At 38.4% G+C, this 72089-nt stretch overlaps 2 protein-coding genes across 2 annotated transcripts; both read right to left on the bottom strand.

Annotated features, from left to right (window-relative positions):
• Positions 1-39003: 39003 nt before the first annotated feature.
• Positions 39004-40712, bottom strand: LOC109096194 (zinc finger BED domain-containing protein 4-like). Its single transcript, XM_042753848.1, has 3 exons — positions 40416-40712; positions 40168-40324; positions 39004-39292 (listed from the first exon to the last, which is right to left on the bottom strand). The coding sequence occupies exons 1-3, from the start codon at positions 40710-40712 to the stop codon at positions 39063-39065; spliced, it is 684 nt and encodes a 227-aa protein (XP_042609782.1). The 3' UTR covers positions 39004-39062.
• A 4979-nt stretch (positions 40713-45691) lies between these two features.
• On the bottom strand, positions 45692-53732 carry LOC109106513 (gastrula zinc finger protein XlCGF57.1-like). The gene is made up of 2 exons (XM_042753851.1): positions 53560-53732; positions 45692-47672 (listed from the first exon to the last, which is right to left on the bottom strand). The coding sequence occupies exons 1-2, from the start codon at positions 53729-53731 to the stop codon at positions 46177-46179; spliced, it is 1668 nt and encodes a 555-aa protein (XP_042609785.1). The 5' UTR covers position 53732; the 3' UTR covers positions 45692-46176.
• Between the last annotated feature and the right edge of the window lie 18357 nt (positions 53733-72089).

Genomic DNA, 72089 nt, shown 5'->3' with positions numbered 1-72089 from the left:
ACTGATGCTCTTGTATTAACAAATGTTAGCTTGTTTTAATTCTTTGAACATACATTTAAATCTATCTTTTCGGCTCTGGTATTAGGGGATGTGTTGGGGGGGGAAAGGGCTTAGTGGGTTTGTTTTTTTGTTTTTTTATTCTATGATTGTTAACATTACACAGAAGGAAATACACTTTACTGGGAGATTTTTACAAAATACTGACTGAGATTCACTCAACTTTCGGTTCACCACTCTGTACCATCATAAAAACCCAAACATAAATTTAAAATACAAATAAATAACAAAACCGCAAGAAAAAATTAAATATAAAGATAACGAAAAAAGTTAAAAAAAGTATGGAGTAACAGATTTTTCACATTAAGAAACCAAAGTCCTTCTAATGACGTATACAAAAATCTGGCTTTGGGACTTTTCACAGTCCTTTTAACATCTCCCAAATACATTACAAATTCCTCTTGTGAACACAACACTAAACGGGGGGGATTTTGAAAAACTTACATTTATGAATGTGAAATTTCATTCCATAAGTTACTATTAGACAAAATAGAAAGACATATTAACGGATTTAGGCTACTAAAGTAAGTGTGAGTGGCTTGTTAAATAAAATAAAACAACACTTTTTTCCAACACGGCCTTTTGTTGAGACAAAAAAAATAAAATCGTATAGGCTAACCTAGTTTTAAAAGTAACTCACATATTACAGATGGATCGAAATATCCTGAAACAGGCACACAGCATCAGCAATATATATTCCAATTGGTTCAGTTATAGAATAGCAAAACAAAAAACATACTATACTACAGAAATGCCATATTTTTGGCTCTTCATTGGGTTGAAGACATTAATATACCTGAAGTAGTCCATATGTTCAGACTCATTTTTCAGCACTAATCAAGTTTAAAGAGTGGCCAAAATCTTCAGCTAGACAAGACATTTTTGTCAGTCATTTTACAGAGTTTGTCCAGAATACAAACAAACACATATTTATTTTGTATTAGTAGCTTGCACATATAGGAATAGAAGGTAATGAAGTGGTGGATCAGATTAAAAACATTAAAACGCCCCGACATAGAATTTAATACTCCAATGAGTAAATTAGAAATAAAGGGATAATTAAAAAGCCTTAAAAGATATGTGCCAATTAAATGGGATGGTGAAGAATAAGGACGGCAATTTATATAATTCTTCAAAGAACAGTTGGAACTGAGAGGAGGATTTTTGGGCGATAGAAAGGAAGAAGCATAATATCTCGCCATAGAATCGGACACACTGCCACTATCAATCATTATTTATAATAAGGAAATATGAGTCTGGACCTTTGTGTTAAATGTGATCTTCCTGAAACAAGTTGAACATATTTTAATAAAATGTAAAGGATATTGACAACGAACGATTACACCTTAAAGAACCACTTATTATAGAAATAAATCAGATCCTCACGTCGTCAGAAATTGTTAAAATAAATGATGTGACTATAGAAATGTTTCACGGTATTAATTTTCTCAAAGATACAGAGTTAATAAACAGTGCATTTAAAGAATTACTACTAAGTTTTTTATTATTATTACCTATTATTATTATTTTTATGTTTTTATTTTTAGTTATTTTATTTTTGAGTTAGTTTTCATTAACGTCAGTTGCTCCACACTCCATCCCAGTAGGTGGCGGTAAATGCACCTAAAGCTGGTTTGCGTCAAAGAAAGACGAATGGTTTGAGTGGGACCAGACCAGAGCGCATTCTGAGCGTGTCAGCTGCGCGTGAGGTTGGATCAGACGGAGACACTGTAAGCTTGCTTTGTTGGGCATCTTTTTTTTCTTTTGTTCTAACTTTAAACTGGATCAGTAACAAAGTCTAGATTTTTAAAAAATTGTAGTTAATGGTAGAGTACAACATCTTGCACAGTATCTTGTGCTGGTGTTTTAACGACTGCGTCTGATGCATTTTCTTTCAGATTAGCATAAAATACATGCCTCTTTTTCTTTTTACTACGCATCGTGACAAAAACGCTCATTTTTCCTGATTTGTAACATTGAAAAACTGCCGTGTGCTTTAGGTTTGCTTCTTTTTTGTAGTTTTTGGGTAAGATACAAATTCTATAAAACTCTGTAACCTAGTTTTCTTTTCTTTTCTAACTGCTAACAAAACTCTAACACCTTTTTAAATTTGTAATGTTACAAGCTTTGACTCTTACGTGTTGTTTATTTAGATAGAATAGAGATAAACAGTAACCTAGTTTTCTTTTCTAACTGGTAACAATCTCTAACACTTTTTAAATTGTTTTAAACATTCTTTAAATAGCATACCTTGCAACCAACAAACAAGCACCGTTTTTAATCTTTTTCCTGGGAAAAAGTCATTACACTGTTTCTATTTCCTCTATGTTTTGAACCTTTTCTTGAATTGTATTGTGTATGTAAAAACCTTAAAAAAAAAAATTTTCCCTTATCCCGTTTAATAATAATCATACCAACGTTTTAACATTTTTAAAGTTTAAACAGCACATAGTTTTGAACAGTTTTCAATGCCCCCACAACACACACAAAAAACACTTGTCCCCGGCGATCATAAATTCCTTTTAGGTCCATAAAAAGATGGGCTCGGGCAGGAAGGGGGGACTGTACTGGGAGGGGGGGGGGGTCCAAACAGGTGTACGCAAAACAGATGGCTTTTTATGACCCCTCATCAATCAAACCTTTTGACCATAAGCCACCCCTATATTTGTCTCTCATGAAGTTTTTTCTGTTAAAGAGGTGGTTTTTGAGTTTAGGAGCCTGATGGGGGGAATGGGGGAAGAAGGAAACTCCTCCTAAGTCTCTCAGTTTTAGCCATCAGGCTGCGGAAGTGCTTACCAGATGGCAGCAAAGTGAAAAGATGATTACTGGGGTGGATGGGAGTCCTTGAGGATTTTAACAGCTCTGCTTTTGCCGCGTTTGAGGTAGATGTCCTGCAGAGAGGGGAGAGCAGACCCTGCGATGCGCTCAGCTAAGCGCACAACTCTCTGCTGTGGAGCTGTACCCATACCACACTGAGATACACTGAGTCAATACACTTTCTATGGCCCCTGAAATAGAAAAGTTTTTCAGGATTGCTTGTGAGACCCTGAATTTCCTCAGCTGTCGCGCAGATGGTACAGTCTTTGCCTGGCTTTATTAACCTGAGTTTGAATGTGTGAAGTCCAAGTCAGGTCCTCGGAGATGTTTACACCGCAGGTAACCTTGAAGCTGCTCACCCTCTCCACAGGGGTCCTCATTGATCATAAGAGGAGTATAGGGCTGCTGCTGTCTCTTCCTGAGTCAACAATCAGCTCTTCAGTTTTGCTCACATTCAGAGAGAGACAGTTGTCCTGGCACCATGATGTTAATTTTCTCTACCTCATCCCAGTATGCGGTCTCATTATTGTTGGAAATGAGGCCCAGAACCACAGTATCCATCAGCAAATCTGATAATAGATGTGGAGCTGTGGGAAGACACGCAGTCATGTGTGTAGAGAGAGTAGAGCAGGGACTCAGGACACAGCCCTGTGGAGCTCTCCCACGTTCAGGGTGATGGAGTTAGAGGTGAACTGGCCTACTTTCAACACCTTGAGGTCATGCCGGTGAGGAAATCAGAATCCAGTCGCAGAGTGAAGAATTCAGGCCGAAAAGTCTATGAGTTTAGAAGCCTAGCGTGATGGGGACTATAGATTGAAAGCTGAGGCTATAGTCGATAAATAGCAGCCTTACATAGTTCCTGTTATGCTGTCAATGTGTGTGAGAGAGGGAGTGCAGGATGTGAGAGATGGCATCATCAGTGGATCTGTTTGGGGCGATAAGCAAACTGAAGAGGGTCTACTAAAAGTATCCGGGATGGAGGAGCAGATGAAGTTTTTAACCAGTCCCTCAAAGACCTTCATGACTATTGATGTGAGGACAACTGGCTGATAGTCATTCAGACCAAGAGGGTTTATTGTTCTTAGGCACAGGGATGATGACAGATTTTTTGAAGGAGGTGGAAACCACGCGATGGTAAGCAAGATACTCATTAAGAGATGGATGTAAACAAACAATGCATACGAGTTGATCAGCGCAGGACCTCAGAACACGGCCAGAAAATCCAATCATGTCCGGCTGATTTCCTGATGTTCACTCGCTTTAGAGCCTCCGAACCTCGTCCTCTGACACGGTGATTACATGATTATTGCTGCTCTGATGACTGGCTTCCTGATGCACTTGATTGGCAGACTCGCACTGCTTAAGATTGTTTTGTCAAAGCGGTCCGTATTATGAAATAGTTTAGCTCGTCAGCCAGCAAGGGATCTGCTCTCACCTCTGCAGAGGATTTATTTCCAAAGACACAGATGGTTCTTAGTCCTTGCCACATGCATCGGGAGTCATTGAGCTGAAAATTAGACTCTATTCGTTCCCTGTATCGGTGTTTGGCAGCTCTTACTGCTGAGCATAGCACGATGCTTGTACGCGGTCATGTTTCCGGACAAAAGACCAGCGTTGTAAGCAGCAGTGCGTTTGTTTACTGCTGCACGGATTGTTCTGTCCACACCACGGTTTCTGATTAGAGAAGGTCCTTATAGTTATTGTTTCAGTTGCTTGTTTCGGCTAGCGTGTTTACAAAGCTTAATGCTGCTTTGTTAAAGTCAACAACCATTATAATATAATCCCGAAACATGTCCCAGTCTATGTCATCAAGAGCCGCCTGTAGCATGGCTTCTGAGTGGGCGGACCAGCGCGTCACCACCCTCTGCACTGGGGGTTCTTGAATGAGCCTTTGTTTATATTCCGGTGTGAGGAAAATGGCAGCATGGTCTGATTTGCCAAAAGCCGTATGTGAGCGAGCCTTTTGTAGGCATTCGTTAAACTGAGAGTAGCAATTGTTCCCAGTGTATTCGGTCCTCTGGTCGGACAGGAACACATGTTTGATAAAAAATTAGGCATAACCTGCCCGAGGTTGGCTTTGTTAAAGTCCCCAGCGATGATTAGAAGCAGCATCAGGATGTTTGTTTAATGTAACCTCTGAGAACACATCGTGAAGCTTAGACAAAGCCAAGCCGGTGTCAGCTTGTGGTGGGATGTAGACAGCAGTAACGATTATCAATGAAAAACCTCCCGGGGTAGATAGAATTTTGGGCTGGTAAATAATGGATAATGTTCCAGATGAGGCGAGCAGGAGCGCGACAGAGTGGAGATAATCCTGGGGTCACACCATTTCTTGATCAGAAACAACACTCCTCCACCTTTGGATTTACTGGCCTCAAGCTGTCCTGTCCATCCGTAAAACAGAGAAGTTATGCCAGACGGCGTTACAGCAGCGTCGGGGACCGAGGTCGCCGTGAGGCCATGTTTCAGACAATAACAAAGGATGTTACGGTCCCTAATGTCCCATGGAAAATTGTCCTGTGCTAGCTAAGATCGTCCATCTTATTCTCCAGAGACTGGACACGGTGGCGAGCAGAATGCTCGCGTAGAGGAGAGGACTGTGAGCTCTTTTTCTCAGTCTGTGCGCGAATCCCAGCGCGTTTCCCCCGCGGTTGTTCTTGATCCATCGCCCTGGGTGGTTATTCAGGTGGCCATTGTTTCATCTCGGCGTTCCGGAGAATCTCAGATGGCCACGATGGGTTGGGAGGATAAAGTGTCCTGAAAACAGGTTAGTGAAGCGGTTGTCCAATTCCAAAAGTGTTTCTTTGTCGTAAATGATCAGTGGCAGACGTTAGTGTGTTAAAAGAGGGCTAAGCAAAAGTAAGTAAAAAAGTAAATAAAAAACACAATCTAAGCGGAGCGACCTGTACGGGTCCCGCAACTCGGCGCCGCCATCTTGATTCTGATTCTTGATCTTGAATTATGCTTTGTGCCTAAATCAACTTTTAGTAACTAGAATAAGAAGAAAATAAATAAATTAACTAATGGTAAGTAATAATTATGCGTATAATCTATATATATATTATATGATACACAGTGGGTACGGAAAGTATTCAGACCCCCCTTAATTTTTCCACTCTTGTTTATATTGCAAGCCATTTGCTAAAATCATTCAAGTTATTTTTTCCTCATAAAAACAATGTACACCCAGCACCCCATATTTGAACAGAAAACACCACAGAATTGTTGACATTTTTGCAGATTATAAAAAACGAAAAAAATTAAATATCACATGGTCCTAAGTATTCAGACCCTTTGCTGTGACACTCATTATATTTATACTCAGGTGCTGTCCATTTCTTCTGATCATCAGGTTGAGATGTTTTTTACACCTTCACCTTATGAGTCCAGCTGTGTTGATTATATACTGATTGGACTTGATTAGGAAAAGCCCACACCTGTCATATATTAAGACCTTACAGCTCACAGTGCGATCTCAGAGCAAATGAGGAATCATGAGGTCAAGGGAACTTCTGCCTGAAGAGTCAGAGACAGAATTGTGGCAAGGCACAGATCTGGCCAAGGGATTACAAAAAAACTTCTGCTGCACTTAAGCGGTTCCTAAGGCCACATGGCCTCAAAATCCTTAAATGGAAGACGTTTGGGACGACCCGCACGAACCTTCCTAGAGGCTGGCCGTCGCGTCCAAACTGAGCTATCAGGGAGAAGAGCCTTGGTGAGAGAGGTAAAGAAGAGCCCAAAGATCACTGTGGCTGAGTCAGAGATGCATGTCGGGAGAGGGAGAAAGTATGTAGAAAGTCAGACCATCACTGCAGCCATCCACCAGTCCGGGGCTTTATGGCAGAGTGGCCCGACGGAAGCCTTTCCTCAGGGCAAGAAACACATGAAAAAACACCTGAAGGACATCAAGATGGTGAGAAATAAGACTTTCTGGTCTGATGAGACCCAAGATAGAACTTTTTATAGGCCTTAATTCTAAGCGGTATGCGGTGGAGGAAAAACCAGGCACCTGCTCATCACCTGTCCAATACAGTGCCCAACAGTGAAGCACGGTGGTGGCAGCATCATGCTGTGGGGGTGTTCTTCAGCTGCAGGGCACAGGCCGACTGGTTTGCAATCAAGGGAAAGATGAATGCGGCCAAGTACAGGGATTTGTTTCTGCGAGCCTGGACTTCATCTTCTCCAGAGGACTCAGGACCTCAGAGCTGTGCCGAAGGTTCACTGTCCAACAGACAATGACCCCTAAGAACACAGCTAAAATAACGAAGGAGTGGCTTCACAACAACTCCGTGACTGTTTTCTTGAATGGCCCAGCCAGAGCCCGACTTAAACCCAATTTGAGCCATCTCTGGAGGGAGACCTGAAAATGGCTGTCCACCCCCAACGTTTAGCATCCCACCTGACAGAACTGGAGAGGATCTGAAGGAGGAAGGCCAGAGGATCCCCAAATCCAGGTGTGTGAAAAAACTTGGTTGCATCCTTTCCCAAAACAAGACTCATGGCTGTATTAGATTCAAAAGGGTGCTTGACTACTAAATACTGAGCAAAGGGTCTGAATACTTAGGACCCCCCCCCCCCAATGTTTTTTTTGGTGATATTTCCGTTTTTCTTTTTATAAATGTGCAAAAACATGTCCATACAAGTCTGTGTTTTTTCTGTCAATATGGGGGCTGTGGCGTGACATTAATGAGGGAAAAAAATGAACTTAAATGATTTTAAGCAAATGGCTGTCAACGATAACCAAAGAGTGAAAAATTTAAGGGGGTCTGAATGTACTTCCCAGTACCCACTGTAACTACACATCGTAATTTAATATAACTTACACAGTGACGGACTAAACTCTTTTACACAATGTTTTTCTTATTTATTGTATTTTTTTCCTATTTTTGCTTGTAATTAGTTTCTTGTTTCTTATGTTTATCACTGACTGTTATTTATCTCCCCCCAGTGAGCTTGAGTTTTTTTGGGGGATGGGGGTTGTATTCATGTTTCTGGTATTAGTTTGATATCGGACACTGTTGACACGGATTATGAAAATTGGTATCAAACGATCTTAATATCACAAAACAAAACACCCCAACCCTGAAAAAATAATTATATCAAGATATATATCATTATCGTGATATAATCTTTTTTTTAAATATCGTGATACATGATTTTGGTCAAATCGCCCACCCCTACTTGCTAGCATGTCTGATCTCAAGCTTTGTGGTACAACAATTCGCCAGTTCTTGAAGAGTAACCTGTCGGAATAGGCAAGTTCTTCTCTGTGAAAGTCCAGTACTTTCTTATGTCTGCTGGAACTTGCTTATATTTGCAAGCTATCCTGACTGAACTACTTCCATGACCATTTGCAACTCTTCATCTTCTGCTGCTGCAGTTCTGAATGTATTCAGCTTCTCTTTTGAAATTGGCAAACAAACTGACACAGAACTTGTAACTCATCTTCCAGGAGTGGCTTGGATTGTTCTTTCAGGTATGCTCGATTCAGCGTGTCTGCTATGTACAACTCTTTGCCAGACTTGCAGCTGAACACTGTCTCCAGGGGCTTATGATCTGTCTCCACTTGTACCGTCTTACCATAGACATACTGATGGAACTTCTCGCAGCCATAGACAATCGCCAAGAGCTCTTTTTCTATATCAGCATATCTTTTCTGACACTCAGTAAGAGACCTTGAGCCAAATGCCACCGGATGTCCATCTTGCAGCAACACTGCTCCCAGACCTTCAGTGCTTGCATCCACTGACAGCATTATCTCTTTGTTGCAATCAAAGTACTTTCAGCCTTTCAAAGCTCTTCTGTAGTTACTACATCCAATCAAACACCACATCACCCTCTAGAAGTTTCCTCAGTGGAGCATTGATGTCTGAGATGCAGTTTCTTGTTCTATCTCATGGACTTATTTTTGGAACAAACAATTCAGCAGTTTCTTGTTCTATCTCATGGACTTTTTTCTCCACTTTTCTCAGTTTGCCTTTTTGTTTTGGTGTTTTGCACATATGGCTAAAATGGTTCTTTCGCGAGCACACATTACAAAGTATGCCTGACACGTCCTTGGCTCATGTACGTAAACACATCTTGTGCATTCTTCCTTCTCTTTCCCTGTGTGCTTGAAATTCGCCTGTATGTCAGTTGACTTGGTTTTCATGATTTTGTTCACGCGCCACTTTCTCTGCTTCTTCATGCAGCACTTTCATATGGCTTTCTGTTACTTCATTGGACATGACAGATATCCACAGCCCTTTGCTAGGTTCAAAATCTGTTTTCCCCTAAGAAAGCCTAGCTTTCACGGTGTCACTGTTAACACCACAAACAATGCAATCTTTACTCAAGTCCATCAGTTTTAATGCAAATTCAACAGTCTTTGTCACCTTATTTTTCAAGTCAGTCACGGGGGGGGTCGTATATGCATCAGTGGTTTCGTTCAGTCCCTGTACATATGCCTCAGATATGTAATATTCTTTCTTGGCTCGCAGTACTACTCTAAAGCTTTCTTTGAGCACTTCAAAATCATCCACATCATCATCCAAAGTCCATGGTATTAAATACCTTTATTGCATCATCTCCAGCCATGTGAAGAAATGTTGCTGCACACTTATTTGTCACTCTTCTCTTTAATGCCAGTTGCAATGAGATACAGGGTCAAACTTTTGAATCCACATTCAGCATTTTTCCGCCAGATTTCCTTCGAAACACAGACTTTTTCTTCTGACACCATGTGATCTTTGTTGAACATGTATTTCAATAATTCACAGAGACCCCAGATTAACGTGACTATCAGGTTAACTGAACCTTTGAACCTTCTTATTCTCATTTCCAACAGGTTATATCCACAACACATCTCTAGACAGAGAGCACCATCAACAGGTAAGGAGTAATAACACAATTACCATACATTACAAATACAATATAATATTATAATAATTCATTTACGACAAAAACATTGCATTTTATTTTTAAAAAAAAAAACGCATCACAAAAAAACAAAAAAACAATTAAAAAAATTATTTTGGAATAATAACATCACAAAAAATATTATTATAATAAGAACAACACACTATATCATAGTAATAAAATACTTCCTAAAAAACTTGCTGTTAAGTTTTTCAAATGATACAGTGAAAAGCTCTCTCAGAGAAGCTCTGGAGATGAAGTTCATAAACACTGAAATCACTGTGAGCTTCAGGTGTGTTTGAGTTTGTGTAGTAGACAAAACTGTGCTATTCATTTAAACAGTGATGAGAAGACAAGAACATGCACTTATAAACACTGACTGTAGGTTAAAAGCGACATGCTTTGACTGGCGGTTGTCGTGTCGTTACATCTATGCTCTGAGTGAAACTCACATAATAGTTTGTGATGTGATCCAAAAACTCGATCAGATGCCACAACAAAACAACAACAAACAGTGCTAATACACTCACAATGTGATATAATCAGGGTTGAAAATTAACACCGCCAACTGCAAGTAAAAATCATCTGTGGTGGGGTAACGCTGTCAAATCACTAGCCAATTTGGCAGGTTACTTTTTAATAAATTGCTCACTCATTAATTTCTTTTGGAAGTTCATGTAAACCAAATCTGTGCGGATTTAGTGCAAATACTGAACTTATGAGTTATTATGGATATATTAAATACAGCTTAACTGCGCAGCATCTGCACATATCTAGCTTACTTGAACAGGGCTTCACTCTTACTCTTCTTTTTAGGAGCATAGTCAAACATTTCAGGAGCATCATCTTATCAATGATCAAAAATTAGCCTTCCCCATTATATGATATTGACCTCCTTAAGTGATTTACAGGGAATTTTGTTTTTACCTTGTAAGGGCATTTTTTATTAAAAGTATGTAATCTTTTGTCAAATTCAAAAAATATATATATTTATAAGCTTTTTAAAATTTTTAATTAAAAAGAATAAAAAACTAGGGCTGTCAATGGATTAATCACGATTAATCACATCCAAAATAAAAGTTTTGTTTACATAAATTATATGTGTGTTATACTGTGTATATTTATTAGTGTATATATAATACACCACACATGCATGTATATATTTAAGAAGAATATGTTATGTTTATATATTAAATATATTTATATATAATATAAAATATAACGAATATAAATATATAAATGTATATACATGTAAATATTTTCTAAATACATAATTATGTGTGTGTATTTATATATACCAAATAAATATACCCTGTACACATACATATAGTATATTAATAAGTTTAATAAGAAAAAGTTACCAATCAAATTAAATCAGTATTAAAATAATGATTTGTACAAAAACATGTATATTAATAAGTTTAATAAGAAAAAGTTACCAATCAAATTAAATCAGTATTAAAATAATGATTTGTACTACAGAGATGGCACAGAAGAAGGAACACAAAAGTGGCTGTAGGTTGTATTTTCAGATGTTTAACATGAGCCTCAGAGGCGGCATGATGTGCAATTAACTTAATAAATTCATGTTTAGGTTAATGTTTTAAAATATACTATTTTGAATATAGAAACATTAAATTATTTAAATAACAGAAAAAATACTTTAAAATGAAAAAACTAACGCTGCCAGTAGGTGGAGGCAAGTCACTGATTTTAGCACTGAATCATTCATCAAATTGATTCGTTCGACACTGGCTGATTCATTCAGGAATAAAGCAATAAGCGATTGTTGTGGCCCTGTCTCAAATGGAACACTTCATGTGCACTTGCGTTCTTACGTACTTAACAATGGCCGCTGCGTGCACGTGTCTGTTAAGTCCATGAGATCGTAGGGTGTCCCATTTGTCATTTTAGTGTTCAAAAGGGTGCTTGCGAGCGCCCGCGATCCGCACTTCTGCCCTGGGACCAGCTCCACAGCAGACTTCTACACTACAGTCAAACTGCAGACTCAGAGGAAGAGACCATGTGAGGGTTTAGGGTGTTTTTTTTTGGTGCATTTGGGACAGGGCCTGTCTTTATGATGATGGGTAACTGAATCAGATAAAACGCAACATTCATTCATAAACAAATCACGCTGTGTTTTGAATGGAGATGCGCAGTGGCTCTGAGCTGTTGACTGTTTGAAACTATTTTTTCCACAACGAAATAGAGCAATATCAGGCAATAGTTTTTTTTCTATAATCAGACAATGTAAGACACTTAATATTAACTTGTTTAATGAACTGTTGTACTAAAAATCAATATCACATTTGCAAACTCCATTAATTTTTATGTATATGGGCATTTAGTGGTTAAACCATGGCATTACATATGATTATTATTTTTCTGGCCATCAATGCCTTTAATTTACCTCTTGCACTTGAATTTAAAAACGTATTTTTCTGTATTTTAAACCCTAAATACTACACTAAGTGTAATACAAATTCTAAGCATATTAGAATATAATATTTTAAATGGTCAATAATAGATCATTATTATTGCACATATTATTTAGTACCAAAAACCTCCTCAAAATATTAACTAAGTAGAAACTGAACTAAAATATAGTACAGTTATTTAATTGATTAAAAGTTACACCGTTTGGTCACATCTGACTTACAAGGAGTATGAGAACATATATTAATGCTGTCTCTTAAACGCTGCCCAGAATAAAATGTTATTGTAAAGCGTAGTCAGCATAGTTATGTCACGACACGCACACAAACAGGTAGATCCAAAAGCAGTGTTTATTAGGGTAATCCAAAAACATAAATCCAGCCAGGCAAAGGTCAAAATCCAGGTAAGCAGTCCAAAACAAGAACCACGAACATCAGTGAGGGACCACGAAAAAAACAGAGTGTTAGACGCAAACTAACTAAGGATTCCATAACAATGACAGAACAAACAGGGGCGGTATTTCTAGACAGGGGTGCAAACAATGAAAGTGGGAACAGCTGTATACAATGAACAGTGATGAGTACAGACAAGGCTTGTTGGGAAATGTTAGTTCCTAAGGTGGGGTGACGATACGCGATGGGGAAAAGTGAGACCTCTAGCGGACAACCCAGGGATACACAAACCAGACACTGTGACAAGGTTACAATACACAAACAATGTGCATTATATGTAATAATTCCTAGAAATTAAGAAATTGCTTGCTTGCAAATATATAGTGAAACTGCTGTCTTGTCCCGATGAAAACCAATTCAAACATACTGACAGCGTGGAGTTAGGTTGAGAGCTCTATGAACCGCGTGTTTTGACCAGAGGACTAACTGCCAGACTAAATAATCACACAAATGCATTAAACTATTTACACAAATAACTGCATAAACATTCTAAACTGGCCTCTCAATTTAGTACAATTGGGACTGCACTCTGTGAGCTGACTGTACAGTATTAGATTGTTTCAACTTAGCAATATACGTTTCAGTGACGATTGTACCAATTGCCAACTGGCTCTTTTATTCAGATGGCAAGACTTATTCAACCAGCTTAATGCAATAATGCACATATTTTCTCTCTCAGTAGTTTGGCATAGCTGTGTATATAACTGAAAACTATAAAGAACTTCAAAACACGTGTGCATGCTTTGAAACAAACAAAGTGCACAAACACGAGGAGAAATGAGTGCAATTATACATATATATGGTTTCACTCTTACCAATAGATCAGGGGTGTCCAGTCCTGCTCCTGGTGGGCCACTGCAGATTTCAGTTTCAGCTCCAACCCCAGTTAAACACAGCTGAACCAGATAATCAAGCTCTTCGGGAGTTAACTTCCAGGCTGGTGTTTTTTGAGCTGGTTGGATCAACATCTGACTGTCCTTCAAAAGCATACATATTTCATTCATCAAATCTTTTCTAAGCGATTTCTCAGCAGATGTTGTTTTTAATGATGATGATTAACAAAAACACCTCAATACTCTCCTGACCAGCAGAATCCCACTGTCCTTCAAGAGCAGAAATATTTCATTCATCAGTGATTTCCGAGTAGATGTTTGTTAATGAAGATGCTGACCCAGAGCATCTCCCCACTCTGTCATGCTTGATTTCCTCTACACATGTTAATAACAGCTACTTTAAACAGCACAGCACTTCATTCAACAACTGAAAGATTCCTGGAAGGCCAACAAACCCTGCAGAGTTTAGCTTCAACCCTGATTAAAACGCATCTGACTCAGCTATAAATCAGAATATAATTTGGAAACAAGTGGGAACTGAACTCTGCAGGACTGTGGGCCTCCAGGAACTGAAGTTTGCACTCCTGGACTAGAGATGCCATTTCTGTACTTAGATCTGGAATATACTTTCTCTATTTGATCTGTCTGTATTTGTACATTTTCATGGAAGGTTTTCCTGAATATGCTTCTTTACATTGGATTTTACATTTTACAGCCAGAACTGCAATCAAGACCAGCTTATAGTCGAGTCAAGTCACCTTTATTTGTATAGCGCTTTATACAATACTGGTTGTGTCAAAGCAGCTTTACAGTGTTAAACGGGAAAATTACTAGTAGTAGTAATCTTTATTTGTCCCTTCACAGGGCAATTTATACAGCATCAACCTCACAAACAGACAAAAGTTTATAAGACATCGGGACAAAACTGCTAGAATGACAATGAGAGCGACCACAACAACAAAAAACTAAAACCAGGCCAGGCATTAACAGTGTACCAGTTGTCATGACTACTAAAATATGTTCAAATTCATAGTACACCTTGTATCTTTATGTTTCAAAGAATTGTTTTTTACACTCAAGACTGCATTTGAAACAAAAAAGAAAACGATCTAGGCGCTCTGTATCGCGTCTGCCCGAGGGGAAGGAGTTCAGATTCTGAGTACAAACATGTGAGATGTATCATCTAAGATCGTCAAAGACTTCCTTAGGACATGTTTCTCACACATAGCAAATACTCCCATCCTGAACCGAGCCTGTGATCTCTGACCCCAAGAAAGATCATTCTTCTGCATCTGGGATCTACTTTTAACATGTAGTCCAAAAAAATCAACAAATCATAGCAAAAAGTCAAGACGTTTCAATAAAAGGTCTATAAAACATTATCAAAATGATTTATCCACATCAAAGGACTTAATATTCCTCAGTAAATATAACCGTTTAGATGCCTTTGATATAACAAGGCTTGTGTTTTCCACCCAGCTCAGTTTATCATCGTATTTTTAGACCATGGTTATTTTTTATCCCTGTTCTAAACATTGGCCGCAAACTCGCCTGACCTTAACCCCCACAAGAAGTCTATGGGGTATTGTGAAGAGGAAGATGCGATATGCCAGACCCAAGAATGGCAGAAGAGCTGAGGCCACTAATCAGAGCAACCTGGGCTCTCATAAACACCTGAGCAGTGCCCACAGACTGATCGACTCCATGCCACGCCGCATTGCTGCAGTAAATTCAGGCAAAAGGAGCCCCAACTAAGTATTGAGTGCTGCACATGCTCACACTTTTTCTTTTTATATAGACTTTTCAGTTGGCCAAGATTTCTAAAAATCCTTTCTTTGTATTGGTCTTAAGTTATATTTCTTATTTTTTCTGAGATGCTGAATTTGGGATTTTCCCTTAGTTGTCAGTTTATAATCATCAAAATTAAAAGAAATAAAAACATTTTGAAAATATCAAGTCTGTGTGTAATGAATGAATATAATATACAAGTTTCACTTTTTGAATGGAATTAGTGAAATAAATCGACTTTTTTGATGACATTCTAAGGGGGATTATATGGTGGCGCCAGGGCACCTGTATAATGTATTTTTTTTTTTAACCCACAGAAACACATTTTAACTGATTAATCGCTATTTTCGTTTGCTGCATTTTTTTCTTTTTCCTTCTTTTTTTTTTTGTGAGAGAAAAAAAAAAAGTCATTTATAAAGTTGCATTTTATTACATTCAGAAATATACAGCATCGGCCTAATAATGTTATAGGTGTGGTTTGCCAACAGATATTTTTTAGTTTCCCCTCACTTTACAACAAATCCTTTACATTTAACAAATTTATCAGAACAGATCAATAATTAAAATTTATATTGTTATAAGTTTTAATATGGGTAAATATAATTGCAGTATATGATTCTTAGTTATAAAAAAAAATTCAATAAAATAATAATTAATAATAATTTAAAGGAAACATAAGGTAAGATTGGGTTCTCTCATTCTGAGAAAATCCAACATTTCCATATTCGTGATGTTGCCCATTTGAAAATAGGCTTTAGTAGTTCACCGGTTCGCTTTTCAGTATTTGACGGAAAAAAATCATAATGAACAAAAATATATGCCAAAGTAGACCGCTGTTCGCGCAGCCGTGATCAAACAGCGGAAACAGAAAATACTCAATTTTGGGTCACACATAAAGCAAGAGTTAGAAAATGCAAAACTCTGTTAGCAGTTAGAAAAATCAAGAATCAAGAGTTAATAAGAATTATTTCTAAAATGCTGGACCGTTCTCATTTCGCTCTGCATATGGAACCGGAAGATTTATTTATTTATTTTTAACCAAGAATGAACCGAAATGAGCCCTAAGATATTTACATTTAATCATTTCCCAGGCAGACGCTTTTATCCAAAGTGACTTACAAAATGAGTAACAATAGAAGCAATCAGATCATGAGAGAACAACAACTGTATGTGTTTTTTGTTTTTTAAAGAATATGATAGACAAGAACAAGAAAAGGTAAGTATTATAGTATACAATGAACACAAACATTAATTGCTGGCAAAATAGATGCGGAGTTTTAGATGTTTTTTGAAAATGAGTAAAAGACTCATCTGTTCGAGTCTGAGTTCGGTGAGGGTCCGATTCCACCAGCTGGGCGCAGTCCAGGAAAAAGTCCCTGAGATGTGATTATCCTCACGTTTGAAATTAACTCCACCGTAAATTTTCTAATGGTTTTTTAAGGATGTTACAATGTTATATTATAATGTTATTGTTTGTTTTAACTTCCTTCTTTTTCATCTTCATTTACAAACCAACATTTGTACAATTAGGCATTCATCTTCACAGATCCGTCCCTTTGCGCCAACCTGGCGGCAAGTTTTAACGAATGATTTTTAACATGTTGACTGACTTGTAGTTATCGCTGGCGGCCCCTGGCGGCGGCAGTAATTACCCATATCCTGGTTGTCCACCTACCTGTATATAGGGAGTCTGATTGATTGCAGCTGTGTGTCCCTTAGTGCAATGGATTTGTGGAATAATGTAGTCCTGGGTATAGTGTTGTAGTGTGAGTCTGTGTGGCTGGATAATGACCTCTGGTGGTGAATAACACAATTCTTCCCCAACCCCCCCCCATCCCTCCCCCCGTAGGTTGGATTCTGACACAAAAAAAAATTGGGGGGAGGTTTTGTTGTGGATCCGATAATTACCATCCCCTCCTCGGTTATCTGTGCTTCAGAATTTAACAGCAGGAAATTACTAATCATCCAGTTTTTTATATCAACTATGCATTCCGTTAGTTTTGCAAATTGGTATGCTTTGTCGGGCTGCAAAGAAATATAGAGTTGAGTATCATTAGCATAACAGCTAAAGCTAACAACGTGTTCCCTGATGATATCTCCCCACAGGGAAACATGAAAGCAACAGTCCCTAAGTACCTGAGCCTTGTGGGTACTCCATAACTGCACTCATCATCCGTGCTGGAGCGTTGATAGTGGAAGCTGGAGATCATGGTGTTTATAAAGATGTAAAATATGGATAGTGTTTTCTTACACAAATACATAAATTAGCTTCAGGAGGCCTATATTAACTCCCCTGGAAGCCAACGTGGAGTACTTTTTTATGATGGATGGAACACACATTCTGGAACACTATACACTGCCAATTATAAAGCTTGTGAGAGCCGAACTCTGATTGTGTATTCGTCTGTAAGAAGAAAGTCATATACACCTAGGATGGCTTGAATGGTGAGTAGCCATGGGTAAGAGGTGCCTCTTTTTGTGTGGGAAATACTTTTAACTGGTTTTTGCGTTGTTTTTGTCCCCCAGACTGGAGCCATCCCCAGAAAACATCCGCTCTTTTAACAGCACATTCAAACCACCCCACAAAGACATTGCAAGAAAAGCTCGACCAACATTTATGACAATTAACAACACCATCTACATAATCAAAATGAAAAGTGGTCTACCTTAACCATAATAAAATTTGAAAACTATTCGCAAAGAAGAATTGGTCAGGTGTTTCTCCTAATAACTGCAGTAAACATGCTCAAAAGAAAATAATAAGGCTCAGATAAAGTCTGTATAAAAGATGTAGTATATTAACTAGACAATATGCACAATACATAGTGGATCACATAGTGTGGGCAATCAAGCTCACATTCAGCCCGCCCCCCCCCCCCCCCCCGCGGTGTTGACTTGATTTCAAGCATATGTGCATTTTTTTTGTAGCTATTGTCATATACTAATTACACAGGCTCTCACATTTACATGACTTTGCATATGGATAAGTGTGTTTGCTTTTATTGCATTGTTGATCACAAAAATTGTTAAATTGTCTTTCCCCAGAGTGAAATGCACCCCAGCATGCGCGTTGCTGAAAAAAGTAAAATCCGTTTTTTTCACTAAACCTTTTAAATTGATCACCACAAAGGAAACAACGAGAATTCTTTTCACAATGATTTTGCAAATGCGGTTTCAGGCTTACATGTGATTATGTGAAACTCATGTCACAACTGAACACACTTGTAAGTGTTCTCTCCAGTGGATGACACTCTCAGGTGAAATCTTAAGGTTTTTCCATTTAATTGTGAAACTCTTTTCTACCACACTGAAGACACTTGTAAGGGTTTTCCTCTCCAGGTGTTGAACTCCATGCATGTGCCAGCTTAAGGTTTTTTCCTTTAAACCGTGAAGCCCCTTCCACACTGAGGGCAGGTTAAGGCTTTTCTCTCCCAGTGGTGGAATTCTTAAGTGATACTCAAGGTTTGGCTCCTGTATGTGTGAAAAGCCCTTTCCACAGTGAGGGGCACAAGAGGCCTTCTTCCCCATTGAACTTTCACATGACGGCCTCGAGCCGTGATTCCCTCTCCGGTGGAAACCTCTTTCCACATACGATGACACTTGTAAGGCTAGCTCCTCGCAGAGTGAACTTTCATGTGAATATTAAGGTCTCCTTTCATTGTGATATACGCTCTTTCCACACAAGTATTACCAGGTGAAAGGCGTGCCTCTCGCAGTGTGAATTCTCATGTGATCCTCCAGGGTTGCTCTGTTATTGTGAAACCTCATTCCACACTGTGATGACACACGGAAGGGACTTCTCCCCGATGTGAATTTTTACATGATTCTTCAAGTTGATTCCTGTCCTGTTGAAGACTCCTTTCGCACTGATGACATATAAAACAGGTCCTCTCCTGAGTGAATCCTCATGTGAAATGACTGAGGTATTCTCTACATCTGAAGCTCTTTTCGACAACTGTCAAACACAAATTGATTCAACTCCAGAGGGTCCAGTGGATTCCTCAAAAAAAAAAAAAAAAAAAAAAAATGTGAGTCTTAAAATTTTCTTTTTGCATGGAAGCTTCTTCCCGTCCCAGTTTTGCATTCGTAAGGCTTTTCCTCCAGTGTGATTTGTCATGGTGGCCATTAAGAGCTCTTTTCTGTTTAAAACTCTTTCCACACTGAGAGCCAGACGAACGGCTGTTTCTCCAGTGTGAATTCTCATGTGGACATTAAGACCTCTTTTCTCTTTAAAACTCTTTTCCACACTGACAGCATGTGAACGGTTTCTCTGCTGTGTGTAATTCTCATGTGAGTCATCCTAAGTTGGTCCCGTTTAGTGAGAAGCTCTTCCCCACAGTTTATGCAGTTGCAGGTGTAAGGCTTCCGGTTTCCACTGTGATTTCTCATGTGGGTGAGTCATCAAGGTTTTTTTTTTCTGCGTAAAACATCTTTCCACACTGAGTGCATGTGACAATAAATTCTCTCCAGTGTGGATTTGGCAAGTGGCCTTCAAGGCCTTGTTTTTGAGTGACTCCTTCGCCCACATGGTTTTTTGGCCAGGTGTAAGGGTTTTCTCTCAGTGTGAACCTCATGTGGACTGTAAGGGTTTTATTCTGTGTAAACTCTTTTCGCACTGAGAGCCAGATTGAATGGCTTCTCCTCCGGTTGTGAATTCGCTGTGAGTCTTAAGATTTCTTTCAGTGAAAACTCTTCCCACACGTTTGCAGGTGTAAAACTCCCCTGCAGAGTGGATTGTCATGTGGGTATACGATTTCTAGCTTCTGTGATAATGTTCTGTGAGTAACTAAAATATTCTTCACCAGCCATGTTTTTCTCTTCCATTTCATTCCAGTTCTTGACTCTCTGCTTTCAGTGCCTCAGGTCTAATGGTGAACAGAAATAAAAAGCAAGTCCATGTTCAGAAAAGATTTAAGTGGCTTTTAATATACAAAACCAAAACATTTTCCAGTTGTTACTGAAAAACTGGCCCCTACTTGTGCAAAATTTCACTTTTAACATGTTGGTTTCGACAAATGGTGGTGTTGGCAGTGTGTGAACACAACCACCTATAATGATAAAAATACATGCTCCTTATTTTTTAATCCACATAATCATAAGCAGTAACAAAGTGATGTCACATTGCTTCAGCCCTCGCCCACTGGCTGCTGACTGGACACCGCCATATTAGCATGGAGACCCCCAGCCCTGAGTTGAGCTGCAGTGACTGCGCTGGTTTGATCCAAAATGGCGCGGGTGCCTTGCGGTCTCAGCCCGCGGTTACGAGTCATCCAAAAATTTTTGTTAAATGATATTCGGGTCGCGGTCGGTTCAGGTCGATCTTGAAAATAAAGATGCCAATTTTAAACCTTTGTAATTTAGAATGGAAAATATGAAAGGAAACCTGCCAAAAAAAAAAAAAAAAAAAAAGATAATCAAAACAACAATTGTGAAATACACAGGCCTACAACTTCATTGGCTGAATAACTGGCGCGAGGATGACGCATTGAGCTCAGTCTAGTGATGGTGAATTTCGGTTCTTTTTCCGCGAACACGGTGTTTCTTTCGGACAGTTCGATTCAATAAACCGGGTTGAAAAAAAAACCAGTTTCACCGTGGTTGGCTTTTATGCTCGACGTAATGACGTCAGTTCTAATCAAACATTTAAATATATAAAGTCAGTAATCATAAACTTTAGTCAGTTTAAAAACTTCATAATCGTGAAAATTTACAATTAAGTTTTGGCAACAACGCAGCACCAAATACATAACAGCAATGTGCATACGAGGATTTAAGTCCCTTGAAGATATAAGTTAAATAAAGTAGTTGTCATCAGCGCAGAAACCATGATCCACTTACTATACATAATCCATTGGCGATTGATTTGTTATTAAATAAACGTACGGGTCGCCGATGTTTTTTATGTTTGCCCCCCCCCTTTGACCATTCAATCTTCGTTTTCCCCGCGGCTCATAACATTAGCACAGAATCATTCCATGAATCAATCACCAACAGAACCAGTTCGTTTCAGACGCGCTGTGTGTCCCGTCCTGCTTCATGCTGAATTACGCATGCGCAGTATCATCAGCTCCTCGGTTGTCTCAAATCGGTACGCGTCCGACAGAAACGGTTCTCTCCGGGTCATCAGCTGTTGCGCTTCTTGTCCGTGAGTGACTACATTCCGCCCATTTTAAAAATATAAATGCACGTCCTTGAAAGCACGCCGTTTTCTAACGTAGCCTATTTACTTTAACTTCTTAAGGTAATAATATCATGGTATGATGTTTTAAGATGCGTCATCAGATACGAATTACAAAACATACATATATGGTACTTGTTTTTTTCAACCTTATCGCTAGGGACAGTTTGGCAGTCGCTGGACATTGGTATGGACACGTCCCTGGTGTCCCCCCCACTGCTGTCACTTAATACACAGATCTAATATATAGAGCTAGTCCGAATCCCATTTTTTGAGCTTTGAAGCTTCGGCAGTAAACAACACTGAATATCTGAAGCTTCGGAGTCAGTGCTTTCCCTGAGAAAGTTTGCAAAGATCTGAAATGGTTTGGGATCGAATGTAAAGTTTCTTGGCGGAACATTTGCAAGAGAACAAAAATCATTTTACTTATAATTTTCCCTCCTATCTAGCATTTCTTCCTCCGTAAAATATAGATAAAGAGATGAATGACCGAAGACACCAACCTGTGTGTGTCTCAGTCTCTTCATGTTTGACTCTGAATGTGTCTCTCTTCAATTCTTCACGTCTTCTCTCTCCTCTTTAATAATCTCCATCTTTATAACAGTGTGTGTCTCAGTCTCTTCAGCAGGAGCTTCTCTGTGTTTAAGATCAGAATAATTAACACTAATAAAAACCCAATCTAATCTCTGGGTGCGTTCTCAATCAGCTCCCTAGTTCAGTAGTCAGCACTACTAGATGTGCGAGATCGACGTAATTTGACCGTCGTTTAAACGGAAGTTTGTATCCGACCTAGTTGACTATTTCTAAAAGCAAGAACCCCCAAAGCATGTAAGAAATAGGTCACAATTATGCTGTACTCTTTCTTGCCTCACGTTATAATCGTTTAATTTTAGGCGGTCGGTTAAAAAATAAATAAAATAGAGCACACACTCAACGTCAGCCAATGCTTATTTATTAATATCAGCTGGGGAAATGCAGAACCATGAAACATCAATCAATAGCCTGACAGAATTCTTTCATCTTCATATAACTTTGCCAACATATTATAAACACTGACAAAAACAATAGGGAATTTGTATCAAGGAATAGCATTAAAACGGCTTTTAAAAACCTGGGCACAACTTCGTCATGTAGGCTAACAAAACGACCAAAAAGAAAGACAGGACCTGAGGCCATTAGGGTCTCCAGCCAAAGTTGCGAATTTAACTTGGAATATCACATAAAACATTTGCGAACAAGCACTGTTTGCATCCAACGCATCAAAGAGAACAAAATCGTCACTTACTGTTAAACTGGCACTAAATATCAGTAAGAAAACTAGGGGAACTGAATATAATAATTTTCATACATGATAAAATTACTTGCCTTGCGCCTCCAGAGCCCTCAGAGGGCGAGCAAAGACGAAACACACATAAATGATGTCATTGCTTTCGGAGGCAGTGCATGCTGCTGTTTGGGAATGCAGTCGGTGTAAGCAGAAATACTTAGATGACAGACTTTGCTCAGGCCTTTCAAAACGACCAGAACAACATTTCCACCATTTCAGATGCTGTGGATCGAGAACAATCCGCTGTCTAGTCAGTTTATCCCACCTCAAGAGCAGTCTGTCAAATATATTTTATCTATTGCACTTAGAGGAATTATTTTGCAAAATGCATTTCCATCTCCCATCATTCGGTATTAATCCCCTTTTTCACACAAGTCAAAACCACCTCAAGCAAGTGTAAAAACTTTTTTTGTGATTTGAAGGATTTTATTCTAAAATTTGGCCCGTTTCCATCACTCGTTTCTCATTCGATACTTCAAAATCTGCATTAAAACAGGGTGATGGAAACATATTCCTGCACTTGAAAAACACAGAGATAACGAAAAGCAAGCCAACAGAATTTCGGGAAGCACGCGTGTGGGGGGCATGGGTTTACTTATGTTACCTTTTCTGCTGATACTGTGACGGTGTTGAGATTCCCTCTCATACCTCTACACCTTTTAGATAATAAATACTACCTATACACCCTCCATCAAATAAACACAACTTAGATGTGCTAAATCATATCTCCATTTCCATCCACATTTGTGAAATTTTCAAGTAATTACAACCTGCACATCAACAACTGACATGAAGAAAACTCATGCGGTAGCAATGGTACTTTTATGTCCTAAACACTGAACAACAATGTATTATTTTTGTCAAATGTGTTTATTTTGTTTATTTAAAAATGTTTTAAGTGTAACCCTGGGAATTTGATAGTAACATGAAATGATTGTAAGTTTGAATGATTTATCACGGGTTTTCTTTCTGTCGTGTAGGACAGTCAGTGGTGTGACTAGTAAATGAGCTCTGCACCGTGTTAGTCCCGCACATCCCTATCATACAGAGAACTAGTATTTAGTCATCTATGATCAAACTAGAAATGAATAAAAGAACACAGATCATACAGAGAACTAGGATTTAGTCATCTATGATCTTAGTAGTTTTATCACCTATGATCTACATTTGGTGCGTATGGTTTTGTAGATTATATCCGTGCAGTCATTGTGAGTGTATTAGAGGTTCATTACATGTCTGTGTTGTTGTATTTAGAACGCTGTGATTCGAGTGGCTCATCGACCTGATTTGACTCGGTTCTAAGCTGGTGTTTCTCTGTGGAGCGCAAGCAGTGTTTTATGATCGAACTGCTGCACTAGAGATAGGGAGCGAGATCAGACTGCTGGGTAGAAGCGCTTTACTCACAAATAAATGTTCATTAACGATATGAGCCACCTTATAAGCGTTTACATTCAAAAATTAGTAACAACACTTCTAAGCTCTCTAACCGAACTGTATGAACGTTGTTGCATTGAGTTTTAGTAACGCTTTAAAAGATGAAAAACACGAACCTCCAGCAGAATCGCGCGGCGCCGCCTTATGACGTCACCCCGCCTCGCCAAAATAAGAGTCCCGTTTCACACGAAACAGACATTCACTCACACCAGAAAACACCTTCAAAGGATCATATAAGGGATGGTTCGAAGGATATCAGCGACAGATTCACAAAGCTTTCAATACCACTGTGCTTTTTGTTCTTTTTTTCAAACTGTAATTTTAATAATATAGAATCAAGTATCGTTGATATTACAAAGGAAAGTAAAGAACTGTTGAATATTTCCAAACTTATTAAGAATCTGTTGAAGTTTGTGTTGCAGAAACATCTCCTAAACTAAACGAATCTTATCATGATGTTATATTTCATCTCAGTTTTCTCCAAAGGAATTATAAGACAGTACTTCCCAATTCATTTACGTTTAAATCACTTAGTCAGATCTTTTAAACCAAAGCACTGACAATGAGAAAAAAAAAAAAACAGATCAAAAAGCAAAGAAAAAAAAAAAAAAACAAAACCCGAAAAAAAAAGCAAAAAAAAAAAAAAAAAAAAACAAAACAGTATCACCAGCACGTTCTAGATACTGAAACATGACTGAAATCAGCAGGAGCTGTTTTTGTTGTTTACCATTTCCATTTCCACGCCAATCCACATGTTGGCGCAAACTTCAAGACTTCAGAACATTCAAGTTTATGACTGACCAGCCTCTAAAGAGTACCTGCATCCTGAAACAAATGCTTCATCTCCAGATGTTTGAGTCTGATCCATGATGGATCTGAACAGTTTGATCTCCACTGACTCCAGATGAAACTGACAAACAGCCACACAAACTAAGATAATCAAACAGACCTAATACACCTTATTCTGGAAGGTAAGTTATTTTCTGTGAATGACGAGACTTTCGATGCATCAGCAGATACCGTTAATAACCAGAAGGAATAACAGGAAAATGGGAAAAACTATGTGCGCTACAACTCCAGTGTGTATATGCGTAACAATAATGAATTAAATAATCAATAAATAACCGGTTGATATCAAGCAGCATACTCACTAGTGTTTTTGTACAGCTAATTACTGGAAGCAAATGAACACACCGAAGTCTCGCACGTTGGGGCGGAGGGGTACATTACAGGGGTCATAACTGCATTTTTACAATTAGTTATGATTATCTCTGAGTGTTAACCATAATGTTAGTGTGAAAAAACGCGATTCTTCGCGAGTGTCCCTTATAAAACACCTGCCAGACTAATAAGCAACAGTCTAGAACAGTAACGCTTTCGAAACCACTGTGGTTCAATAGGATAGAAAACAATCCTTCCCTTTCAAACTTTGGAGGTGTGTCTCCCTTTCACCCTAATGAAGAAACAGTATTTCCTCTTCTGAATACAATTATACAATTACATTGTATTACATTAAGAATACAATTACCCTGCCTCATTTTTTGATGTATTTAGTTAACATATGTCTAATGGTCTATTATTTTGATGCCTCATATGGGGAATTATGTAACTGCTCCATAGGTACTGTATTGTATTTATAACAATGAACTGAACATTTATAATGCAGACATTTAAGTTTTTTGTTTTGTTTTTTCAGCTGCATATGATACATTTTCTACAAACCACACGATAATTATTCACAAAAAAAAACACCAACAAAACACACATACCAAACCCACAAAAAAAATCATTAGCAACGTGGTAGGTGGTGATGACGACATATTCAACCTTCAACCAAATCATATTTTCCCACATCAGCATTTTAGACCTTTTATTATTTTTTTTTAAAGATCTGGAGCCCGCATTTCTTAGACTCCTTCATAGACCTAGGAAATTTTATCTACTGCCTAAAATCCACAAAAAAAATCTATATACCGCACCTAAAATACACAAAAAATCTGGAGCCCGCATTTCCTTAGACTCCTTCATGCAGGCCCATCGTGTCCGACCGCAGTAACCAAACTTATTACACAGCAGAACATATCGAACATTTCTTAATCCCATTTCACAAATGCACCTGAACTACATTAGAGATACCTATGATTTTATTGAGAAAGTGAGCTGTCTTTAAGATTCCTCCTGAGGCCTTCTTATTTAAACTCGACATTGACAGCCTTTCCTAATTTCCTAATGTTAAAAATCCCAACAAATACACTTTGAAATTACTGGAGATTAATCTTGCAAAAAATGACTTCAAATTCGATTTTTTTTTGCAAATTGAGAGCACTTCGATGGGCAAAACACAGCTTTCACCCCAAACACACTTTCAGGGAGATTATCAAATCACAAATTAATTAGGTTCGCACAGAATCTGTTCAGAACAATCTGTTTATTGTATGCTGGCCATGAGAACGTCTTTTTCTCACAGCGTGGGTGTCCCAGATCCTTTTGTGAGGAGGATCCTGAAGTCTTTCTTCACCCCTACAAAATCACTCCGGCCTCTAGCTCACAAACACAGGGACAAAAGCAATCTCTTTTAGTAGGCTCTTTTCCAGCCATCGCAGAGTGTGTTAGTGCCTTGAAAGATAATTTGTTACAAGTTCCTCTAATACCCTCGCAGTATTTTACAAAAACACCAATCGATATGCGACACAACCGTAGAAATTGGAATTGTCTGACATGTGTAGAACAAACACAAGGAGCGTAGTGCTCCTCGCGCTAAACTTCAAGGGTTCACGAAGACAGGTTCATGATGCCTCTACGTGACTGTTTTCTCATGGCCCTGATTAGATTCTAGAGCACACGAGACTTTTAATGTATCGTTATCATAGGTCAAAATGCCAGAGCCAATCCTTACCATCCTAACTGTACTTCGTACAAGTGACTTTCCTGGGTGATCGTGCTGCTTGCCCGAGGTGGTCATGGTCAGTCCGAGACTCCTAACTGGGTCTGAGATCTTGAACCCAACCTAACCCCTGACTCCCAAACCTGAGCCCTGGTGCCTTTGTGGGGCTGGCCGCAGGGCCGTGCGCGGATTTACAGTTCTTACAACATCCAACTGACGACAGAAACCAAGCGGGAGATAAATACAGGACAGAAAAGGGAACAAAGAAAAAAAAAAAAAAAAAACGGAGAAAAAAAAACAAAAATGGACGAAAAAATGGACGTTGTAGAAAGAAGGCCTTGCATCTTATATCTATGTACTATCTCTATTTCATGATTGTTTCTATCTTTTGGGTTGACATATTATTTGATTTTCAGACATATTATTTCATCATCAATATTATTAATTAGAAACCTATGGGACCTCAGGTGTAACTAATACATCAGGTATTATTTAGGTAAAATTCAGACGGGAACACCCCCACTCCAGGTGTACTAATACATCGGAGGGTATTATTCTAGGTAGAAATTCAAGATGCCAAATTTCCTCGCATTTATTGAGATTATTTTATTTCCTCTTTTCAATAACTAGTCATGTCAATTGGACAGAAATTAAACGTGATGTTGTAGTTTGAAAAAGCGAGCGAGTGGATGATGGTGTTCATTAGTGAGTTGAATGTTCTACGTAACATCAGCAGTAACCATAGATAACCCAAAAATACACCAGTAATTAACCCGTAGTGATGCCGAGTTCTTATAAAATAGTTAGGGGTAATGTAGGTACGATCATGACCAAGAAAAGTAAAATTTAGATTGTGCTCATAATCAAACAAGTCTGTAATCGGGGTTTAAAAAAATACAGACTGATTAGATTTGTTTTAAACGATGTATTTGTTTACACAGCAAAAAAACAATTGTCATCACGGTTTATTTACCATGGAAGAGCATGTGACCACATATAGATACTGCTCTCATTAATCTTCAGTGTGAATATAACACAGAGACCAGGGGCATATTAGAAGTTAAATAGCGCCACAAGGGATTAGAACTACCTCGACTGGTAGTTTTTAGTTTAAAATGAAAAACCGGATTTTCAAGTAATTACCTGTGAACATTTGGACTGTTGTCCTCTTTTTAGACTGACTTTGTTGTGCATTATTGACACAGTTTTTCTGTTTAACACTGTAAAGCTAGCACAGCAATCTTGTATTGTACTTAAAGCAGCTGCATACAATGAAAAGTGACTTCGACTTGAACTGAAGGCATCACATGACTCATTCCTAATGAGAGCCATACAGAACCACAGTTTGTCCCATATTCTCAGGCATACAACCTTTATTGAGACACCTAGACCTATATGAATTAATAAAACTCGAAACTGAGAATTAATCTGTCTTTTGGAACAACTCATTGTCGTGTGATACATAGCTGTGTCAGGTGAAGGCGTTAGGACCAAGGCGGGGCCGATATCGCTCCCAGCTTCACCAAGCGAGGCGGACTCAAAATCCATTTCAACCGGGTCAGCGTTTGTCTCAGTGAATCAGTTTTTGAATCGAAACAATGATTCCAACCATCCAGCCACCAGCATGACCACATGGCGGCTACGATGAGTGATCCAAAAATGTTTAATGTTGTTGAGCTAGAAAGAAAATATTTTTTGCAACTTCGAGTGGTATTGCTTCACTTTGGGCCTCATTCCTTGAAATAGCGAGAGGAGTCTCAAGCCCAGAAAGAAGGCATCCCATTACTATTAAAATTCTCTTTAATTCCAAAAAAATACAATTTATTCATTCATACACATTCATACATGGGTTGCATCAGAAATCCAAATTTAATTTTTTAAGTGAAATTGAGTACTTAAGCTTGATTGATGGACATTTCATACATACATTGTTTTCAAATTTTATGCCATCTATGTATCTATGTCTCCTTTCTTAAAAAAACTAACTCATTTAAAAGAGTGTGTCTTTTTGAACAGATGTACAGTGGTGGTAGTTCTTTCTATCTCTCTACTCTATATATCTAATCTATCTATCGATCTATCAAGTTTAAATTCTTTTTAGAATTGTACATTAATGTATGTGGTACAGTACAAGATTTTGAGTGGTCCGATTTTCCTGGAAAGAACCACGACTGTGCTCTGTTTTTCTTTTCTGAAGTTGGCAGCCCTATTTATAAAAGGTTACTGGTCCAGTGAGAACCTGATTCAGCAAGTACAAAAAACAGGCTCAAACCTTCACCTGATTCAGCATCAACAACACTGACCACAGAACAAATAGCGCCGTTTCTCATCTGGACTGGAGCTTTGTCACCTGAAAGAGAAAGAGAGAGATTTATGATTCTTACAAAGATTTACATGATTATAACTTACAAACCCGATTCAAAAAAGTTGGGACACTGTACAAATTGTGAGTAAAAAAGGAATGGAATAATTTACAAATCTCATAAACGTATATTTTATTCACACAGATATCGATAACATATCCAAATGTTGAAAGTGAGACATTTTTGAAATGTCATGCCAAATATGGGCTCATTTGGATTTCATGAGAGCTTACACATTGCAAAAAAGTTGGGACAGGTAGCATCATAAGAGGTTGGAAAAGTTAAATGGACATATAAGGAACAGCTGGAGGACCAATTTGCCAACTTATTTAGGTCAATTGGCAACATGATTGGGTATAAAAAGGAGCCTCTCAGAGTGACAGTGTCTCTGCAGAAGTCAAGATGGGCAGAGGGATCACCAATTCCCCCAATGCTGCGGCGAAAAATAATAGTGAAAAGCAATATCAGAAAGGAGTTTCTCAGAGAAAATGCAAAGAGTTTGAAGTTATTCATCATCTACAGTGCATAATAGCAATCATCAAAGATTCAGAGAATCTGGAACAATCTCTGTGGTGCGTAGGGTCAAGGCCGGAAAACCATACTGGATGCCGCAGGTGATCTTCGGGCCTTAGACGGCACGGCATCACGATCACGGACTGCTTACTGTAATGGAAATCAACAACATGGCTCAGGAATCTAAAAAAAAGGAAAACATTGTCGGTGAACACAATCCACCGTGCCATTCGCCGTTGCCGGCTAAAACTCTATAGGTCAAAAAAGAAGCCATATCTAAACATGATCCAGAAGCAACAGGCGTTTTTCTGGCCAAGGCTCATTTAAAATGGAACTGTGGCAAAGTGGAAAAACTGTTCTGTGGTCAGACGAATCAAAATTTGAAGTTCTTTTTGGAAAAAACGGGACGCCATTGTCATCCGGACCTGAAGAGGACAAGGACAACCAAAGTTGTTTATCAGCGCTCACGTTCAGAAGCCTGCATCTCTGATGGTGATGGGGTTGCAGAGTGCGTGTGGGCATGGGCAGCTTACACATCGTAAAAGGGCACCATCAATGCTAAAGATATATCCAAGTTGCTAGAACAACATAGAAGCTCCATCCAGACGTTCGTCTCTTTCAGGGAAGACCTTGCATTTTCTTCAACATGACAATGCCAGACCACATAACTGCATCAAATTACAAACATCATGGCTTGTGTAGAAGAAGGATCCGGTACTGAAATGGCCAGCCTGCAGTCCAGATCTTTCACCCATAGGAAAACATTTAGTGCATCATAAAGAGGAAGATGGCCAACAAAGAAGACCTAAGACAGTTGAGCAACTCGAAGCCTGTATTAGACAAGAATGGGTACAACATTCTATTCCTAAACTTGAGCAACTTGGTCTCATCAGTCCCCAGACGTTTGCAGACTGTTATAAGAAGAGAGGGACGCCCACACAGTGGTAAAACATGGCCTTGTCCCAATTTTTTGAGATGTGTGATGCCATGAAATTTAAAATTCAACTTATTCTTCCCTTAAAATGGATACATTTTCTCAGTTTAAACATTTGATATGACATCTACGTTGTATTGCTGAATAAAAATAGATGAAATTTGAAACACTTCCACATCATTGCATTCTGTTTTTATTCACAATTGTAGACGGTGTCCCAACTTTTTGGATCGGCTTTGTAATAAATAATAGGCGATTGTGTGTGTGTGTGTGTGTGGGTGTGTGTTGTGTATACTATATATATATATATATATAATGTTTTTTTTTTTAACACCAAAGCCAAATGTGATAGCTTAAACTTTATAATCCTCAACGCCAATTTTGATTGTTTGCTTTTCAAAAACGCTGGTGGCTAAATATATAAAAACACATAAATATACTCAAACCAAAGACACACAACAACACCAAATCTCAGCATATATTGTCCTACCAAAAACGACCCTCCTAATTAATAACGACCAATCACACCTTTAACTGTAATCATGCCTTGATGATACTAAATCGTTCTGGTGACAGCATGACGCCTGTAACAGCCTTAAGCTATTGTAACACAGTTTAGGAAGTTTTACATTTTTGAAGTTTTAAAAGTCTTTTAGACCATTGTAAACTGGGTGTCACTGGGGTTAGATGTACTTGTGTAAGATCTGCTGCTGTTGTTCTTGTGCCTGTAATCATGAAACAGTCTCTGTGAATTAAATGTTACCTTGCTTGTGTTAGTTTCCAGGTGCTCGGCCAGAAGATTCTGGTTCATCTTCCTCAGAGTTTTCACTGTGATCTTCACAGCTTCTTCTGGTCCAAAACACACCACCATCTTATCCACAGTTTTCAATCTATCTGCATTCTCCATTTCAGACTTTGATATACACAAGTGATCTTTCTGTAAGTGCCACTGAAACTCCTTCAGTTCATCTCTGGCAAGTTCCTTCAGTGAGTTCAGGAGCAGCTCTTCAACAGACGCCATCGTCCTTCACCGATTCAAAGCTGTAGGACAAAAAGAAAAATATCTGAAGTAGTTTCACTTTTAACATGTGAACTTAAATACTTAAATTGTTATTTGGATTATATAGATTTTAACAGTACTTCAACTGCTGGTCATACTGAATACAGGCTCAAATATGCACTAGACCTCAACACTTCAGAGGCTGCTCACATTTCAGCCTGTCTGTGAGACACTTCTAGCTGGATGAATGACCATCACCTTCAGCTCAACCTTACTAAGACTGAACTGCTGGTGTTTCCAGCTAACCCATCGTTTCATCACAACTACTCTATACAGCTGGGTTCGTCAACCTGTTTATTTTCTGATCCTGAGTTTAAAACATAAAGGCATTTATCAAATTTGATTTAATTTTTAAAAACTATTTTAAATGATTTGTTACATTAAATCACCCCTTAGCAGATTTTGACTCATATATTTGTGTAAAGTAGCCCAAGTTTGGGTAAGAGCAAAACACCCAAGGTATCTGTACTTTTACTCACATATGGTTTTTAGGTGCTTTGATGACCAGCTGACCTTCAAAGACCACATAAAAGAAGGAAAAGACCACTAAAAGAACAATACAGCAGGTGTGGCTACCTGGACCGAACCACTTTGTTGTTAAAAAACAGTTATAGAACAGCACTGAATGCATATAAACAGGAGAATCTAGTGAAATCAAATCATTTTAACCTTGTTACATTAGTAGACTGTTAGTGTTAGGGTTAGTAGTTATTTTTAGTCTGTTAAGGCTTAACTACTGCATGATTATGGACACCTAAAATAAAGCGTTCCCACTAATTATACAATACATTGCAATGTTAAATCTATATAAGTCAGTATTTAGAATAAGTATTTACTAACCATGAATAATGATCATGTACCTCTTTCTTGGTCCTCCACTGAACTGCGTCTCGGGCAGAAGTTCCTTTAAAGCTTCTTTCATTTCTGTGTTTTCATAAAGGATTTCTTCAGAACTCAAACACACTAAACCAAAACAAAGATGTCAAAAGACCCACACACAACATATCTGATGTTAAAGGCAGAAAGAGACCAACAACACTGAAATGATACATAAGAACACAGAGATACAACACATAAACATAATTTCACATACATGTGGATCGAGAAGACAGGTACATGTACGGACAGCACTGTCTGCAGTGGTTTCTCTGAGCTCGGAGCTGCCAGGGATGGGCAGTATTTCACATACATGTATTTAAAATACATTTTTGAAATACAACATACTATTTTGTATTTAAAAGCCTTTGGAAAAAATCTATTGTATTTAAAATAAATTTAAAATTAGTATTTTTGTATTTACAAAATGCATAAAATACTTTGTGCCAGTCAGCCTCGTTATCAGGGTGCTGATTTCATTCATCAACTAGTTCAGACACGCCTCGTCCCTCCAACATTCATCACGTGAGCTGCAGCTGTACAGCTCCATTCAGCAGTGACTGAGCGACTTTACTGGAACAAGATAAGCTGAGGGTGTCATGGTCAACTGTACCATCAATCAGATTTACCTTCAGTTAACATGAAAGAAGAACAGAGCACATAATATTGTTAGCCAATCAGTTAGCCAATCAGTTTGGTAGTTAATCGGGATTGTTGTTGGTTTTAATAGAGTAGCTTGTCAAATGTGTTTAAAGCATTATAGCATGTTAGGCCTGGGTGATATGACAATATATATCATGGCGATGATATAAAGTGTGAATCGACTAGGGCTGTTTTTCTAGTTGACTAGTTAGGCATTTCCTTTTAAGCATAAGTCAACTAATCAGACGCGTATTAATAAACTATTTAAATAATAAGCCTTTACTTGCCTACATAGCCTAATAAGTGCTCAAACACACGCATAAATCTTGCCACAGTGCACCGGCATAAGTAATGATTGTGAATGTGTCAGGGAAAAACTGAGGAGACTGCATTAAAGGGGTCATATGACGTTGCTAAAAAGAAGATTATTTGGTGTATTTGGTGTAATGCAATGTGTTTATGTGATTTAAGGTTCAAAAAACACATTATTTTCCACATACTGTACATTACTGTTTCTCCTCTATGCCCCGCGTTTTGAAACACGTCGATTTTTACAAAGCTCATCAGTCTGAAAAGTGAGGCGTGCTCTGATTGGCCAGCTATCCAGTGTGTTGTGATTGGCTGAATGCCTCAAGCTTGTGATGAAAATGTTATGCCCCTCACCATACTGTGATGCTGGCGCGACTGACACGATGAGACAAAACCAATAAAACCCATTACAAACGAGCCATTTGTTGCATCCAGTCGGGACATAATTACTGATTATAATGACTTATACTGTGTTTTTATACATTGCGTTGCATCACACCGCGTAAACATAAAACCATGTCTGCATTTGTGATAGGAGAAATGACAAACAACAAGCGCTACTCTCTACACTGCTCAAAACTCGCGTTTGATTAGTAATTGGCAAATTATTTAAATATGAAAACATACTTACAGGCTGTAAGTCAGAAGCGCCAGACTGTCCTTGCAAAGTTGGAATTGCTCCACTTTATAGAAACAGCCTTGTAGGCTACTCTCCCAGTCCTCCATAAAATGCGCTACACACACCTGAATATTTGTGTTGAACTGTTCTGGAACAGTGCTGTAAATACAGCTTAACCACTGATTTCTAGTTGTGTCCTCTTTTGAAAGACCAAACAAAGTAGTTTTGCTTTCACAGCGAAACACACAGCATCTCCACAACATGGCAGCAGCAACAATACTACAGCAAGAATCAAGTATTCTTTCTTTGTGTGAACATGCAAATCTTCCCACACAGTGACCAAAAATTTTAAAACAAATCAATTAATTAATTCATATACCATTACAAACATTTATAAAGAATATCTCTTTGGGTTTGAGACTTCAGTCTTTGCAACTTTAGGAATCTTATCTATTCACAAACAGCTTGTAACACTCCAAACAGAAAGGTAAACTTGAAATCGCATCATATGACCCCTTTAATATAACTGTGACCATCATCAATGATCTGTGATTTTTCTATGTAGTCAAGTCAAGTCACGTTTATTTATATAGCGCTTTAAACAAAACAGATTGTATCAAAGCAACTGAACAACATTAATTAGGAAAGCAGTGTGTCAATAATGCAAAATGACAGTTAAAGGCAGTTCATCATTGAATTCAGTGATGTCATCATGCAGCTCAGTTCAGTTTAAATAGTATCTGTGCAATAATTTGCAATCAAGTCAACGATATCGCTGTAAAAAAAAAGTGTCCCCAACTAAGCAAACCAGAGGCGACAGCGACAAGGAACCAAAAACTCCATCGGTGACAGAATGGAGAAAAAACCTTGGGAGAAAACCAGGCTCAGTCGGGGGGCAGTTCTCCTCTGACCAGACGAAACCAGCAGTTCAATTCCAGGCTGCAGCAAAGTCAGATTGTGTAGATGAATCTCATCTGTTTCCTGTGGTCTTGTCCCGTTGGTCGTCTGAGGACAAGGTCTTTACAGGGGATCTGTCTCTGGGGCTCTAGTCCTGGTCTCCGCTGTCTTTCAGGGCTGTAGAGGTCCTTTCTAGGTGCTAATCCACCATCTGGTCTGGATATGTACTGGATCCGGGTGACTGCAGTGACCCTCTGACTTGGATACAGACTGGATCCGGTGGCTACGGTGACCTCGGAATAAAAGAAAAAAACAGACTAATATTAGCGTAGATGCCATTCTTCTAACGATGTAACAAGTACATCTGGTGTTTTATGGGAAGTGTTCCCGGTTTACCTAAATAATGCAGCCTAGAAATCCTTTAACAGATTTGGATATTAGAAGCATATTAGTCTTATATTAGTCTTGCTGGTGTTAAGGAGCAGGTTATTGTCAGCGCACAATGTTGCCAGGTGCCATACCTCCTCTCTGTAGGCAGTCTCATTGTTGTCTCTGATGAGGCCAATCACCGTGGTGTCATCTGCAAACTTAATGATGGAGTTGGATCCATGCACAGGCTTGCAGGCGTGGGTGTAAAGGGAGTAAAGGAATGGGCTCAGCACGAAGCCTGTGGTACGCCGGTGTTGAGTTTGATGGTGGTGGAGCAGGTGTGGCCTGATCTAACATGCTGAGGTCTGTTGGTCAGAAAGTCCATAATCCAGTTGCAGAGGGAGGTGTTAATGTCCAGGTCTCCAAGTTTTGTGGTCAGTTTGGAGGGAATGACGGTATAAAAATCTGAACAGAATACAACAAAAAACAAACTTACATAGCATTGCGTTACAAAGTGCAAGGTTGGGCCTGTAGCTCAAGTGGTAGAGCATTGCGTTACAAAGTGCAAGGTTGGGGGTTCGATTCCCCGGGAACACATGATAGGTAAAAATTGATAGCCTAAATGCACTGTAAGTCGCTTTGGATAAAAGCGTCTGCTAAATGCATAAATGTAATTACCCTAAAAATCTGTTGTTATTGTCCAAGTGTGTGAGTGCAGAGTGCAGCACTGTGCATACTGCATCCTCTGTGCTCCTATTTTTACAGTAGGCAAATCGGTGTGGGTCCAGTGTGGGTGGGAGGCAGTCCTTGAGGTGTGCTAGAACCAGTCGCTCGAAACACTTCATAATGATGGGTGTGAGTGCTACAGGGCGATAGTCATTCAGGCACATCAGGGAGGAGTGTTTCGGGACTGGCACAATGGATGTGGACTTAAAGTATGTTGGCACAGTTGCTTGGGTGACGGACAGGTTGAAAATGTCTGTGAAGACCCCGGCAAGCTGCTCTGCACATGCTCTAAGCACAAGTCCAGGAATGCCGTCCGGGCCAGCAGCCTTGCGTGCGTTGATCCAACTTAATGCAGTGTGGACATCTGTGGAGGTGAGTTTGAGGGGTTGGTGGTTTGCTGAGTGTGTGATTTTGTAGGCCGTCTCCTTGCTGTTGCTGTTGAAGCGAGCATAAATGTCATTTAGCTCGTTAAGGAAGGAGACTTCTGTGACCATTGGAGTAAAGTTGCTTGAATTGTAGTCACTGATGGCCTGGATGCCCTGCCACACATGCGGTTGGAAAAGTGTTCCTCTACCCTTCAGCTTGTAGCAGTACTTGGCCTTTTTGATGCTCCTATTCAGGTTAGCCCTGGATTTGCTGTAGGCCTGAGCGTCATCTGACCTGAAGGCAGTGTTACAGGCTTTCAACAGAAGGCGCACCTCCTTGTTCATCCATGGCTTCTGATTAGGGTATGTTGTGATCTGTTTTTCTGTTGTAATTCAGTACAGAGGAGGTATAGATATTAATGTTCGTGTGAGAGCCACATGCAGCCTGAGAAGCAAACATACTCCAGTCCGTGTGTTGAAGTCTGCTCCAGTTGGCCACACTTTGATGGTCCTCACTGATGGCTTCACACGGTTGATGAGGGGTGAATACTTAGGGGTGAGAAACAAAGAAAAGGTGATCAGACTGTCCGAGGTGGGGGGAGGGGGGTCGCGGTGTAAGCTCCATCAATGTTTGTGTAAACATGATCCAAAGCAGACAGTCTACTAATACTCTACTAACTGCTAGTTGACATGTAGTTAGGGCTGGGCGATATGGACAAAAAGTCATATCCCGATATATTTAGGCTGAATATCGATATACGATATATATCCCGATAATTTTTCCGCAAAGTGAGAGCAAATGTTCAGTCAAAGTCAAAGCCAAATATGTCACAAGTAGTTTTATTGAAACCGGCCATTTCAGTGAACAGTTGCAAAATCAAATGAATAAATAGTAAACAGGTTTCTTCAAAAAACTGGTTCATAATTAAATGCTCAGCTGTTCAAATAACAATAAAATGTAAAAAAAAATACTGTACAACAATAGGACAGGAGTACCTTTTTGAAATCAAAGCTCCATAAGGTGCACATTTAAATAAAATAAAAATCTTAAAAATAGCCTATAAAATAAAATAGGCCAATCTTTTTCCGAAATAAATATATTTATATGAGAAAAGTACAATATCAAAAATTTTTAGTTTTACAACTATAATGGCTTATTAAAATCCAATAACAGATTTTATTCTCCTTTCTAACAAATCCACAGATGCAAATAACGAACATTACAAAAGAATATGACAAACCCTAGTAACTTAAGGGCAGCATTTACATATAAAGAAAGAACAAAATAAAGTGCTCAGTTTAAGAACTTTTTTTTTAAACATCAGCTTGAGATTACCTTTTCCTTTTTTGTTAACTCAATTTCTTATCTGAACAGTCTCAACCAGTTGCACAAGAAACAGATTATCAACTCAATAAACATTTTCCCCCCTCTTTTTTTACTTTGATAAACAGTAATGCTGTCTTGAGGTAGACATTAGACATTAGACTTCGTTTAAAGATTTTGTGCGAGAAAACACCAGCCTGTCAACAGCATCCGGCTTCAGAGATGCTCTGTGGCAGGTCACGATATTGCCACTACAGCTGAAAACCCTTTCGGAGGGTGAACTGGTAGCTGGTACCAAGAGATACTTTTTTGCCAGGTGGCTCAGAGATGGAAAGAAAACTTCATGATCCTTCCACCACTTGAGAGGATCAGTGTCACTCTCCACACTTGCGGACTGCAAGTAACTTGACAGTTCATTTTCAATAGCCTCCCTCTTGGTTGGTGCAGTGGTGGTGGCTGTGCGCTTCTTGAAGAAGCTTGCCAGTCTCTTAGCTTTTGGTGCTACTGCTGCTTCTCCATCTGCAGGCTCATGCACAGTGGGCACACATAGGCAAGGCGGTTGACAGCTGCTCTGATCAGCCAGTAGCGTCTCCACCTCCAAGACAGCTCTGTGCTTCAATGCATCGACTTTTTCACTTGGGATGTAGGTGGCCCTGAACCGAGGATCCACAAATGAAGCCATCTCCAAAAGGTCAGTAGTGGCTGGGTCAGAATATTTGCTGTTGAGGTACTCATCAACAATGCTGGTCTTGATCGATTTACAAAGCTCGCTATCACCCTCTTCACATGCCAGGAGACTTTCGTTAAAAAGGTGCAGCACAGGTTTCACATATGATAGAGTGACGTACTCCTCACCTGATAAAGCATCAGTACAGTCCTGGAGAGGTTTCAGGACCTTTTGGACTGCTTCTAGGACCTCTAAGTCCTGCCAGGTAGGGACAAGGTGCCTGGTCTTTTTGTCATTAGACAGGACTGGCCAGTGCTCCTTCCTGCTCCAGGACTCTCTCTATCATCTGCTGCCTGGATCCCCAGGGTGTGGCAGACTCGGTTATGAGTTGGTGACTTGGCAGACCCAGCTGAATCTGGACTTCAGCAAGATGTCTCCTTTTCTTCCAGCTGTACGAAAAACAGCTTACAATTCTTTTGCACAAAGAAATGGCCCGGGTGACACGCTTGTCATTCATGCCATGTCCTGTCAGAATCATAAAAAAACTATTAAACAAATGTGCTTATGCGAGAAATTTGACTCTGGTTTCACTTTAACACATTCATATTCAAACTAATCCAAAATCAAGCTTTAGAAATATTCTACATTAATATTATTTTCTCGTTTCATAGTTTATTTTTTTAATCCACACCAGTACTAATCATAAATATCAAATATTATATTAATTTTTTTTCTGAATTTTAAATCATGTAAGTGATTTTTATGTATTAGTATTTTTGTATAATTTATAAATGATGACTATACTGTATGTACATTTACTCGTGTTCCGTTCTTGTTGTTGTTCTTAGTATTTAATATTTATGCTATTTTTTTTTAATGATACTTCATATTTCTACTCCACTAAAAACTCCACAATGTTTAGGCATCTGTGTCAACATTAGTTTCTAGTTACTTTGCAGTTTGCTATTTTCAATCCAGAGAAAAAACTATAGTCTATCATAATAGCTAAATATATGTTACCTTGATGATAACAACAGGCTAACCAGCATTTTAAAGTCATAATTACCTCACCTTTACCAGCTGTAACATTAAAGTGGTAAATACATCAATGCATCACTAATTCTTATCCAATAACGGAAACCTAATAAATATGGTTCTGAAATCTACCATTCTGTATTGTAAATGATTTTACATTTAGCACTTTAGTTTTGTGTTTTATTAATCTATTTAACCTATATTTAACAATACATACTGCATCTCAACGGACACCTGGCCAAGACAGCAGCATAAAACACAAAGTTGCAGACAGACACACAAAGGAAAATAAGGAAAAACTAACATTTTAATATGTTTTTGATTAAAGTAAAATATCTGAATACTCCTTACAACACTGCACTCACCAATAGCCAAGTGCAGTCTGTGACCGAAGCACTGCATCCTCAGCCACTCGTTCAGCTCAACCGCTTTGACGATGTTGCTCCCGTTGTCGGTTGTTATAGCAACCAGATACTTTTTCTTGGAGTTTCCAGCTTGCAATTGCGTCCTGCAGGGCCTCAGCTATGTGCTCACCGGTGTGATCCTGGGGGAAATAACTTGTTTGCAGACACGCTGTTTTCATCTCCCAGTCTTGAATGAAGTAAACTGTCACGCTCATGTAAGGCTCACACGTCCTGCTCGACCACATATCGCTGGTCAACGCAAAATGGGTCACGTCAGCGAGCCGGTCAGCAAGGCTCTGTCTGATTTCAGTGTACAATTTTGGCAGTGCTTCTCGTGCAAAGTAGTTGCGACTGGGAAGCTCATATCTCGGGTCCATAGTTTTCAGTAGCTTTTGGAATCCGACTTGTTCCACAGTTGCAACGGGGACCATATCTTTAGCAATGTGATAGGACACCGCTTTAGTTATAGTACACCACTTGACACTTTTCTTTTTCATAAGGCACATTGCGGGAAAATGAAGTTTGCAGTGAGCTTTGTTTCGGGGCTGGAGCTTTTTCGGGTTGTCAATGGCTTGCGGCTGTGGCTTCTGCAGCGCGCAGTTTCAAAGACTCTTCGTACTGCAGTTTGTGCCACTGTTTTAGGTGGTGAAAAAGATTTGTAGTGCTTCCACCCCTGGCTGTAACTTGTTTATTGCACTCCCTACAAATAACGTGATGTTGCTCATCTGATACTTTGAATCCAAACCATCTCCAAATTACTGAGCCACTGCTTTTTCTTTTACTAACTAATTCCTCCGCACGCTCCGCAGACGTAGTTGCTTCCTCCATGTTTGTTGAATATGCGATATGGTCTAATTCCATATCGTGTCTAAAAATATATTGATATATTTTTCTTCTTGTTACAAGTATGGTAGAACCATATTAAGCAGACAGTCTACTAATACTCTACTAACTGCTAGTTTACATGTAGTTGCAAAGTTACTTACTGTTAGTAGAATGTCTAAAGTGGACTATCGAAATAAAGTGTTACCGAGGAACTTTTTAGAATATACCCTACAAACAGAAGACCCAGTGAGGAAGAAAGAAAGGAAAATGGGAGACTCCTAGATCTTAAGGTAACTTTGTTTTTGTTTTGCAATTATTTACATTTAGCAAATGTGGAACACAGCAGCAACCTGATCACTTTATTTATCGTTCATGTAAACACTATGTTCAGATGCATCAATCGGAATTAATTCCCATTGAAACAAAAGGTGTGCATGTAAACCTGGCCAATGTTTCATGTGATGGTACTTTATAAATTGCATTCTATAATGTTAAGTTTAAATAGTAGTCAGATAGGCAGAAGCTTTTTACTGTACACACAATTAATCATTGTTTTTTTTACCAATTTTTACAGTGTGCAATCTTAATGCATTCACTCAGCATTACAGTTCAGAAAACTGATGAACTGATTTGTTGAAAAAGGTGGCATCACATGACATTGCCATGTAAATGAGGTGTCTTGTATCTATAGATATTGTATAGCTGTATGCCATATCTTATGTACCTGTTAATAATGGCTGAATTAACCAGGCCATTTACTACGAAGTGGTGACCACATTGACTGTCAGTCAAATGTTTTTGCAGTTGATGCATATGAACACAGATATAGATATATATATATATATATATATATATATATATATATATATATATATATATATATATATATATAATAAATGTAACATTTTATTTGATGTACAGGTCAGTGAAAAACATGAAAGTAAAAGATGTACACAAGAAATGAAAGCTGCACTTACAAATGGCTGTACAGAAGCTGAACAACTGTATGACACCATTACACAGTTGGAAAAGGAGGGATATATTTTCGAAGTTGTCACAGATGAGACAGAACGGCTACAGTTGTGCTCGAAATTATTCATACCCCTTGGACAAATCAATGCTTTTGAATTTTTTGAATTTATAAAAACTACTTGGCGAAACTTCCATTGTATTCAATATATATTATTGCCATGCACAACCCCACATATGTGTTAGCTAAACTTAATTTGTATACCAATAGATATGGCCAGAGGTTCTCTTTTGAGCCTTTTCAAAATTAATTACACCCTATTACCAATCTCAGAAAAAAATTCCTTTTGTGAAAGTGCACATGATTTCACACTCCAGGGACTATAATCATTTTAATCAATTTAGGTCTAATCAATTAAGGCCTAATAATGTTAAATGGTAACACCTGCTCTGTAAAGTATAATTAAGGGGGCAAAGCTTTAATTATTCTCAGTCACTGTCAGTAGTGTACCGCACATCTTAAAGGCCCCCCCGCAAAGAACCAGATGGGGCCCCTCCCACCAGCAGTGATGTCATGTACGAAGAGTTATTGTGCACCTGCTGCAAGTATACTACTGAGTCCGTCTCTCCCAATCAGTACTGTCTCAAGGGCTGTGCCAAGTGTGCGACCTCACAGGGCCTCGCGCCTCTAGAGGGCCTCGCTCCTGGCCTGCATTTAATGTCCTTTATGTCTAATTGTTATTACTAATTTTCCACCCATTTCGATAGACAGTATACGACTCTGTGTATAAGAATCAGTAAAGCTGTTGTTAGGATGACAAAAACTTTTAAAAGTTAAACTTTTTAGGCTGGTCTAGAGCTCTTCATTTCACCCAGACTTTTTTACACCCCTCGGGCCCGGCTTTGGGACAATTTTCACGTCAATTCAGGTCAAGTCACCTTTATTTATATAGTGCTTTAAACAAAAAGGATTGGGTCAAAGCAACTGAACAACATTAATTAGGAAAACAGTGTGTCAATAATGCAAAATGACAGTTAAAGGCAGTTCATCATTGAATTCAGTGATGTCATCATCTCAGTTCAGTTTAAATAGTATCTGTGCAATAATTTGCAATCAAGTCAATGATATCGCTGTAAATGAAGTGTCCCCAACTAAGCAAGCCAGAGGCGACAGTGGCAAGGAACCAAAACTCCATCAGTGAGAGAATGGAGAAAAAACCTTGGGAGAAACCATGCTCAGTCGGGGGGCCAGTTCTCCTCTGACCAGACGAAACCAGCAGTTCAATTCCAGGCTGCAGCAAAGTCAGATTGTGCAGAAGAATCATCTGTTTGTTGTGGTCTTGCCGATCCTGACTCGCCAATGTATATTTATAATTATAATGAAAGAGTTTTTGTTTTTTATTTTTTTTATTTTGTTAAGTAGTTATTTAAATCATATATTTATGTATGTATGTATGTATATATATGTATATATTTATTTATTTATTTATCATGTCTGTGAGGCATGTAGGCTATTCGCTGAGTTTCGGTTCATTTTTGTGAAGTGCTCCTGGGCTGAGTTTCCCAAGAGCTTCGTAAGCCTAAGAAGTTCGTAAAAACGATTGTACGACTGATCTTAATATTACGGTCTGTTCCCCAAAAGCATTGTAACTTAAGTAGCACTTGAAAATCATCTACGAGTGCTATGGAGTAATTGTAAATCCCTAAGTGCACCGTGAGAAGACACTGTCAATGACTTGCTGACATGCACGAAAACCAGCAATGTATTGGACCTGGAAATAACATCTCTGTATTATATACTGTAGTACTATAATATATATATATATTTTTTATATAAATTATATTATTATGTAAATTATAATATAATATAATAATATTGTATTATCATAATTTTGTATTATAGTTATTATTTTGGAGTTGTCTAGAACACAGCATTAGGTTAACATTTCAATAAACGAGCGTGTAGAAGGCTACTACAATTACAAACCATTCTATAAGGTCAACATTTCAGCACTTGACAAATGGATAGTGACTCCTAAGTAGCACTTAAGGCACGACTTTAAACAATAACGTTAAATGACTCGTAGAAAATGCTCTTAATCGCTAAGATCAATCGTTATAAAATGACTCGTAGAAAACGCTCTTAAGCGCTAAGATCAATCGTTATCGGGAAACCTGGCCCTGTTCAAGACTAGACGGCAGAAAGCGCATCATGTTTGTTTTCTTAATTTATTAAAGCGCAACTTTTTTTTAGTTTTATTTGTTTTTTAGGTGCCTCCATGTCCTGCAAAGTGCACTTTAGCTTGCACTCTCCGCACAAACTATTAGATATAGCACACATTGATCTAGGTTTAACGTTTAAACATGCTTGAACTATTTTATATCTATAGATTTTATTTTAGGCAAGTTGTGAGGATTTGATAAATTGATCAAACATAGGCTCACTGTCTTAAACTGGCCGCTTGGTCATTACTTTAGAAAGCAAAAACTTATATTTAATGAACAAAACTGATCCAAACATTTTTCTAAATTAATTTAATAAAAAAAACAGGAAACAAATGTCAATGTCAAAATGATCGAGATGGCCAATCAAATCAAAGAATGCAGGTCTTACCGTCACTGTCACAATGCAACTAGAGTTCATGGAAAGATGTAAGTAGTACTGTATTAGAAAACTGTTTTACAATAGAAATGTTCAGCACCGACAGTAATAGACTGTTTAGTGATGCAAACTACTAAACTTTTTATGAAATTTCGCTGTTTTGAGTTGAAAATATACGATCATGATTCATGTAGCCTAAATCATATATTAATGTGGCATTTGCATTTTCAACTGTAGACATAGCCTACGAATAAGAGTGAATGTGCACATTTTAAAATTAAATATTATTTTCAAATAGTGTAAACTGATTACTACTTCATATGAAGAGTTCAGATGCAAACCTCTAAGTGTCGTTTGAAATTTTCTTCTAAAATTAGCATTTTTATCAGCCCCGCATGTGTAGGTTCAGTAATTTCACTTTAATGGCAATGAATAGTTTCTTTTCTTTCCCATTACAGTAAAATAACTGAACATAAACAGGAGCATGAGAAAATAATCATTTTAGAAGAAAATTTTGGATGGCTCTTAGAAGCTTTTGCATCTGAACTCTTCATATATAAACCTAGAACTTATTTAAGCATTCTTATTTACTTATTAAATTGCTTTAAATGTCACCTTATAGAATAGCTCGTAATTGTAGTACACGTTTTTTATTGAAATGTTAACCTACAGACAACTCGGATATAATAATTAAACAATATTGTTATAATACAATATTATTATATTATTATACTTTACATAATATACAGAACCCCAGTTGTCATCATGTTTTGCCACACAGTACAGCAAATACAGTAAATTCTCTGTCATCTTTGCAGAAATGTAATATAATGATTCTACAAATGAACATTTATCTTAAACAACATTATGAAAGAAAATACCATGCGCAACAATGTCGGTATAGCTATAGATATCTATGGGTACCATATGCATCACGTGACTTAAACATGAAATATTGTTTTTAAATACGTGAAAATGGCATTTTCGTATTTATCCACTTTGGAGAGAGTTTTCAAAAGACTCAGAATGCATGGAAGGCAAAAATGGAGAGAAAAAGATGCATTTTCAAATGAATACATATAAGTCAAGTCAATTCTAGTCACCTTTATTTTTAGCCTCAAATCATCTTAAAAACTTCAAACGACGCAATGCCTTTAACACGAGTTGATGAGTTTGTGTGGAGTAAGGTGATCCAATGTCCTTGTTTTCGAGGGACAGCCCAGTTTTTCTTGTTTTGTCCCCAGCTAGAGCCGTCATCAGAAATGTCCCTGTTTTAAAACACATTCAAAACATCCCACAAATACATCACAAAAAACCAACCAAAGTATATGACATGGAGCAACGCCTCTACATAGTCTAAATACTGCTTAATATCTGAACTATAGCAAAGAAGATGGTAAGGATTTAAAAATGTAATAATACAAATAAAAGAAGTGGTCAAAGTCGAATCAGATGAAGATAACATTCAGCTGTGGTATTTTTGTTTTCTATTGCTGTAATCTTCAAAAAAGAATACAAACAGGCCCTGACAAAGACATGACTTTTCATATGTATGTGTAAGTGTGATGTTTGCATTACACTGAAATGTCTTTGTTTAAAATGAAATTGCTTTTTCTAAATGACTTGTCACACTGTGGAAAACAGCATTTTCTTTGCACGTGCCGTTTCAGTTCTGTGTGATATGAGAAACTCTTTTCACACTGAACACACTTGTAAGGCTTCTCTCCAGTGTGAACTCTCATGTGAATCTTAAAGTTTCCTTTAATTGTGAAACTCTTTCCACACTCTTGGCAGGTGAAAGGCTTCTCTCCGGTGTGAATTCTTATGTGATTCTCAAGATTTAATCTTTTTGTAAAACTCTTTCCACACTGAGGGCAGGTGAAAGGTTTCTCTCCGGTGTGGACTCTCATGTGATTCTCAAGGTTTGCTCTTTTTGTAAAACTCTTTCCACAGTGATGGCAGATGCAAGTCTTCTCTATGTGAATTTTTGCATGATTCTTAAGATGATTCCTGTCTGAGAAACTCATTGGGCAATGATGACATCTAAAACATTTCTCTCCTGAGTGAATCCTCATGTGATGTTTAAAGCCTTCTTTATATCTGTAACTCTTTCCACACTGATCACAAACAAAAGGCTTCTCTCCCTTGTGAATTCTCATGTGAGCCTTAAAACCTTCTTTTCGTGTGAAGCTCTTTCCACACAGTTTGCAGGTGAAAGGTTTCTCTCCAGTGTGATTTCTCATGTGGGCATTAAGTTCTTTTTTCTGTTTAAAACTCTTTCCGCACTGATCACATATGTAAGGCTTCTCTCCGGTGTGAACTCTCATGTGAATTTTAAGACTTCCTCTAATTGAGAAGCTCTTTCCACACAGCTCGCAGGTGTGAGGCTTCCCTCCGGTGTGAAGTTTTAAGTGGGCATTAAGGTTTTTTTTCAGTGAAAATCTATTTCCACACTGAGGGCACAGGAATGGCTTCTCTTCAGCATGGATCTTTAAGTGTACTTTAAGGCTGTCTTTTCGACTGAATCTTTTTCCACACTGATCACATATGTAAGGCTTCTCTCCGGTGTGAACTCTCATGTGGACTTTAAGGCTCTCTTTATGACTAAAACCTTTTCCACACTGTTGGCAGGTAAAAAGGCTCTCTCCCATGTGAACTTTCATGTGGATTTTAAGATTTCCTTTATGTGTAAAACTCTTCCCGCACTGTTGGCAGGTGTGAGGCCTCTCTCCAGTGTGAACTCTCAAGTGAGCATTGAGGTTTTTTTTCTGTGTAAATCTTGTTCCACATTGAAGGCATATGAACAGCTTTTCTCCATCTCCGTTGTGGATTTTCAAGTGAACTTTAAGGCTGTCTTTTCGAGTGAAACTTTTTCCACACTGTTGACAGGTGAAAGGCTTCTCTCCTGTGTGAACTCTCCTCTGGACTTTAAGGTTCCTAGTTTCTGTTTTATGAGTCTGTGAGTAACTAAAAGATTTTTCCCCAGTCATGAAATCATGGTATTTCTCAATCTGATCTTTCTCTTCCATTTCATTCAGTTCATGACTCTCCTCTTTCAGTGGCATCAGGTCTAGGGTGAAAAACAAAAACAAATGAACACCAGATTAATGGCACAAAGCAACAAACATGAAAAAAGATGTAAAACATAAAATCCAACAACATGTATGCTGGATCCCTATATCTACTAAACAACTAAAAAAGGTGTAACCTGTAATTATAAATCGAAAACACCAGGTTATGAAACAGCATGTTAGATACAAAGAAAATAAATGAAACAAACAGAGATGTAAATACACAATGATAATGAATACAGACAGCTGTGTTAAATGAATATCCATGACAACAAATTAGTGGCAGGAAACTAGAGCAAAGAAGCAGGTTACTGAAGACAAACAAACTAAACCTCCATGAAAATTAAACTACAAACCCAATTCCAAAAAAGTTGGGACACTGTACAAATTGTGAATAAAAACAGAATGCAATGATGTGGAAGTTTCAAATTTCAATATTTATTCAGAATACAACATAGATGTCATATTAAATGTTTTAAACTGAGAAAATGTATCATTTTAAGGGAAACTAAGTTGATTTTAAATTTCATGGCATCAACACATCTCAAAAAAGTTGGGACAAGGCCATGTTTACCACTGTGTGGCATCCCCTCTTCTTTTTATAACAGTCTGCAAACGTCCTGGGGACTGAGGAGACAAGTTGCTCAAGTTTAGGAATAGGAATGTTGTGCCATTCTTGTCTAATACAGGCTTCTAGTTGCTCAACTGTCTTAGGTCTTCTTTGTCGCATCTTCCTCTTTATGATGCGTCAAATGTTTTCTATGGTGAAAGATCTGGACTGCAGGCTGGCCATTTCAGTACCGAATCCTTCTTCTACGCAGCCATGATGTTGTAATTGATGCAGTATGTGGTCTGGCATTGTCATGTTGGAAAATGCAAGGTCTTCCCTGAAAGGAGACGACGTCTGGAGGGAGCATATGTTGTTCTAGAACTTGGATATACCTTTCAGCATTGATGGTGCCTTTCCAGATGTGTAAGCTGCCCATGCCACAACGCACTCCTGTAACCCCATGCCATCAGAGATGCAGACTTCTGAACTGAGCGCTGATAACAACTTGGGTTGTCCTTGTCCTCTTCAGTCCGGATGACATGGCGTCCCAGTTTTCCAAAAAGAACTCTTCAAATTTTGATTCGTTTTCCACTTTGCCACAGTCCATTTTAAATGAGCCTTGGCCCAGAGAAAATGCCTGCCCTTCTGGATCATGTTTAGATATGGCTTCTTTTTTGACCTATAGAGTTTAGGGAGCCGGCAACGGCGAATGGCCACGGTGGATTATGTTCACCGACAATGTTTTCTGGAAGTATCCCTGAGCCCATGTTGTTGATTTTCATCACAGTAGCATTCCTGTATGTGATGCAGTGCCGTCTAAGGGCCCGAAGATCACGGGCATCCAGTATGGTTTTCCAGCGTTGACCCTTACGCACAGAGATTGTTCCAGACTCTCTGAATCTTTGGATGATATTATGCACTGTAGATGATGATAACTTCAAACTCTTTGCAGTTTTTCTCTGAGAAACTCCTTTCTGATATAGCTCCACTATTTTTCGCTGCAGCATTGGGGGAATCGGTGATCCTTTGCCCATCTTGACTTCTGAGAGACACTGCCACTCTGAGAGGCTCTTTTTATACCCAATCATGTTGCCAGTTGACCCTAATAAGTTGCAAAATGGTCCTCCAGCTGGTTCCTTATGTACATTTAACTTTTCCGGCCTCTTCATTTCTACCTGTCCCAACCTTTTTGGAATGTGTAGCTCTCATGAAATAAAAAAAAATGAGCCAATATTTGGCATGACACATTTCAAAATGTCTCACTTTCAACATTTGATATGTTATCTATATTCTATTGTGAGTAAAATATAAGTTTATGAGATTTGTAAATTATTCCATTCCTTTTTTACTGACAATTTGTACAGTGTCCCAACTTTTTTGGAATCAGATTTGTAACACTGACAGAATGTTAGACATTACACCCTTTCCTGGAAGGTATGTCCAACTAGGGAAGAAAGGAGGGATGGAGTGAGGGAGGGAAAGGAGGAAGGAAGGAAGGAGGGAGGGAGGGAAGGAAAGGGCTCTGGAGGGGGACGAGGTGTTGGAAAAGGGCTGGAGACTAGTGACAAAGATGGCGGGAGAAATCAAGGTGTGATGATCGTGGGAGAAGCCAGAAGCAAGAAGAGCCAGGTGGTGACTCAGAGAACAGCCAGGATAACAGTCCACAGGGAAGTTGAAAGAGGCAGGAGCCATGGTGGAGATTAGGTGGAGACAGAGAGCCAGAGGACTGAGGCAGAGCTGGTGTGACTGAGGACCAAGACAGAGCCAGAGGAATGGTGTCCATGACACAGGTAGAGTGATGTCTGACCAAGGTGGAACCAGAGGCATAAGGGAGCCAGGTGGAGCAGTAAAGACAATGATCTCTGGTGGAGCTGAGGGAGGGAGGAGCCATGATGGAGCTGATGGGCACAGAGCCTGGAGGCAGAGGATCTACTTGAGTGGGTAAAGCTGCTGACTGGAAGACCTGAGAATTATCATCACAGCATTGCATTACAGAAAAAAAGCCCTGTGGCTGAAGGTAACCATCTGCGGCGGTGGGTCTGAAAGAGAGGCTGAATCTTGCAGTGGAGTTGGGAGACGGAGGCTGAGAGGGAGTAGTGATGAAGGAAACTTGGTACAGGGCAAAGAAACTGGCTTAATGCTGGGCAGCACCAGCAGTGACGATGAAGATGACGTAGGAGATAAAGAGGTTGACAGGACCATTGGGGACATGAGATTCAACAGAAATTCCATATCCAATTCCTCAGAATAACCAGTAAATTTAAGCAACAGCTCACCCTCAGTGGTGGCAGCATTGGTGGGGTCTTCTTCCACTCCCACAAACTCCAAAAGCACTGTAATGGTGGCACAGGATGCTGTAGGCTCACACACCTGGTCAGACTCACTAGCCACTTTTCCACTGTCGGGCCAGTGCAAGCCAGGGCTCTCAAATTCATAACGAGATTACACCCCATTTTACATTCTCATTCTCCAATGAACAGTTAAGTTTTTGTGATGTTTTTTTAATAAAAGATCAATAGGATTAACAATGCAGATTTATTTTCACAGGTTTATTTGTTCATATTTAAGAAGGGTACCAACAATTCTGACCATGAATGAATATATATATATGAGGAAAAATGACTGCGTATTTTCAGTTGTTTCCACTGTTAAGAAAAAAATGCAAGTGATCATGACACAGGCTCAAAGTCAGACTCGTGCCGAGAATTCTAATAAACTGTTGGACATGGGCCGGGCTAGTGCTTGAAAGTCTCAGGCCAGGGCAGGGCTATGGCTTGATTTAAGGCCCATGCAGAGCTCTAAGTTTGACATCTCAGGTAAGTCCTTCAGGGTGTCCTGGAGGGGCGAGATGTTTAAGTTGCAACATCTAGCTACTGGAGTGCCTCAGGGCTCAGTGCTTGGACCACTTCTCTTCTTCTTCTACATGTCATCTCTAAGATCTGTCATTCAGAAACATGGCTTTTCCCATCACTGCTATGCTAAAAACACACAACCTCTAATAGCAGCAAGATGATCCAATGGTAGCTGCTCACATCTCTGTCTGCCTGACAGACATTTCTTGCTGGATGAAGGACCACCACCTTCAACTCAACCAAAGACAACAGAACTGCCACTGCACAACCTCTCCATTCAGCTAGGTTCATCAACTATAACCTCCATCCAAAACAGCCAGGAACCTTGCAGTTGTGATATATAATAAGTTAAACTTCACAGACCACATTGCTAGAACTGCCCAGTCCTGCACGTTTTCCTTACACAACATTAGGAAACACAGGCACTTGTCTAGTCCTAGCTCTTGTTCTATCCACACAAAACTATTTGCAATGGTCTCTTGGCAGGCCTTCCAGTATGCACTGTCAAGCCTCTGCAACTGATCCTGAATTCTACAGCAAGAGTGGACTTAAACAAGCCAAAAAAAGCACACGTCACACCTCTCTTCATCAATTAGCACTGGTTGCCAGTAGCTGCTCGCATCAAATCAAAGCCATTTTCAAAAAATGTCTAAAGACAACTTTTGCGGTGCTAGAAATGAGACTTGTCAATACACTTATACTGTTGCCCCTTTATTGGTTTGATTGCTTCTATTGTTGTCTTTATTCGTAATTTGCTTTGGATAAAAGCATCTGTTAAACGATAAAATATTACTTTAGCTTGATATGAATAAAAACTATGACGAAAAATGTTTGTTAAAGAGCTAAAATTCCCATTAAAAAAACAATATTATAACCATAACAAAAACAAAATGAAAATTAGATAAAAGTAATGTAAATTAGAGATAACTGTGACTATACCAACATGATATAAGATGATGATAAAAAAACTAAAATGTAATTAAAAAATAAAAACTTTACTTAAAGCTTTCTAGACAAAATATTATGACTGCTGTACATGCCTCTACTACATGAGGTTTCATTTTTGTAGTTGCCAGATATCAAGAGTTCAAATCCCCAAATCAGAGCTTCTTTGTTAAAAGGATACAGTTTCGTCCCCGGTGTTTACTCAATCTGTCAATTTTGCAATCTGGCAACCACGCATGTGTACAGAAGCGTCTACATTGATCTGAAAACACTGACAAGTAAGCTGGAGTTTAGCGATATCCGTGTGTCATTCTGCTTAAATGAAAGTGTAACTCAGACAGACTGTGTTCTGTCATGAGCCGTTTGTGCGGGATGGATTTCAACTAAATTGTTTGCAATTATGGTTGCTGAATAAATGCAGTTGTTTTAATAGAGAAACATTATTGTAAGAAAAAAGCTGGTTCCACAACAATGTTTATTTGAAGATTTAAATAAAGATCTGAGTCAAAAATTCCCAAATTCCTCACGAGAGTGCATGTTACTGCACAGTGAGCCACAAATATGTATTTTGGAGAACAGATTTTGTGAAGTTTTGAATATTATCAGTTTCCATGTGCATCACATTAAATTGTAAAAAACATAAAAAAGCTTTCGTTACTTTTAAGAAAGTGTCTAACTCAAACTTATTTCCATTAAAAAGTTATTTTGAGCGATGCTGAGATGACAAAAAATCTAATGTTGACAACAAATTTCATGGTTTGCTTTTTACAAAATAAGTGTTATTTGTTAGATACTGTTTAAGGCTGAACGATTAATCAAAACCAACTGGAATCGTGATTTGGCTTGATGCAAAGGCTGCGATTTTTAATGAAATAAATATTTGCACAGTGCCAGTAGTAAATGCTGCTCATCTCTGCGAGCGCTGTGAGTCTGAGTCGCTTATAACCTGCATCTGATTAAGCAACACACTCCTAACATCCTCTCAAACTTAATGAGAAGTGCTTATAAACCTGTTGTTGAGAACATTACAACAAGATTTTACTCCAAAGCATCAGTCAAGTGTTTTAAAATTACTTAATTTTCTGATCTGACGTGGCTTATTACAGAATGAGGCCACCAAAATATAAAAATGAAGAAATTACTGTCAAAGATTTTTATCAAACAGTATCATATAAAATACAAGTCACAGGCCTGTATGTTAACAAGTAACATTTGTCCTGTAAAATAAAAAATTAGTATTGTTATAAACTTATTCTTTTATCTAATTATATTTTTTGTTATTTTTAAATTTGTTTTAAAAATCTTATTTAAATCACAATTAGATTTTCCCCCCCAAAATGTGCAGCCCTAATACTGTTGCTAAGTGAGAGAAATTGATTAATTTCCATAGTTTTTAATTCAGAAGGAGATATTGGGTTTAATGTTACACAAATTACTGGCTATTTAAATAGCTAATTTAATGTGTGACATCATTAATTTAACAGAGATAAAGAGATTCATGACACAGAATGAGTGAAGAAAGACTTTGAGAATGAAAACCTGTTTGTTCCTCAGACTCTTCTTGTTTCAGACTGAATACTTCTTTAATCTTCATGTCTTCACTCTCCTCTTTAACTGACGCCATCTCTGTGTGTGTCTCAGTCTCTTCATGTTTGACTCTGAATGTGTCTTCAATCTTCACGTCTTCTCTCTCCTCTTTAATAATCTCCATCTTTATAACCAGTGTGTGTGTCTCAGTCTCTTCAGCAGGAGCTTCTCTGTGTTTAAGATCAGAATATTAACACATAATAAACCCAATCTAAATCTCTGGGTGTGTCTCAATCAGCTCCCTAGTTCAGTAGTCAGGGGGCACAAAAAAACTAGTAAGGGAGTCAGCCAGAGTGAGAGTTTAATCACCTGATTAGACAAAAAACATCTCAAAACTAGAACCAATTAATAAAAGAAACAGATCATACAGAGAATTAAAATATTTAGGCATTGTATGATTTACAGTTGGTGCATACAGATTATATTGAAAACACACTTCATTTTCATTTTTATAAAAACATTGTGAGAGGAGGAGGAGTCATTCCAGGTGTGTGTCGTGTGTATTTACACTGCGTACTGCATTGATCCCAGGTTGTGTGTGTGTGTGTGTGTGTGTGTGTGTGTTGTATTTACACTGTAATGTGTTTTTATCAGGCGTGCCTGTGATTCAAGTGCTTGACAAAACAAGTCAATCATTTCACAAGCATTTGATTCGGTCCTGAACTGGGTTTGATTTTTTGAAAAAAAGCCAGTTACTCTATCAGTATTTCTGAAAATGACCAAAACAGAGTGTTTTATAATGTACTGATTTACAACAAAAGGGAACGGAATGAGACGCAGCTTTTCTGTTACTCGTCGTGTGGATGTGCTTTTACTGCATAAAAACTGTTCATTAATGTTGGTATATGCATTATAAAAATCAAAAAATAATCTTTTTAAAAAAAGCGATTCATTTCAAAGTTCTACTTTAAAATCCATTCGAACGGGTTGTATTGATTTAAACTCTTTAAAGGATTAAAAACAAACCTTTCTTCAGCAGAATCACAGACGCAGGAGTGCCGGCGCAGAAATTATGACGTCACGTCCCACACCAAAATAAACGGCCCGTTCAAACGCTTTAAAATATAGAAAATTCCAGACAGAAAAAAAAAACTCCAGTGAGAAGATAAAGGGACTTCGAAAATCACAGAATTTCCAAAACGCTATTATTTAACGCGGATATTTTTTTCAAAAGGTTCTGAATTGTATCTAAATGTTAAACACGGTGTGAAGTGATCGCAAATTCCTATTACGTGCAAAATGGATGATTTAATGTAGATGTACGAGCAAAATATTTTAAAACATCTTTCATAATTTAATGATTATTGTGACAAATATTTATAAGAGATATAGATAGAAACATGTATTTTATTTAATCTGGAATTGCAAAAACCTCACATTTACCAAATCGACAGCACAAAATCCAATCCAGAATACATTTCTGCAGAATGTGCTGATATCTTTTAAATTTTTTTTGTATTAAATGAATTAGAAATGCCCCCCTGATATAAAAGTGATCATTGTTTGAAGTAAAAAAATAATTGAAAAACGAGAAATTGATAATAGAGTCCATGGACATGACATGTACCCCACTATAGAATAAATGACTCCAGTTCTGACCACTCAAACCAGGTTTCATCTACATTTAGCATTTAATCAGTGTGCTAAGAGCATTTCAAAAGAATTATAATTGTTAAAACTGGTAAAATTATTGGTAGACAACTTAAACTGTTGGCAAGGGAAAGACAACTTAAATCCGTGGAATTGCTAGTTAACTTCTGTTTTCTGCTCATGACGAGGGTTTTTTTGATTATTATGTGCATTGTTGTTTTTAGTAGATACTTATTTTAAGCAAAATATAAAAATGGAAAAGGCTGAACCCCATAGGAAGCAATGTTTTTTTTCTTTCTTCACTTGCCTTTTGCATTACATTCTAAATGTAAATATCATAACAGCTTGATAAAAACATCTGATCTTACTTTTCAGTATTCATATTCAAAAGGAGCAGTCTGGAGCTCGTAAAAAAGAAAAAGAAAAAGAAAAAGAAAAAACAGAGAGAGGATAGCAGGCAGAAGATTTCATGTGAGAAACTGTCTCACATCCTGCAGCACCAAGCACCACCATCACGGATCTGAAATGTCTTTGGAACCAACGAAATATAAAGGTTTTGTTTTTTAAAGTGTTGTTCATCTTTTGATAGGCCTGTCAGTTAAAAAGGCCCCAAAGTTCCAAAAAAGTACATGAATTTCAGACACAGGAATAAGGCTAAAGATCACTTGCTTTTTGCAGAAAATTTTTCCCAAAATTAACTCTTTTTTTTAAGATGGGCAGAAGCCATGGCCGAGATTTGTTTGATGATTTTCCTCTGTCTGTCTTCTACAGTTTTCCGGTTTCCTGGCTTTTCTTCCAGAAGGTTGATTTTGGGGTGCCAGATCAGAGACCACCGATTTTTTTGATTACATGCACAAAATTGTTGTTGATAGCCTCAGTTTATGGTGTTTGTTCTTCCATTACACTTTTATAACCCCTTTTGCAAATGACTCTCTCTCTTCACAGGGGGTGGAAGTCCTCTGCTTTGCATGCCCCCCAGTGTATCTGGGGCAAGTTGATCTTTTTTTTCAAAGGGCCCAACCTAAAAGAAGCCCCTCTAAGAAAAGTGATCAACAGGGGAAATTTTTCTGCTTTGAGTGCTTTTAAAAGCCCTTGAAGGAACGGAAACTCGAAAGAAAGTCAAGCTTTTAACATTTATTTAAATTATATTTTAAATATGTAGTATTTAAAAATAAACGTAAATTGCAATGTCAACTTTTTGCACTGGGCTTTTGGGAATCACTGCAAAAACTTTCATTTGAAATGTTTGTGCACTTTATTTTCTAAACATATAATCACAAAAAAGGGAAATTTTTTAAAAATGTTTTTTTTTTCGCCGCGTCATTTCTTAATATGAACTCATAAAATTTAGCTCAGGTTTGTGTACAATAGCATACTTTTTTGTTTTAAAGCAATAAGGCACAGTTTGGAGAATAATATGCTGAAGTAGGGATGCACTGATCTCATGTATACTGACAATGACACCCTATTACACATCAGTGGGTTTACTCACCACTGGTTCTCATAAAATGCTCTGATAGGTACTCATTTTAAAGTAAATACAGTCAGCTTGTTCATGGTTTCTGGTTTCCCTTCTCCTTTTTTTTTTTTTCCCTTCTGCTGTTTCCCATTATCTCCTCTACTCTCGCGCTAATTGATCTTCACACCTGTTCTCTTTCCTCTAATCACCTTTGCTATTTCTAGTTCCCCATTTTTCCTCGCTCCGCTGTGATTATTTTGTTTGCTATTGATGCATGAAGCTGCACTAGTCCTCTCTTCCTGTCGCGTCGTGTCGTGGTCGTGTCCCTGTCCTGCATATTGAACCTCTGTAGTCTCAGGTCTGATCTAACTGTGCTCTTGTACTTGCCTGTCGCTTCTGTACTCCCTGTCCAGTCCGGGCCGACGCTTGACGTAATCCTCCTGCAATAGCCTCCCTCTCCAGCCATCTGACCTTAGAGCTTCTTTAGAGAGAAAGGAGTGACAGCGAACGCTTTCCCCTGTGCGCTTGACAGTGTGCTGACCCGCTTAACCCAGGAAGGACTTTCTGGTTACTGATTTACATCTAAAAGAGACTTTCTGTTCACCGCTTGTGTGCCTGCTCCTCGCTGCCTTTGTTATTTATCTGAAGACTTGTTTCTCTGTTACACCTGCTATTCCCTATTAAAAAGCTCCTACCTGCATTTCGCTTTTGGGTTTTACCTCTCCTCACTACAGAATAATCTGGCCAGCAATGGACCTGCAGCTTAATGCAAGCCCGACCAGACTGCTGTTGAGCTGCAAGGAGCCATGCTCGGGAAAACATGACACGGAGCTAGCCACGGGATCCACCCGCCAAAAGCGGAATCCAGCGCCTGGTCAAGGTTTAATGCGTATTCGGCCTTTCTTTGCACTTGGAATTTATCAGATTTAGTTTGAATTTTGGCCCAGTCTGCGGTTTAATCTGATTCCAATTTCTCACGCGGATCATTAAATTTAGGCAATATTTCTATCAAAAAGCTGATCACAGATATCGATTGTTATTAATTTAGGATATTTGAGTATTCTGAAATCCCATACTTTCAATTATTCGCTCACTGCAGACCCAGTATCGCTTAGGAAGTAACATTTTGGCCGATTGAATGCCTTCCCAACACAAACCGCTGTGTCTGATCTTAATCATTGATGCAGGTAAAATATCTACCTTAAAGTCGGTCACTCAAGCTTACTGCACAAAAGCATAGTTTTTATATATTTACTAAAACTTTAACTTATTTAAGACAAAGTGATAGTCAGAAATCGAAATGGACTCACTTGATGTGCCCTCATGCTCCATCTATCAATCCTTCGATGAACAATCCTGAACACTAGATATTGCAGGTAATACCTTCGCTTTAATCTACTAGTAATAAGAATGAATTAAGAATAATAGCAGAATAAATCAAATATAACAATTTATTATCAGTCAGGTAAAATCGTATCATGCCAATTACATAATGAAAATAATTAGAAGCCAATTTAGAAAGGATAGTGTAATTGTAAATCACATTGTAGTTGTGTTGCAACTTTGCTTCTGCACAAAGCAGGCTAGCCATATTGGCACGCCCTGGCTCCATGCAGGAGAGGACACAATTTAACCTGTCCACCTTCCCTTATCATTTCATACCCTGGTCTCCCGCATAGTCACGCATCAGTTGTTTTAGAGAATCCACTTCACTATGCCAATGTGTACAGTCGTAGCACAACAAACTAACAGTGTGCTCTGGAGGCACAAGTGTTCACACAATACATAAATATACTGCTTCAGGAAGAACAGTATGGAGCATATGAAATACACTCCACACACGGGCTTCTGGCAACAGAATCGCGACAGAGTGTTTTGGTCACTCCCTTAAATACCAGCCAAATAACAAAGAAATCTTCAAATCAGCTGTAAAAACATAAAAGACCTTGGTTTTTTAGGTTCCCTGGTCACATCAGGGTCACACCTGGCTGGAGATAAACATTTTCAAAGACCCCTTGGGGGACACACACCTTCACAGCAGAACACACTCCTACAAAGTTTTCAATCTTTCATAATATAAATGACTACTGTGAAATTGAGACCATTTTTACCAATCGCGACAGACTACCAAATGATACCAAACATGAAAAGTTTACAATCATGAATCCTGAAGATATAGTAAATGTTTTATGTGAGCGTAACAACTTTTAGTTGACAAAAGTAAGTGTTACAGAATATCACAATAAACAAATAGACAACAATTCTACAATACCAAAGCAGAATGCTAAACAGCTGAACAACCACCAACTTTGTTGGGAAGTGGGGGCAAATAAATAGGGGTTGGCCCCAAACGGGGTTGGAGCCCGGTCTCGGCCGCGGGAAAGTGGGTGGGGGAGGCTTTACATTTTCCTCTCTCCCCCTTCAATACCATGACTTGGGGCCCTTGAAAAAGGCCTGAACCCCCAACTGCTCCCCCCCGGGAGCTAAAAGGGCTGCCCACTGCCCGGGTGTGTGTGTGTGTGGGTTTATGCTCTGTGTGTGGTGCACTTTGAGGGGTTTAAAATGCAGAGACAAATTCGATATGGGTCACCTACTTTTGAATGTAAATCACTTTCACTTTCAACTGTAACTGCAGGAACAGGCTGGGCAGGACAAAGACAACCCCGGAAAAAGCTTTTGGGGGGAACAGTTTTCCCAGTCTGGTGCGGGAACGCTTGCTTTTATGCGGGCCCTTCCTTTTAATTGGGTAAGCAGTTACAGCTGGGCAATAAACCACCTGCCAGGCATATTGAGTAGAGGACCCAAAGAAGAAAAAAAGAAAAAAAAAAAACAACAACACACTTAAAGAAAAAAAAATCAAAAAAGACTTCCTTGGCGAAACGCCATATCATCTGTAATAGAGAAAAAAAAAGCCAAAGTTAAAAAAATCTTTTGAAAATATTGCTTAACATTTTTTTAACCATTAAAAAAAGTAAAACCCGACCCAAAAAAGTTGGGACCTGTAAAAAATTGTAGTAAAAAAAGGAAAAATTTACAAATCTCATAAACTTATATTTTATTCAAAACAGAAATAGAAAAATATCAATGTTAAAGGAAAATTTTTGAAATTCAGGCCATTGGGCCTATTTTGATTTCATGAGAGCTACACATTCCAAAAAGTTGGGACAGGTAGCAAATAAACTTATTAGGTCAACTGTCACATGATTGGGTATAAAAAGAGCCTCTCTCAGGAGTGGCAGTGTCTCTTAGAAGATGGGCAGAGTATCACCACCCCCAATGCTGCGGTTGAAAAAATTCAGGAGCATCAGAAAGCGGGAAAGTTTCTCAGGAGAAAATTGCAAAAGAGTTTGAAGCTATCATCATCTAGAGTGCATAATATCATCCAAAGATTCGTGAGAATCTGGAACAATCTCTAATGCGTAAGGGTCAAGGCCGAAAACCATACTGGATGCCCGTGATCTTCCAGGCCTCTAGACGGGCACTGCATCACATACAGGGAATGCTACTGTAATGGAAATACACAACATGGGCTCAGGAATACCTGAAAACACAGTCCGGTGAAGACACAATCCACCGTGCCATTCGCCCGTTGCAGGCTAAAACCTCTATAGGTCAAAAAGAAGCTATATCTAAACATGATCCAGAAGCGCGCGTGATGCTGTTCTGGGCCAAGGCTCATTTGGGAAATGGACTGTGGCAAAGTGGAAAACTGTTCTGTGGTCAGAGGCAATCAAAATTTTGAAGTTCTTTTGGAAAACTGGGATACCATGTCATCCAACTAAAGGCACAAGGACAACCCAAGTTGTTATCAGTGCTCAATTCAGAAGCCTGCGTCTCTGATGGTATGGGGTTGCACGAGTGCGTGTGGCATGGGCAGCTTACACATCTGGAAAAGGCACCATCAATGCTGAAAGGTATATCCAAGTTCTAGAACAACATATGCTCCCATCCAGATGTCATCTCTTTCATTTTCCAACATGACAATGCCAGACCACATACTGCATCAATTACAACATCATGGCTGTGTAGAAGAAGGATCAGTTGAGCAACTAGAAGCCTGTATTAGACAAGAATGGGACAACATTCCTATTCCTAAACTTGAGCAACTTGTCTCCTCAGTCCCCAGCGTTTGCAGACTGTTATAAAAAGAAGAGGGGATGCCACACAGTGGTAAACATGCCTTGTCCCAATTTTTGAGATGTGTTGATGCCATGAAATTTAAAGAATCAACTTATTCCCTAAAGAATTTTTTCTCAGTTTAAACTTTTGGCACATGGTATTCTGAAAAAAAATTTGAAATTTAAACCCACACTTTTGCATTCTGTTTTATTCCTTTTGTACAGTGCCCCAAACTTTTTGGAACGGTTTGTAAGTAAATTTGTCTTTGGGGGGAGTGCTTTTTAAAAGAACACACCCTTTTTAATTTAATAAATAATAATATTCCAATTTTTTAACCCCAACCGAGAAGGGGGCGCCTTTGCTTTGCTAAAAACGTGTTGGCCGCTTACACCAGGGAAGGTTTGAAGTTTTTTCGTCTAAACCCCCCAAAAGAGTTTACCAACACTGCGTCGACCGGGGGGCGGTTTCAAGTTTTTATGGAAAAGGGCTGGCAGGGATATTGGTAAACATGCGCGCCTGGGGAAAACAAAATCTTATTTTAGAAATGCTGCCCCCCCCCCCGACCACGTATTCAAACAACAAAATCGTTGTATTTTAATGCAAAAAGGTTAAACCATAAAATAAATATGAGCAACTAGCATATCCAAATTTTAAATGCAATCGACACTTTCCATTTAATTTTCATTTTCTTTAAAACAAATTTTTATTTTAATTGAAAAGGGGTTTTTTTTACAAGTCGGGGAGAGAAAGAATCCCTTTTCTCCTTTTCTGTGTTGCCCTTTTGAGTTTTAAAAATTTTTAAAGATTTGATATTTATTTGCCCCGCCAGGGCTTAAGCTTCTGAGACCCGTTTCTTTCTTTTTTTGTGGGGGACTGGGGTACCCCCGCACAGCCCGTACATTGCAGAGGCGGTTTATGTTGAAAGCGAGGGGGGGACAACCCCAAAATAAAAATAAAAAATGGTACCCTACGCGAAAGTCAGGTCCGAAGCAAAAATTTTAAATCACCTTTAGGCAAAATTTTACACCATATTTAATATGTAAGATTTTTCAACCGTTTGAATATCTGGCCCCACGCGGGATTTCAGCTGTAAACACCCAACCGGGAACAGATTTCAGGCCCTTTTATTGAAAATGAACTACAAATTTTTTGCTTTTTGTGTCCTGACAGTTTACGGATTGCTCACCTGGAATTCCCCAAAATCTTTAATGGCCACCGGGGCTGTACAAAACTTCATTTGATTTGCAGCTGTACATGGTGTTGTTGTTGTTTTTGTACATTGCAGTAGCTATGAAAAATCAAAAAACAGCGGGTGTCTGCTTTTTTTAGTGCAACGACAAAAAACAACATCGAAGTCTTTCACATGCCTAAAGGGGGTGTTAGGGAGGAAAAAATGGGGGTTGTGCGGGGCCCTAAGTTTTAACCCGCAAAAAATGAAATATTAGTATTTATTTTTTACAGTTGGGCAGGGAAATAAAAACGGTTATCAAATATTAATTTCTGCCATTTTTGAATTGTTTTGCTGTAATGTCTTTGTTTTGACCCCCAAAAAAAATAGTTTAAATTTGTTAGGGGGGTTGGGAGGGGTTGGGAAGGGAAAAGGGGGAACCCCGTCCAGGGGCTTTCTGTCCAACGGGAAGTACATCTCCTCCAAAGGAAGGTAAGGACCCCTTTGGACTTTAGCCGCTACTTCCTTTTCCAAAGAAGGGGGGGTTGCCCCCCTTTTGGGGCCCCCCATCAGAATTTTTCCCTCACAAAGGAAATTCAAGTGCAACAAAAAAAGATTTTGGGCCAGACCAGTTGGGGAGGGGGTTTTTACCGGGCCCTGGAGATCCTATTTTTTCTTATTCCACATAAAACTCCACCATTTTATTTATACATTTCTCCATGTCTTCAGTTATGGCGGGGAACGCTCTCAAACGCAACCCCCTCCTTTTTTACTAAAAAAAAATTGTATCTAGGCAATCTTAAAAAACCAGAATTTTAAAACAAACTCTTTAAACATTCAGGTTTTGGAAACATACACACGCAGATTTTCTGACAACTTACAAGAGTTAAACTCCATTAAAAAAGTAATTTTTTACAAAAAAAAAGTCACCCGCGTACCAAACAATACCGGAGAGCCAAAGGCTGAATCTAAAAACAGACCATTCAAAAGGGATGCCAGTACCAACAGAGCAAGCAGGCTCCGAAAAGGGGGGGTTTAGAGAGCGAATTCAAACCAACAATTCGAATCGACGGATCACTGAAAACTGAGGTAAAAAAGTATATTGAAAAAAAAGGTTTTTTTTTGACCCTGCAAAAACTTTTGTGGGCCCCCAAACAACAGTAGGAACCTTGAAATGGCACTTAAAAAACGTTTTGATTTTCCTTTTGATAACAAAAGGGGCACTGAATACCAGGAAGACCCACGTTGAAGTGGGAAAACACACACACTGCACCGGCAATGGTTGGAAATTCAGCACTTCAGATCTTCAACTCACATCCCAATTTATTCAGTTTTGATAAAATAATATAAAATAGGTTAAGTTGATCACCCAAATTTAACGGTATTTGTTAGATACACTTGCTTAATTTAGTGATGTAAATGAATGATTTTCATTGCTTTTACTTCAGAAGATGAAAAGGGTTTAATGTTACACAAAAAATTTGCTATTTTTTTTATTATCCTCTTAATTTGTGATCTTCCCTCTCTTTAATAAACCCACCTTTATAACAGGTCTCAGTATTTTCAGCAGGAGCTTCTCTGTGTTTAAGATCAGAATATAACAGATAAAAAACCCCAATCTAAATCTCTGTGTCTAATGTGCCCCCTAGTTCAGTAGTCCCAATGTCAAGCAGCATTAGATTAAACAAAAACACTCAAAACTAGAACTAGAAATGAATAAAAAAAAAAGAACACAGATCATACAGAGAACTAGTATTTAGGCATTTATGATCTACATTTGCGCGTATTGATTTGTGATTATATTAGATTACACTGCAGTCATGTGAGTGCATGTCTATTACATGTCTGTGTTGTTGATCTTGTTGTATTTAGATGCTGTACCCAGCTTAAGACTCTGATAGACTTTGCAAACCAAAATTTGACCAAAGGACACATCTGACAAACACTTCCCAGTTCCTCTTGTCAAATTCAGAGCACTAAAACACTTTCGATCATAAATCCATCTGGATTGCACTGATGATCATTTATTATAATTATATGATTTAGAAAAATCCCCAACCTTAACGTTACACAAGTCATTTAGTCTAACAGTAATTATTAAGCTTTTATTTTAAATCAATATAAACAAGCTTCGGAATCAAAAGATAAAGCTTTAAACATGACTACATATGAGTCTTTTGTTATTTAGGCTGTTGTCAGTTATAAACAATGATGAATGATTAAATGTAGATATAAACTAACCCACACCTTTTTTTTTTAACTGTTCATCTTTTCATCTCTCAGTGTAAGTGTTTCAGTTCTATATCGTTCAACCCTCTGAATCTCAGAAGTGATCCCCGCTAGTGAGCAAGCATGTTTTGATGAACTGCTTCATAGATGGGGGAGCGAGATCGACGCGCGTCTTCTCTGTTACTCACACAAACCTGTTCATTAACAGTATTACCACATCACAATGTTACTTTCGGAGATCATGAATTCATTTCATTACGGAGTCTAAACCGGGCTGTATTGATTTCAACTCTTTAAAGGATTAAAAACAAACCTTTCTTCAGCAGAATCACAGACGCAGGAGCGCGGCGCAGACTTATGACGTCACGTCGCACACCAAACTAAAAGTCCCGTTCACTGCTGTGTGTGTGCACTTGGATGGGTTAAATGCAGAGCACCAATTCCGAGTATGGGTTACCATACTTGACCAATGTCACGACTTTTCATTTTCTCTTCACTTATATGCCCCTGGTAAGGACTTACCCGCTGAACCCAGTTGTTTATTGAGGAGGGGATAGCAGTGCATTACAAAAGTCCAGTCTGGGAGGTCAAGAAGAACTAGCTTTTCTGCATCAGGAACAAAACAAAAGAAGCACGGAGGTTTTCCCCTGCGGGTTTCTCCCAAAATAAAAGTTGAAAAAAGCAAGAACCCATCAAACAAAAAGTTTTTGTAATTTTACGTTGTTCTGTAAATAAAATAATAAAAGATTAAAAAAATTTAAAAAAATAAAAATTTACCCCCTCTGTTTTTTAAGCTTTCACAAATGTTTAGACGGGGATCGTAATATTTTCAAGTTTTAAAAGAATCTCTTCTGCTCATCAAGGCGCATTTATTTGTACAGTAAAAATACATGTCATATTCAGAAGGGGGAAAAAATGGCCAACAAACTTATTTTACTAACAAATTTTTTTTAAATGAAGTTGTTTTTTTATTTTTATGTCTGCTAGAATGTTAAAAAAATATTCATTTTAAGAAAAATTTTTTTAAATTTTTGTTTTGTAATTTTTTTTTTTTGAAAGCAAGAAAAAAAAAAAGAAAAAAGGCACATTTTAAGGAAAAAAAGGGGGGAAAACTTGAAAACGTTTTCCCCGGGTTTTTCTTTTTGTTTGCTTCACCCAAAATTTTTTAATTTAGGGCATTCTGATCACAACAGAGTGAATGGCCCAGATAGTGTGAGGTAACCCAAACCTAAACCACCGCTGTTCTTTTTAGTCCTAAAGCGGAATGGGTGTCCATATGACAAGAATGCTTTAACCTGCAGTTAAAAAATGCATTAAAAATTTTTTTGATATACAAGACAAAAATTTTGAATACTCATTTGAAATTATAAAAAAATTAATTATTAAAAAAAGATATAATTAAAAAAAAATCAAAAGATCCCAAAGTCACTGTTAAATAAGGAGTTTCTTTAAACCCCAATCTTTCGGTTTGATTCATTCGGGAAAAAAAAACACTGTCATGTTGTCGAGCGAAAACTGTGCTTTGGTGGGGGTTTTTGGGAAATTTATTTTGTTGTAGAAATAGAAAAAAACGGGCAATAGGGTTTCTAAAATTTAAGTCTCTTAATGAATTGTTTACGACCGTTGTAAAAAAAATAAAAAAAATCTATAAAAACATGAGTTTTTGGGGGGAAAAGACACATTCTTTTTGTTTTTTTGGGATTAGTATAGAAAGATATAAATTATAAATTTTCTCCCCCACATCTTAAAATTTTGGGGGTTTTAAAGATTTAAACAGACTGAATAAAAGTGAAAGAACAAAATAAAGCCGCACACACAAAAAAATTATGATATTACCAAAAAGAAAATTATCACCCCCTCCCCCACTTTTTTTAAATTTTGGGAAAAAACCTCTTGAAAAAATGTCAGGCTTCTTTTTCCCCTGCAAAAAATGCGTTTTTAGCTTACCTCACATGCTTGTGAAGGGTTGAGTCTTGTCGGATTTTATAAGCTGCTATTTTCTTTTGGTAAGCACAGCTTAAATAATAAATCATAAAAGGGCCCAGGGGTTCACTTCTTTTCCTTGATTTCAACCAAAATATGCGGTTTTTTGCAGCGGTTGCACCACAAACGTGTCTGCCCGCTGCATCTTTCTTGTGATTTTAGCCCAGTTTTCCCCCCCTGACCTTTAAACGCGAGTTTTCGGGGAGAGTTTTTTTTTTTTTTTAAGTAATTAATGTTTTAAAAGAGGGACAAACTTAAAACAAAAATTTTAGGTAAAAGAAAATTAGTTTTAAAAATATTTTTAAAAAGAAAATACAAGTCGTAAGTCATCTTTTTTTTATATTTTTTAAAAAAACAGATTGTGCAAAGCAACTGAACAACTTTAAATTAGAAAAGTGTTCAAAAATGCAAGTGACGGTTAAAGGCAGCATCTTTGAATTCAGTATGTATCATCAGCTCATTTCATTTTTAAAAAGTATCTGTGCAATCATATGCAATAAAGTCAAAATCACTGTAAATAAAGGCCCCCAAAACTAAGAAAGCCAGAGGAAAAGGGCGGCCAAAACTCCATCAGTGACAGAATGGAAAAAAAAACCGGGAGAAACCGGGCTCAGGGGGGCCTTTCCCGACCAGACAAAAACCACAGTTAAATTTCCAGGCTGCAGCAAAGTCAGATTGTAAAAGAATTCTTTTTCCCTGTGGTCGTCCGGGGGTCGGGGGGACATGGTTTTTACGGGGGATCTGTCTCGGGGCTCAGCCCTGGTCTCCGCTGTTTTTTGGGCTGGGGCCTTTCAGGTGCTGACCCCATCGGGTCGGGAACATCGGGACCCGGGGGTGACTGCAGTGACCCTGACTTGGCCAGACGGGTTTGGGGGTGGCTACGGTGACCTGGAATAAGAGAAAACAGACTAATTGCGTGATGCCATTTTACAGAGCAAGTACATCGGGTTTTATGGGAAGTGTTCCCGGTTCCGGTTTACCTAATAATGCAGCCTAAAAATCCTTTACGGTTGGATATTAGAATGTATTAGTATGTTATGTGTGAGGTTAAAGAAAATAGGTCTTTAATCTGATTTAAACTGCAAGAGTGTGTCTGCCCGAACAATGTTAGGTAGGTTATTCCAGAGTTTGGCGCTAAATGGGAGAAGGATCTGCGCCGAGTTGACTTTGGATATTCAAAGGTATTATCAAATTGCCAGAGTTTTGGAACAGCGGACGTGGAGGACTATAATGTAACAAGAGCCGTTCAAATACTGAGGTGCTAAACCATTCAGGGCTTTATAAGTAATAAGAAAAATTTTTAAATCTACGAGTTTGTGTTCAGTGACCCCCTTCTGTCAGCGATCAGGTGAACGAATTATCACTCACCTGTGTGCACTCAAGCAGAAAAGTTTGATAAAAGCATTTCCTTATCAATGTGTCATCTAGAACCAGCAACAACGCCAGTACAGCTCGAAAAGGAAAGCAGCAATTTCATCAAACTTTCCTGAAGTGCTTGGTCCCAATTTAAAGACTGAACAGACAGTTAAAGTTTACTTTAATCGTTTTTTAGTGCCCCTTTTTGATTTTGGCTGATGGCGTTGAAAAATGTGTTTGGGGTATCTCTGTTTTGTAAATGTTCTGTGCTGGTTGGGGGTTAGGGAAAATGGGGTTGGTAATTTTATTCAGTTTCAATTTTATGTTAAAAATTGTAGGGGGTATTTATACTAATTGGTTCTTGAAAAAGACGGGTTTTAAAGACATCATTTAAAAAAAATATTTAAGTGCTAAAATTGAAATTTTGTATTTAAAAGGGGAGAATAGTATTGTAAATATTTATAGGTTAAACTCACGTTAACTATTAAATTGTTGGCGATTCATTTGTTTTGGTTTTTTATTAATTTTGCCCCCCTTTTAAAATTGAATTTTATCTTGAATTCAAAAATAATTTTTTTAGGAATCTGTCTATTTACATACAATGTTTAGAAAAAGGTTCTGATAATTAATCATTTTGAGCCTTGGGGTTTTAATAAAATGTGCAAATTGGTAAACGTTGTGTGTTCGGGTTTTTTTAATTTTTTCACCTGTAATATCGGGCTCAAAGTGAAGACAAAAAAAAAACGAAAAAAGATCAACAGAGGCCTGGTTTTGGTGAAAATTTTAAATTTTTCCCGTGGTGCCCCCCTTCAAGTGAGGTTAAGAAAAGCTGAAGGCACGACGTTTGATGGGGACCAGTGCAGTGTTGACAGGCCCCGGGGCAAATGGTCTACTTCCGGGTTCTGAAAGAACTCTCCATTTTGGACTAGCGGTTTGTTTTTAAGCATGCAGAACAACCACCCAATAAAGCATTACAATAATCTAACTTGAGGTCATAAACGAATGGATTAACATTTCTACATTTCACATTGAGACCTAGGCGTAATTGTTCCTGTGGCTCAGTGGTAGAGCATTGCATTAGATAAAGGTTGGGGTTTTCGATTCCCAGGGAAACATGTTAGGTCAAGAAATGTTAGCCTGATGCACTGTAAGTCGCTTGGAAAAAGTTTTAAAAATGGAAGTAATGACAAAAATGCTAAACCAATCAGAGCAAAACAATCATTCTTTAAAAAATGTATTCTTTAAAAAAGCAAAACAATCATTCTTTAAAAAATGTATTCTTTAAAAAAGCATACATACTGTAAGCTCAATCAGTGGTGAGAAGAGTAGGTTCAAGTAATTTTAAATGTTTTTTTTTTCTCTTCTTTTCAGAAGCAAATGCAGTCATGTGTGTCCAGACGTTGCGGTGTGATTGGTGGTGTGTTTGATAGGAACTGAGTTCCCCATTCACTTCCTCTCCTCTAACTGAGTTCCGCAGGCCACCAAATAAAGAAATAAAGAAAGAATGAAATAAAGATTATTTGAGAGTGTTTGGAATCCGATGCTGATGTTGTGCTCATTCCTGTCACGAGCGCTCGAGTCTCGCTTTGATCAGCCTGTCCCTCACATCGATGACAAATGAGCCTGACGACGACACAGAGTGTCCACTGACCGTCAGACGCTTGGTTTTATTAGGCCGCAGCACTGACACATTAACTAACAAACAATGGCTTGAGCTTTATGGGAAGAAAAAAATTTAAGAGTAGCACTTCAGTGGACAGATACACTTTGAGATGATCTGAAGCATATGCACTTTGTTGACAAAAAAACTCATTCTTCAGCTTCAGAATAGTAATGCAAATGAAAGCAGAAATGGATCCAGAGAGAGAGTTGCATACTTATTCTTAGATGTGACAATTAACAGAAAATTGGAAGACCCCCCCCCCCCCCCCACCCCCCCCCCCCCAAAAAAAAAAAAAAAAAAAATTTGGTTATCTTTTACTCACCCTCATGTCGTTCCAGACTGCTTGATGATTTTTGTTAGTATTTTTGTTTTGTTTTCCAGTTCAAATATCTAAACTTTCTTACAACAAGCTATATTAACATAATAAAAAAAGTTAACTAAAAAAATGCATCAAATATTAAAACAAAAAAAATAACCAAAAAAAAAACAAAAAAAAACAAACTAAATAAAAAGAAGAATCAAATTAATTCAAAGGAAACACTCGTTTATTTTTCTGACCCCACTGACAGATATTTGTTCTTGTTTTGAGCATTAACACACTTTTGATCACTTTTCAGAGAACAAGTCTTAATATCTTATTAGTTTCCCTTATCAAATAAAAGATCTTGATTTAAGAATGTTTAGATATTTCAATCCAAAAAAAAAAAAAAAAAAAGACAAAAACACTGAGGTGGGAAATCATTTTTCTGCAGAATGTTTACGCTGTTCACTATATGGAAGTCAATGGCTCCGGCAACTCTTTTGGGTGAACTATCCCTGTTAGGTCACAAATAGCAAACGAAACTCGTTGGAATTTTTCTTTTTTATTTTTATTTTCAGAGTTATACACATATGGTTTTGATGAATGCATGTGGGTTTATTTTCATTTGAGCTGAAGCTTCTTATTCAAACTAAAAAACTAACATTTTTTTTTTAGTATTTGTTAATATCTTAAGTCATTTTGCATCTCCAGTAAATGCACCTTAATTCAAGAATGTTTAGATGTTTATATTAGACCTGATATTAAATCACCAACAAGTCAAACTTTATCTGCAGCCACAACCTACCTCGGATGTAAAAGCCAAACTCCTTTAATAAGGCCTGTAGGTCCCCTGGTGCCTGGATGAACATTTGTTTCTCTGGGAATGTTATTGAGCACCAATACGTCAACAGTTATCCTTGAAGCTGCTCTCTAGAACACTGAACATGTTAAAAGGGAAGCACACCGCCCCCTTTACCTTTTGGAACGTGGCCCTCATGTGTTATAAAGTAATCTTGTGGGGAGACTCATTTTGAAATAAGCAATTCATCAGTTTACCAGTTTCTGTCAAACAGAACACGCTGATATGATCAGTGTCATTCTTTACAACAAGTGGCTTCTGAAAGGGACATGATATGCAATACCAAGCGGTAGCTTTTTTAATCCGTATCGCAGCGGTTTTTTTTAGGTGGTGAACTCAATTAAATTGTTACTCTTAAATTGGTGTGGGACGTTTGTTGATTTTCTAGCCCGGGGAACAGACACAGTCTCTATAGTGTGATATCTAGGTGAAAGAGTCTCTATGTGCTGAGAATAACTGACTTCTGTGACTGGAGGCGGCTAGCAGACGGTCGGTTTAGCCAGTCTGTCTGCTTCCTGACCTGGCCCCAGTTAGTCAAGTACAACTCTAAGACTATGTGCCATATTCTAGAAGAAGAGCGGCACCACCCCAGGAGGGATGAAGACCATCTCTTTTCAACAGGTCAGGTCTGCCCCAAAAGCTTGTCCAATTGTCTATAGAAACCTATGTTATTCTGCGGGCACCACTAGACATCCAGCCATTGAGTGATGACATCTGCTAGGATCTCATCACCACGGTAAGCAGGGAGGGGACCAGAGCATATTACAGTGTCTGACATCATGCTTGCAAGTTCACACACCTCTTTAATGTTATTTTAGTGATCTCCGACTGGCGAAGTCGAATTCATTAGCGCCAGCGTGAATAACAATCTACTGTATTGTGTTAGCATTAGCCAGCAGTGCAAAAAACATAGCAGGAAAGCCTTTACTCACCGTGACTGTGAATGATCTTACCACAGTTGTTTGATGAACTTGTGAAAAACAGAGCGAGGGATGAAAGAGAGGAGAGGAGAAAAGAAAACAGCGATGGAACAAATGGAATACTAATGCAAGCTAAGAATGCTAAGCGCTGCAGGGGGCATGCACTTGCGAATTGAATAAAAAGCGAACAATCAAATTAATTAGAATCATGTGTGACTGGTTATAATGTGCAGCGTTTTAAAAAAATCTTTGTTTAAGTTGGGGAACAGTTCTCACATTAACCAACTATTTATGATTTTTTCCCTCAAACTCCAAATTTTAAATGCTTATTGAGCCTGGTCACTTCATGCATTTTCTCTGAATACGATCGCACGGAAAATTATGGCACCTGTGTATGTGGGAGCCGTCAGCCATTTATGCTGTGGTCCCGGGGAGCAGTTGGGGTTCGGTGTCTTGCTAAAGGGGCACCCATGCGTGGTATTGCCGGCCTAGACTCGAACCCACAACCTTAGGGTTAGGAGTCAAACTCTCTAACCACTAGGCCGCGACTTCCCCACAATATGTTTATTTGCCCTCCTTTCCAACAACACTGTTGAGTCTCTCATGTATGATTGTCAGACTCTTTTGGACATTTGTAGTTCCAATGTAGGCGCACTTCGGCGACTACCTCTGGACACTACTCCAAGAAAGCATCGGAGGACGGGGGAATCGCGGAGTGAGTTCATCAGGATAAAGACCTTCATGAGGCTGGTTGTTTGGCTTTCTCAGTTCTCTGCCCCCGGTCACAGGCTCAGGTGTTAGACCGCTGGTTCAGCTCCCCCCAAAGTGACACGCT

Source organism: Cyprinus carpio, unplaced genomic scaffold, assembly GCF_018340385.1.
Source record: "Cyprinus carpio isolate SPL01 unplaced genomic scaffold, ASM1834038v1 S000000168, whole genome shotgun sequence".
In the NCBI taxonomy this organism is placed as follows: domain Eukaryota; kingdom Metazoa; phylum Chordata; class Actinopteri; order Cypriniformes; family Cyprinidae; genus Cyprinus; species Cyprinus carpio.
This window is presented reverse-complemented; position numbering and strand designations above follow the sequence as displayed.

Coding starts and splice junctions, on each gene's coding strand:
- LOC109096194 (XM_042753848.1), bottom strand. CDS start 40,712: ATGTGCCTTATGAAAAAGAAAAGTGTCAAGTGGTGTACTATAACTAAA. Junction 40,325..40,415: donor CGTGTGAGCCTTACATGAGC/GTGACAGTTTAC, acceptor GTGAGCACATAG/CTGAGGCCCTGCAGGACGCA. Junction 39,293..40,167: donor CAGACTGCACTTGGCTATTG/GTGAGTGCAGTG, acceptor TGATTCTGACAG/GACATGGCATGAATGACAAG.
- LOC109106513 (XM_042753851.1), bottom strand. CDS start 53,731: ATGGAGATTATTAAAGAGGAGAGAGAAGACGTGAAGATTGAAGACACA. Junction 47,673..53,559: donor AGAGTCTGAGGAACAAACAG/GTTTTCATTCTC, acceptor TTTTCACCCTAG/ACCTGATGCCACTGAAAGAG.